Source organism: Osmerus eperlanus, chromosome 3 (assembly GCF_963692335.1).
Source record: "Osmerus eperlanus chromosome 3, fOsmEpe2.1, whole genome shotgun sequence".
Taxonomy (NCBI): Eukaryota; Metazoa; Chordata; class Actinopteri; order Osmeriformes; family Osmeridae; genus Osmerus; species Osmerus eperlanus.
In genome coordinates, this window is record NC_085020.1 from 18983069 (window position 1) to 19052727 (window position 69659).

General features: G+C 48.9%; 4 protein-coding genes across 7 annotated transcripts; 1 reads left to right on the forward strand and 3 right to left on the reverse strand.

The window, feature by feature from the left end:
* Positions 1 to 6928: 6928 nt before the first annotated feature.
* On the reverse strand, positions 6929 to 9353 carry LOC134017702 (endothelial zinc finger protein induced by tumor necrosis factor alpha-like). Its single transcript, XM_062457657.1, has one exon. The coding sequence runs from the start codon at positions 8821 to 8823 to the stop codon at positions 7798 to 7800; it is 1026 nt and encodes a 341-aa protein (XP_062313641.1). The 5' UTR covers positions 8824 to 9353; the 3' UTR covers positions 6929 to 7797.
* A 2736-nt stretch (positions 9354 to 12089) lies between these two features.
* Positions 12090 to 21357, reverse strand: ttf2 (transcription termination factor, RNA polymerase II). Its single transcript, XM_062457583.1, has 23 exons — positions 21247 to 21357; positions 20930 to 21038; positions 20748 to 20834; positions 20477 to 20546; positions 19333 to 20259; positions 19105 to 19225; positions 18788 to 18961; positions 18492 to 18649; positions 18095 to 18176; positions 17115 to 17234; positions 16775 to 16925; positions 16510 to 16615; positions 16131 to 16315; positions 15694 to 15847; positions 15485 to 15576; positions 15270 to 15349; positions 14966 to 15099; positions 14482 to 14652; positions 14301 to 14359; positions 14059 to 14212; positions 13645 to 13727; positions 13430 to 13504; positions 12090 to 12631 (listed from the first exon to the last, which is right to left on the reverse strand). Exons 1-23 carry the CDS (start codon positions 21272 to 21274, stop codon positions 12487 to 12489), a joined length of 3465 nt encoding a protein of 1154 aa, XP_062313567.1. The 5' UTR covers positions 21275 to 21357; the 3' UTR covers positions 12090 to 12486.
* A 380-nt stretch (positions 21358 to 21737) lies between these two features.
* cenpj (centromere protein J) lies at positions 21738 to 30935 on the forward strand. 3 transcript variants are annotated; one of them, XM_062457686.1, is made up of 17 exons: positions 21738 to 21859; positions 22389 to 22810; positions 22945 to 23068; positions 23365 to 23547; positions 23760 to 23907; positions 23995 to 24100; positions 24216 to 25782; positions 26573 to 26708; positions 26994 to 27159; positions 27345 to 27602; positions 27763 to 27850; positions 27936 to 28075; positions 28403 to 28492; positions 29632 to 29772; positions 29885 to 29969; positions 30235 to 30355; positions 30526 to 30935. In XM_062457686.1, the coding sequence occupies exons 2-17, from the start codon at positions 22403 to 22405 to the stop codon at positions 30710 to 30712; spliced, it is 3948 nt and encodes a 1315-aa protein (XP_062313670.1). In that variant the 5' UTR covers positions 21738 to 21859; positions 22389 to 22402; the 3' UTR covers positions 30713 to 30935. The 3 variants fall into 3 exon arrangements, with proteins under 3 accessions (XP_062313670.1, XP_062313672.1, XP_062313671.1); XM_062457688.1 differs by having other exon boundaries at positions 28406 to 28492; XM_062457687.1 differs by having other exon boundaries at positions 24219 to 25782.
* A 48-nt stretch (positions 30936 to 30983) lies between these two features.
* rnf17 (ring finger protein 17) lies at positions 30984 to 48657 on the reverse strand. 2 transcript variants are annotated; one of them, XM_062457685.1, is made up of 38 exons: positions 48459 to 48657; positions 47850 to 47962; positions 47613 to 47710; positions 47450 to 47519; positions 47232 to 47321; positions 45151 to 45254; positions 44876 to 45044; positions 44189 to 44265; positions 44030 to 44104; positions 43658 to 43923; positions 43520 to 43555; positions 43071 to 43166; positions 42804 to 42965; positions 42174 to 42345; positions 41886 to 42027; positions 41595 to 41785; positions 41226 to 41376; positions 40960 to 41131; positions 40548 to 40663; positions 38057 to 38177; positions 37822 to 37936; positions 37424 to 37666; positions 36556 to 36703; positions 36229 to 36341; positions 35803 to 35893; positions 35493 to 35614; positions 34953 to 35200; positions 34699 to 34862; positions 34490 to 34609; positions 33881 to 33961; positions 33608 to 33733; positions 33085 to 33138; positions 32840 to 32947; positions 32630 to 32750; positions 32397 to 32532; positions 32124 to 32310; positions 31433 to 31562; positions 30984 to 31211 (listed from the first exon to the last, which is right to left on the reverse strand). In XM_062457685.1, the coding sequence occupies exons 1-37, from the start codon at positions 48526 to 48528 to the stop codon at positions 31467 to 31469; spliced, it is 4764 nt and encodes a 1587-aa protein (XP_062313669.1). In that variant the 5' UTR covers positions 48529 to 48657; the 3' UTR covers positions 30984 to 31211; positions 31433 to 31466. The 2 variants fall into 2 exon arrangements, with proteins under 2 accessions (XP_062313669.1, XP_062313668.1); XM_062457684.1 differs by having other exon boundaries at positions 47423 to 47519.
* Positions 48658 to 69659: the final 21002 nt, after the last annotated feature.

Consider the following 69659-nt stretch of genomic DNA (forward strand, 5'->3'; position numbering starts at 1 on the left):
ACACTAAACATGACACCATGTCTACCAAACACTAACACACGTTCTCTTTTCACAGGAACATTTAGTCAATCATAGCACAATGTCATAAAAACACTAACATCAGATGGAATTACAGAAACTGCATTCATTTATGCAGGTATGTGTCAGATCTCACAGTATATGGATTATAGATTGTGTTTGCGATGCAGTTTCTTTTGACGCCTCTACATTTTTGTTTTGTTGGGTTTTGTAAATGCATGAATTTTGTTTCTTTTGATGCAGAAATTCAGAACAAAAAATGAATGACCCATCTCAGAGAAGCTTTATAGAATGTACGGTTACAGTATTGAAGAAAAGAAGACAGAAACATAATTGCTGCAGTAAAGGCTTCATTTGCAACAGGACATTACTGCAAGAAATATGCAATATAGCTTCCATTTACAGTATTACACTAGCTCTGGCCCTTCTCTGAGCGCCACCACACATTCTAACTCCTCTCCCTCTCCCTTGCCCCACTCCTCTCCCTTGTCCTGGTACTTGTCTTCCTCTCCCTTGTCCTGGTACTTGTCTTCCTCTCCCTTGTCCTGGTACTTGTCTTCCTCTCCCTTGTCCTGGTACTTGTCTTCCTCTCCCTTGTCCTGGTACTTGTCTTCCTCTCCCTTGTCCTGGTAATTGTCTCCCTCTCCCTCGTGCAGGCATAGTAACTGTATTCTTACTTTCTTTGTGTTGCTCTATATTGTTATTTTTCCACACAAGATCAGTCCAAAGAGGTCCTCTTTATATGTACCATATGGTCATGTGATTGAAAGAACCTCAACATCTGAGTGTTTCCTAGTCGGGAATCAGCTGTGATTTACAGTATTTGCATTACTTCAACCAGCTTTTTCTCAGTAGCAATAGAATAAATACAGGGGATATATTTGTGTTTCAATTCACAATATGAACAGCTGTTCACTTTGACTTTAGCCAATAAGTTAGGTTTTGAACATGATGTTATCTGTTCTGACATATAGTGTGAAAGCATTGGTAAATTAGTCCCTAAAAATCGATTGTTTTGGTCTTGGTTGAGCTTGTGTGTAAAAGAAGTTCAAGCATTTAAAATTTGTGTTTACTCTATGCATTTTGTGTCAAAGCAACAAGAAATTTGTTAATTGTATAGCCTACACAGACGGATGTTGTGCTAATTGTGTTAAGAGTTTAGGAAACTTGTTAAAGGTATTGAAAAAAGTGTCATAGCGATTGTAAAAAAAAACTGTAAGTTCTGCAACCTGTTTCCTTTTTGCTTTCTTGCATATTGTGGAGTTCCTCTTTTGATAGACATAAACTACTGAACTGATTATGTAACTGTCTGGAACTACTGTTTAAAAGAGTGCTCAGGTCATTTTCAGAGAGCCCTTCTTCGTACAGACATCACTATGGTATTGTTTTAGAACTGCTCCTCCTTGCTGCAAGAATAAACAGAAGCAGAAGGCAAAGGCACATTCTTCTGACCTCAGACTTTTTATGGTAAAATTCCACCAGAGGGTTTATTGTCCTATTTACCAGATGATAGCCATATAACAGGGCAGTTTACACCCTTCTCTCCTACCTCACTGGAAGATGAAGACTGGAACAGATATGTGCTGGGCAGTAGCCCTATTTCCTAAGATTTACGTTATCACGGTATAATTTTGTAGCACGGACGGTAACGGTAGGCTATATATCACGATATGTACGTTTTTCTTAAAAAATTATGACAGTCTTGTTTTGTGCTCTACACAGTCCTGTACATGTATATTTGCAACCATGTTCTTAATTGAAACATTTTTTTAAATTGCTAGTTTTCTACGCTAACATTACATTGCTGATTTGCACAACAGTCCTGCATTTCTATGATTAGCCTTGAATGGACTCCATGCATGTCTACAGTTTAACTAAACTCCATTACATTTACATTTATTCATTTAGCAGACGCTTTTATCCAAAGCGACTTCCAAGAGAGAGCTTTACAAAGTGCATAGGTCACTGATCATAACAACGAGATAGCCACAAAACATTGCGAGTAGCCAAAACATGAAGCACACATTGTGAACAACCAAAAATAAGTGCCAAAGGGAAGAACCATAAGAGCATGTAGTTAAACAAGTTACAATTAAACAACATGAACTGCTATAAGTGCAAGTGTACCTGTGGAAAAAAAAAGCAAGCAACAATAATAAAACAATATATCACAGCGAGTACAAAAATTTAAGTCAGTTACCACTAACCACAAGAGCAACAAGTCTCTAAGCAAGAGTCATTGTGATCCTTGAGGAAACTAACATCGGGTCAAGCGAACCATTCCTAAGTACCGTTGTACTCCCGGAACAAGTGCGTCTTGAGCCTTTTCTTGAAGGTGGAGAGACAGTCAGTGTCTCTGATGGAAGTGGGGAGTTGATTCCACCATTGGGGGGCCAGACAGGAGAAGAGCTTGTGTTGCCATTAGCAGCGAAGACATCAATAGACATCGATATACGTACCCAAGTGGTGTCTCATTTCATAGGGCTATGTAGCCCTTACCCCTCAGTTTCGAGGGCTAGGGCTAAACTAAGGGCTAGGGGTAAGGGGTAGTGGTAAGACAGCGTATTGGGATTCGGCCTAAGGGTGTTATGGGTAGACAGGGTGAGCCAGGATATACAGGGGTTGGTGGACCCACTGGTGTGGATGCTGGACCTCTTGGGCCATCTGGCTCCTGTTGGCAGCAGGGGGGGACACTGGCCTACCAGGTTTTACGGGCCAGAGGGGCATCACCGGCTTCTCTGGAGAACCTGGAGACCAGGTAGATTTATCTCTGAGGGATCTATAACTGCCTCCTCCCATAGCTCCATCTGGTGAGAAAGGTGATCAAGGAGAACCAGGATTTTCAGGCGCACCAGGGCCCAAAGGGTTGCCTGGCCCTCCAGGATCCATTGGGCCACCTGGTCCTCCAGGTAAGAACATGCATGGGAAACAGACACAGACAGACACACACAGTGGCCTGTGGAGCAGCAATGGTGTCCTCACTCCTTTCTCACTGGCAGGTGTCTTCGGACCACCAGGACCTGGTGGGAGGCCGGGGGCCGAGGGCCCCCAAGGAAATCTGGGAGTGCCCGGTCCCAAGGGAGAGCAGGGTCCCCAGGGACTCAAAGTTTTGTTTGAGTAGAATTGAGAAGAGATTTGTTTTTAAATCATATATATACTTCATATTTAAAACAACAAATTTTACATACAAAAGTACAAAGTTGGCCTTGCTGAAATGTTTCTCCAAATTTACTACAATCAAATACAGTACACAATTTTTTTTTTAATGAATTGTTGGTATTGACTTTTAAGCCCAAACTGAAAAATATGCCGTACTCTCAAATCAGAAAATGCATGAAACAACATCAACTCAAAATAGGGAGTCAGATGGCTGAGCGATGAGGGAGTCGGGCTAGTAATCTGAAGGTTGCCAGTTAGATTCTCAGCCGTGCCAAATGACGTTGTGTCCTTGGGCAAGGCACTTCACCCTACATGCTTCGGAGGGAATGTCCCTGTACTCACTGTAAGTCGCTCTGGATAAGAGCGTCTGCTAAATGACTAAATGTAAAAGGGAAAAGCATCAAAGCAATGGAAACCAACAGACTGAATAAACTTAGATTAGAATAGAATGGTCAAGTCAACTGATAAAGTGATAAGTCTCATACTCAAGTCTAATCTATGCAAATGAAGCTGTACAGTCAACAGGAAGTTGCTCTTCTTCCTTAAAACTCAAACGTAGCTACTCCCCTCTGGCAGAAGGCTGCGGTCCATCAGGACCAAAACCTCACGCCATAAGAACAGTTCTTTCCATCTGCTACTGGCCTCTTCAACAAGGCCAAGTACTCCCATTGACATTCATTCACTTATTTAACTATTATAAGTCCATCTAATGGCAATTCAGTATGCATAAGCCACTTTATCTCAGTATCCGATTGCACTAGGTTGACCATTCACGCTGCTCATTCTATTCCTATTTTTATATATATTTCATTTTATATTTAAATTGTTGTATTCTTAGATTGTTTAGTTCTTAGAAATAGTTAAACTTTTGTACTTTTACTTAATTTAAGATCTGTACATTTTTGGTGTTTTGCACCTCCCTGCCACAGTAAATTCCGTGTTTGTATAACATACATGGCGAATAAACCTGATTCTGATTCTAAATACCCATTCAATGAGCTTGACATTGTCCTGACTGGAACATTGTTGTGTTTGCTACCAGGTCTCCCAGGGCCGCTGGGCCTACATGGGCTGGATGGGCTGAAGGGTGTGAAGGGAGATGTTGGAACAAGAGGTAAGTAGGAGCATTTTCAAGCCAGGCTCATTACTTAAACCTTTTTGTGTCGTATTTGTTTTGGTTGCATTATATAAGTTTGCATTAGTTTTTCCAAAAACGTTTCCCAAAAATATTGTTTTTTTGTTGTTGAAAAAATAAGGTTGCATTATTGATGTGTACGTCTTTACTTTAACTTCAGTAAAAAAGTAATGGAAGCCAACAGACTGAATAAACTTAGATTAGAATGGTCAAGTCAACTGATAAAGAGTTAAGTCTCATACTCAAGTCTAATCTCTGCAAATGAAGCTGTACAGTCAACAGGAAGTTGCTCTTCTTCATTCAATGAGCTTGACATTGTCCTGACTGGAACATTGTTGCATTTGCTACCAGGTCTCCCAGGGCCGCTGGGCCTACATGGGCTGAAGGGTGTGAAGGGAGATGTTGGAACAAGAGGTAAGTAGGAGCAGAGATGGGAAGTAACAAAGTACTTATTACATTTTCAAGCCAGGCTCATTACTTAAACCTTTTTGTGTCGTATTTGTGGATGAAAAAGTTGATCGTGTTTCGTGTCATTTTTTTGGTTGCCCAAAAATATCGAAAACATATTTGTGAAAAAGGTTTTGAAAATATATATATTTTTAAAAGTTTGCAAAAACGTTTCCCAAAAATATTGTTTTTGTTGAAAAAATAAGGTTGCATTATTGATGTGTACGTCTTTACTTTAACTTCAGTAAAAAAGTGTAGTCAATAATTCCAGAGTCTTTTTAAACATGAGTATCTTTACGTGTACTTGAGTGAAGGATGTGTGAACTTCTGCCATCTCTGAGTAGGAGTCTGAAGAAAGGACAGAATTATATTAAAACTTGGATTTACACCCACACACATATGTTTCAGGACCTGGTGTGCCAAAACAAGGGATCCAGAGGCTGTCAAAGCCCCCAGTGGCCAATCCAGTCTGGGCCACTGGGGCCAAAGGGCCAATCAGGATTCACAGGTACAGATATCAAACATATTGGCAACCTAGATGTCTGTGTCTGTAAAGTCGACTTCTGAGACATGGTGTGACAACCGTATCTCCCTGTGCAGGTAGTCCAGGACCTATGGGTGCCACAGGCCAGCCAGGTGTTGACTGTACCAACCCCATTCCAGAGCACTGTGGAGAGGAAGGCTTCCCTGGGCGAGATGGAAACTCTGGTCAGAACTCCCCCCCAACCCACCCTGTACCGTTTTCTTGTCATGCAAAGTTATTATGTTGTTATTTTAATTCAGGACCACCTGGTGACATTGGGCTTGCTCTGCCAATGACTGAAGACGAGGGAGATAATGGTGCACCTGGGTTTCCTGGGCTGAAGGGGGAGAAGGGGTCTCCAGGAGTCTATGGGCTACCTGGCATTGCAGGATTACCTGGCTTCAAAGGTAACCCTTACTCTATAGCCAGCTGGTATTATGTTCGTAATTACTATTTTAATTTTAATTAATCTATTAGTTTAACCTTCATTGCTGTCAAATATATTGATGTTGACATGTGCTGTATCATGTCTAAACATGTGGGTGGCATTTTCCTTAGGTGAGATTGGTAGTCCTGGGTTAATGGGGATTCCCGGACACACAGGCCCCTCTGGAACTTGCGGCCCACCTGGATGTAAGGGGGCCCATGGCCAAAAGGGAGACCCAGGTGAGTTAATGGTGGTTATTTTGAACAATGGACACAACTGTAAACTAACGAAACACTACTACCTCCTCCTCTCTGTCTGACTGTTAGTCCTCTATCCCTTTGAGACAGAGGAGCTCAGGGAGATAGGGGGGTCTTGGGTCTACAGGGTGAGTCACAACTTCCGACGTTTACAGAGACTTAAAGGTTGGTTAGAATTGTCAAATGTGTATTGTAGTGCAACATATTTGTTACCACTACCTTACTACAAATATTGAACAAAGTTTTATTCTGATCCCATAAAAGTACTGTTGAAAGCTACATGTTAGCTCTTCTTCCTTGGTAAAGCACTGCAGAAAAATTCCATTCATGCTACAAACCTGATTTAGCCTAGTCCATCCAAACCCGGCAGAGTGCAGCAGATTATGTCCGGTGAGGATTGCATTCTATTGAAACAAATGGACAATTTTTTTTAAGAAAAACGTACATATCGTGATATATAGCCTACCGTTACCGTCCGTGCTACAAAATTATACCGTGATAACGTAAATCTTAGGAAATAGGGCTACTGCCCAGCACATATCTGTTCCAGTCTTCATCTTCCAGTGAGGTAGGAGAGAAGGGTGTAAACTGCCCTGTTATAAGGCTATCATCTGGTAAATAGGACAATAAACCCTCTGGTGGAATTTTATCATTAAAAGTCTGAGGTCAGAAGAATGTGCCTTTGCCTTCTGCTTCTGTTTATTCTTGCAGCAAGGAGGAGCAGTTCTAAAACAGTACCATAGTGATGTCTGTACGAAGAAGGGCTCTCTGAAAATGACCTGAGCACTCTTTTAAACAGTAGTTCCAGACAGTTACATAATCAGTTCAGTAGTTTATGTCTATCAAAAGAGGAACTCCACAATATGCAAGAAAGCAAACAGGTTGCAGAACTTAATACAGATGTTCAACACTAGAGACAAGCTTAAGAGCTTAAGACAAGAAAAAGGAACTTTTGTTGAAGAATCCATGCTGTGTGGGCAAAACAACCAGGGTCAAACAGTCTAATTTGTTAGACGTTTGGTCAGCAAGCGGAAACTTGAGCAATACTGTCTTAGGCCAAAAGGTTAGTTAAAACTTAAACAAAAAAATGTCCAGGCAAAAGAATAGTATAGACATCTTTTTCATCATCATTTTCTATTACAACCCTTTTATTTCAGAACCATCCAGGAGGCAGGAGAGAAGGGTGTAAACTGCTGTTATCAGGCTATCATCTTGTAAATAGGACAATAAACCCTTTTGTTTCAGAACCATGCAGTCTCTTGATCCTTTACTTGCAAATGTAAATACAGAGAAGTGTGTTGTATTCTTCAACAATGGATAAAGATCAGTGTGCATTGGACGACTTATCATCAAATTCAAATCAAGTTTATTTGTATAGCCATTTTTACAAGCGATGTCACAGAGGGCTTGACATACGCCCATAGAACTACCCCTAACCAACCGTAACCCTTTAGAAAGACAAGGAAAATTTGAGAACAAATAGAAGAAACCTTGCGAGGAGCAGTTCAGTGCTCCCCTCCTCCAAAGACAGTTGGTGAACAAAAGGTGCAGAACACAGGTTGTTCCCTGTCCCTCACCCTGTTTGCATGTGTGTTCTGTCTTGTGTGTTTGTCTAGTGTTACGGCGTTTCTCCCTAGACAAGGTTCCTAACACAGGCTAAAAAGTATTACATCAATAAAATTTGATCAACAAAATGGAAGAAACCTTGGGAGGAGCAGTCTAACAGCAGAGGATTTTAGATTTTTTAGTTGTAGGCCGGTAGTTCTTCCAGCTGTGGGTCATACAGAAGTTCTCTCAGGTGGTGACTGCTGGGACAGCTTGGCCCCAGACATCACTGCTTTGGGGGTTTTCTATTGTGGACACGCAGGTGACGCTTCAGATGGCTACTTGTTTTACCTGAATAGTCACAGAGGTCACAGCTGTAGGGCTTCTCTCCAGTGTGGATCCTGCTGTGAACTGTTAAATTGCCAGCACGGCTAAAGGTTTTACCACAGAGGTCACAGCTGTGGGGCTTCTCTCCAGTGTGGATCCTGCTGTGAGCTGCGAAATTGCCAGCATGGCTAAAGGTTTTACCACAGAGGTCACAGCTGTAAGGCTTCTCTCCAGTGTGGATTCTGAGGTGAGTTCTCAAAGTGGAAGCCTGACTAAAGGTTTTACCACAGAGGTCACAGCTGTAGGGCTTCTCTCCAGTGTGGATCCTGCTATGAGCTCTGAAAGGGCCAGCCTGGCTAAAAGTTTTACCACAGAGGTCACAGCTGTAGAGCTTCTCTCCAGTGTGGGTTCTGCGGTGAATTGTGAAACTGTTAGCATGGCTAAAGGTTTTACCACAGAGGTCACAGCTGTAGGGCTTCTCTCCAGTGTGGATTCTGCAGTGATCTGTGAAACTGCTAGCACGGCTAAAGGTTTTATCACAGAGGTCACAGCTGTAGGGCTTTTCTCCAGTGTGGATCATGCGGTGAACAGTGAAATGGTTAGCTCTGCTAAAGGTTTTATCACAGAGGTCACAGCTGTAGGGCTTCTCTCCAGTGTGGATCCTGAGGTGATTTCTCAAAGTGGAAGTCTGGCCAAAGGTTTTACCACAGAGGTCACAGCTGTAGGGCTTCTCTCCAGTGTGGATTCTGCGGTGAATTGTGAAACTGCTACCACTGCTAAAGGTTTCATCACAGAGGTCACAGCTGTAGGGCTTCTCTCCAGTGTGGATTCTGCGGTGAATTGTTAAACTGCTAGCACGGCTAAAGGTTTTACCACAGAGGTCACAGCTGTAGGGCTTCTCTCCAGTGTGGATCTTCATGTGCATCTTGAGGCTTCTGGATGAGGAAATGCTCTTCCCACAGGTATCACAGTGATGTGTCTCCATAACTCAGCTCTCTCTTTGTTCTCTGTCTGGTCTCTCTGGATCCTGTATCTAGTCTCTGGAAGCTTGTTTCTCTCTGGTTGATCCTCTGTCTGGTTACTGCTGTTTCTGGTTGAGTCTCTCTATGGTTGAGTCTCTCTCTGTAGTCTCTCTGGTCGAGTCTCTGTAGTCTCTCTGGAGCCTTAAGGTGTCTTCTCTGTCAAGTCTCCGCCCATGATCAAGTATGATTGGCCAGTAGGGGATCTGGAAGAAACAGTTCCAAGTTAATGACAACTCAGCTTTCACATATGAAGGAACTCTTTTGTCTGTCATATTGTCCTCTTTGCATATGTAATGTTGATCATTTGGTGAGAGGTGTATGTTTCTCTGATTTATTTTTACTGGAGAAACGCACAACACTCTGATAAAAATGTTATCTCTGGCATACAACTCCTCATAGTAATTTGGTTTTCTTCAAAATAATAATAGCCTATATGATTAATTACTACACAATAAGCATTAGATGTAAATTAACAATAAAATGACTTTGGATTGGAATTGCAAAGTTTTAAATCCAAAAATATTAATATACTCTATTGCATGTGTCTTATTTACTATTTAAATAAGGAAAGTTACAACATAGAAAATAAATTACGGAGTGTTTATGAGCACTCAACCAGAGCCTGTTTAAGGAGAGTCTGTCCACTCCACTGTACCTAATTGTGTTGCAGTTCCACCATAGTTCCACTGGGGGTGATCGCGAGCGACATGTCATAACATGCTTCGATAGCCAAACAAATGTCCTGGTGCACGTAACTCTGTCAGGCTATTGCATTTTGTACTTCTGTCGATCAATTTCTTGTTAGTTACTGCATCTATTCAGCAACGAAGTGTAGTACCAACCCTTTCCGTTTTGAGTTAATGTAATGTGTTATGAGCGTGTCCTTGTATTGGGGGGAGGTGAGCAAGTCATCCTATTTGGGGGGAGTTGACTGGTATTTGGGGGGAGTGTTTTTATTTAGGGGCTGCACTCATGTTAGTGGGTGTGATTTGCACTTCAGGGCCACCGTAAGAAGTCCGTTAAAGGCTTCTTCCGCAGGATATCTGCAGCTCTCTCCAAGGCGTTCTGTTGTAGCTGCATGACTCACCAGTAGAGGCAGCCGCCTGCTTCCTGACCTGACTTCGGCGACAGAGAGAACCTGTCCCTTCAACAACCACCGTAGCCATTTCCCACTCTAAAATGCATAGAGCTAGTAATACTTCTAATGTTTTAATAAAGAAGAAAAAAAACATTGGCATTTAGTTTATACCTCCCTTGTAATTGCTAAGCTGTTTGTGTTTAGGGTTGTGACATCTCCATATCAGGACTGCAGCCACACAAAGGCCAATTATTGTGTGTCACATTAATAGTACACATCCACTTTACTTTAGCATTTATAAAGTTTTTAGACACATATAGTTTGGTCAAGTTTGTCTGTGTTGAGAATGTTAGGTATTTCAGGATAACTTACTTACTTAACTTACTGTTTCACAATTAACATTGTTTACGTATTTTTGTCATTAGATTTCTTATTGATCCCCAGTGGTCTCATCTGCTCACACATCTTTGCCCACACACAGGTGTGTTTGTATGCAAGGGGGGTGCTTGTCTTATTCTTTTATCAAAGAGGAAGATGAGGGATGGAGAAGCAGAAGAGTGCAGGGGAGAAAGGGCAGAATGAAGAATGAGGAGAGAGCAGAGAGAGTGGAAGAAGGAGGAGAGAGGAGGGGAGAAACAGGGGATTGTAGGAGGGGGAATGGGGGTGTTATCAAACAGTGGTTCTCACACGCCATAAATCAATATCACCAGGGAATCATGAGTTTCTTCACAAAGGTGAAGAAACGTTACAATTGAATTAACATATCCATGAAGATAAATATACATTTGTCTCAATGTGCTCATGTATGCTTCAGCAAATGACATGGATAACAGATAACTTTATGAGACGCACACTACTTCCTGCTTTGCCCTGGAGATGCTGCCAACAGTGAGAATGGTCCATCCCTACCAGGTTCAGGGGCCAAAGTCCTGAGGAGCAGGTCCACCTTCTCTGGAGCAGCTCAGGTTCAGGGCAATCATCTTTCTGTGCTTGACTGCCAGGGCCTCCCCAGCTGTCTGCATCTCCAGTCAAATGATCCATATGTAAAGACATCCCTGTCGTATTACCTTACGATGTCACAAAGGTGTCCGAGAACCAGGGGCCGGTTGCAAAAAACACCATGAGTTTTCCCCTTTGGTGTTCATGTACTCCATGTGTATGTACACACTGTACTGTGTGTTTAAGCGGGTGTGTGCATGCATAAGTGTGTGATATACATAGTGACAAGAGATCTTCCTGGAACTCGACTGTTACAGGAAGTGTAAGTCTAACAGGAAGTGTGTTACAGGAAGTGTTATAGTTGTCCTGGACTCTCCTGTCCAGCCCTGGGCGTTCCATATCGAGCCCCTGCTCTCCTCTCCCTCACCCAGATTGCTTTGATTCTTCCATTGACCCATTCCAAACAGAGTGCACCATTCTCCCCTCTTAGCCAGGCTATTACGGCGTGAGAGAGCGCTGTAATGAAAGACGAGATGGCGAAGAGGAGAGGACCATTTCTACACAGGATTGCCCTTTATTCTTAGTCTTGATACAACTGTTTCAACTAGGCTACATGAGGCACCCACATCCCTATTATCCTACCTCTTGCTCTAAGGAAAATAAGAACCGTTTCATTCTACACTTTCACTGTTTTTAAGTGTAAATAAGCAGCAACAAATGTATGGTGTATGCTTATAGATCTATGCTATCTTAGTAAGTATGCAATAGTAAGTATGCGTACACTTATGAAAACTTGTCTATTCTGGTTGGACGTTTGATATTAGTTTAAACAATAGGTCTGAAGGTGATATAGTAAAAATAACATGGCCCCAGCTGCAGTGGCTGCAAGCACACCTCACAATTTCCCCAGAAATTGTGCCCTTTCTAGTTTAATAAGTTATACTGATTTAACATCTTTATTTGAATATGGCAAAACTTTCTTTTAGCTTAAGATTTCTTCCCATTCCTTAGTAAAAGTTGGGCTAAGCAGCTTTATGAATATATTTTGGGAGGAAACTCTTAGCTAAGAACTTTTACTGCTATTTAGGATAACTTTTAGTGGCAAGACAAAATGTTCTGAATATGGCCCCATATCAGAAACTAAGTTGTAACCATTTGTCTACCTACATTGAGCTTGTTTTGCTTCCCTTGCCCCCCCTAAATATGTAAATATTACAAATGGTAAGGTTTTTGTAATAGTAGATCATGTTTGTTTTATTCTATCAACATTACATAACCAAGAATAATTTGACACTGATAAAAGGAACATGCATTGGAAGGTCGAAGGAGCAAACATGTCTGATCCGCACAAACATAAACAAGTACAATAAATAAACATTTAAAAGTAACATGATAAAGCAGGCTCTTTTAAGTATCCGTCAACAACCAAGGCATCATGGAAAGTGCTGACCAAATTCTGTAGCAGCAGTAACGGTAGTAAACTTTAATAGTTTAACACTGGTATGTAGTTAACATATTATTAAAGCTCTCGTAGGTAAAACAGCTGCTCACAGTGGAGTGTGTGGCTCTGTACGGGTATGAGACAGCAGCAGTCCTGACCTCCAGGTGCTCAGACCCCAAAGATGACCCTCAGGTCGGCCAGGGAGAGCTTGGTGAAGGAGCCTCCAGTCCCAGAGAGTACCTTCTGGGCCAGCTCCTTCTTCTTCTCCTGCAAGGTGGAGATCTTGTCCTCCACTGTGCCTTCACACACAAACCTGGACCAGGAGCCACTATGTCAATATCAGGTTGACACTGTTATCCTATACACTCCTGCTGGAGCCCTGCCCTCACCTCCTTCAGCCCTGTCCACTCCTGCTGGAGCCCTGCCCTCACCTCCTTCAGCCCTGTCCACTCCTGCTGGAGCCCTGCCCTCACCTCCTTCAGCCCTGTCCACTCCTGCTGGAGCCCTGCCCTCACCTCCTTCAGCCCTGTCCACTCCTGCTGGAGCCCTGCCCTCACCTCCTTCAGCCCTGTCCACTCCTGCTGGAGCCCTGCCCTCACCTCCTTCAGCCCTGTCCACTCCTGCTATATCCCTGCCCTCACCTCCTTCAGCCCTGTCCACTCCTGCTGGAGCCCTGCCCTCACCTCCTTCAGCCCTGTCCACTCCTGCTGGAGCCCTGCCCTCACCTCCTTCAGCCCTGTCCACTCCTGCTGGAGCCCTGCCCTCACCTCCTTCAGCCCTGTCCACTCCTGCTATATCCCTGCCCTCACCTCCTTCAGCCCTGTCCACTCCTGCTGGAGCCCTGCCCTCACCTCCTTCAGCCCTGTCCACTCCTGCTGGAGCCCTGCCCTCACCTCCTTCAGCCCTGTCCACTCCTGCTGGAGCCCTGCCCTCACCTCCTTCAGCCCTGTCCACTCCTGCTGGAGCCCTGCCCTCACCTCCTTCAGCCCTGTCCACTCCTGCTATATCCCTGCCCTCACCTCCATCAGCCCGTGCCCATGCTGCTATATCCCTGCCCTCACCTCCATCAGCCCTGTCCACTCCTGCTATATCCCTGCCTTCACCTCCTCACCTGTGGATAGTAACGTCTCTGTGCTGGCCCACTCTGTAGATGCGGTCACACGCCTGGTCCTCCAGAGCCGGGTTCCTAGCAGAAGTCACACCCAACCAGGGGTCAAAGGTCAGAGTCCCACAAAACATTGACCCCCCCCCCCCCCCCCTAAAAAACAACACACTTGAAAATATGCAGCCCCAGAATCAGGGAGGGCAGGTGTGTGTGTGCCTCACCAGTGCATGTCCATAAGGAAGAGGTGATTTCCACCGATCAGGTTGATGCCCACTCCTCCAGCACACAGGGACACCAGCATCACCTACAACACAGGGAGTCAGGTGGCTGAGCGGTTAGGGAAGCGGGCTAGTAATCTGAAGGTTGCCAGTTCGATTCTCAGCCGTGCCAAATGACGTTGTGTCCTTGGGCAAGGCACTTCACCCTACTTGCCTCGGGGGAATGTCCCTGTACTTACTGTAAGTCGCTCTGGATAAGAGCGTCTACTAAATGTAAACACAAGTTAACATCACTCACACAAACCCAGTTGCCTGCACTGTAAGACAGACACACACAGGTCTATTTGTTACACAGTAACAGCCCCCCACCCCCAGCAGGCTGTGGTCTAGTGCTGTGCTCAGGGTCATGTCTAGTACCTGTGCTCCTTTAGGGTTGGTGTTGAACTCCTCCACCAGGTCCATGCGGCGCTTCGGGTTGACGGTGCCGTCGATGACAGCGAAGCGCAGGCCCATCGCCCTGAGATGCACTGCCACGATGTGGAGCATGCTGGTCCACTGGGACACGATCACACTGTGGCGCACAGAGGCACACTTTAAGTTTTCATGTCCACAGAGACGCGTGTATGGAGCACCGGGCTGTGAGGTTCAGGCGGAGTGACCTTTTCTGATCGTCGCTCCTCCTCCGGATGTCATTCAGCTCGGTGAGGATGGCGGAGATCTGAAACCCAACACAACACGGATACCATGGGACCGCATACAATAACAGACACCTTAAGACACACTTAAAGCAGCCTTCTCAGTCATCAGAGCCCTAGCGTCTGGGCTGCCGGGCCTCGTCACCTTGGTGCTCTCCGTCGTGTCCTCAAACAGCCGGGAGGCGAAGCGGCTGCCGTTGAGGGACACGGTGTCCTCGGGGTCGTGAGGGGAGGGTTCGGCCAGACACAGGGCGCTCAGCTGCTCCTCCAGGGACAGACTGACGCCGTCCCCCTGCAGCTCTGTCTGGTCCAGGGTCTGGGGGGGCGGACACGCACACGCACACGCACACACACGTACTAATTACTAATAGAGCTCAGTGAGATCCAGTCTTTGGGCCATTGCAGAAGCGTCACTTGCTTTGCATAAGAGGAAGCTGTGTGTGTTTATCAAGTGAGTCCCTCAGTAAATATGTATCTGCATGTAACCGATGGAAACATATGTGTGCAGCAGTGTAAGAGTTTGTGTACCTGTTGGTATTGCGAGTGCGAGTCAGAGCGTATGCATGTGTGTGTACGTGTAGCTGTGTGTGTGTGTGTGTGCGTGAACGCGTGCTGGGCTGTGTGCGAACCTTCTTCAGCAGGGACAGGTGGCAGCAGCACTGTCGGAGGCGCAGCAGCAGAGACAGGATGTGGACGGTGCTGGAGGCCTGGGGCTGCTGGGAGGACAGGGGCTCTGTCTGGGACAGGCCAAATTCCTGCGCCACTGGACACAGACACGTACACACCAACTCATGTTCAAATTCAGAGAGCAGAGGGCAGACACATACTAGTCTAAGGCCACACATCCTTGCCTAAGGACAACAGATATCAGACACTTTATCCGACACTGATATAAACAGGTATCAGACAGCGAGGATGGGCTTGACCCCTGACCTTTATTAAAGGGATTGGAGTTGCTCCCCTTCTTGACCTCTCCTCCCTCGTGTCTCTTCAGATAGTTCTGCAGCGTAGATCTAGGAGAACAGAGCAGCTTTAAACCTGCTACCAGAGGCTGGCATGGTGTTTGCTGTCTGAGAAACTACATTTGCTGTAGCAGGGAAATCTGAACAGTCTGCCATCACTCTGTCTAAAGTAAGATTAGTTGTTACCTAGAACGTGCAAACACCACGTCATAAACAGACTGCTCCTCTTCTGACAGCTTTAGTCGATGCACCTGGCAGGTCCTGTCAGGGAGAGACACCTGCAGCACGGAGAGATTCCAGAAAATGTGTGTGTTAGCTTGTTTGTTGGAATGTGTGTGTGTTTATTAGTGTGAGTCTATGTGTATATTGGGGTGTGTGTAGCGATGCGTGTGTACCAGAGGTTTGCCGGCGGTGTCCCGCTGGTCCTTGGTGCGTCGGAGCAGCAGAGCCCTGGTCAGGAGGTTGAGTCTCTCTCCTCCTCGCTTGGAGCCGTTGTCCACCTGAGCCTTCCACAGCTTGAACTCGTCAAAGGGAGAGCAGCGCAGAAACCTGCAACACAGTACAGCTCACTGCACACGCTCAGAGCAGCACAGCTCACTGCACACGCTCAGAGCAGCACAGCTCACTGCACACGCTCAGAGCAGCACAGCTCACTGCACACGCTCAGAGCAGCACAGCTCACTGCACACGCTCAGAGCAGCACAGCTCACTGCACACGCTCAGAGCAGCACAGCTCACTGCACACGCTCAGAGCAGCACAGCTCACTGCACACGCTCAGAGAGAGCAACACAACTTTGGACATGACCGAGGCTGCATGATGAGGTGGCTTACTTGAGCAGGGAGTACATGTCCAGCAGGTTGTTCTGGATGGGCGTCCCTGTGACGGCCCACCGCGCCCGGGCCCTCAGCTTACACACTGCCAGGGAGGTCTGGACCTTGGGGTTCTTGATGTTGTGGGCCTCGTCCAGAACCACACGGGCCCAGGACACACGCATCAGGGGGGCGTGGTCAGAATGCTGGGGGGCGGGAACAGAATGTGAGTGGCAGTTGACATGTCTGGGCACTACACCAGTCCCTCCTAGCCCAGAGTTATGACCACTGCTGTCCTACCCCAGCCCCGCCTCTCAGTTAAAACCATCCCCAGTCCCACCTTTATGTTAGAGCCAACCCCGGTCTTACACCCCTGTCTGGTGTGTGAACAGGTGCGTACCACATGGTCAGCATCAGCGCTAGGCTTCTCTGCATCCTCCTTCTGGACCGGGATCTCCTTGGAGACCAGACTGTAGGTGGTCACCACGATGTCATGCTCAGCAAGTCTGGTGGAAATAGGAGAGCAACATAAGTGTGTTGGCGAATGAAGCTGATTCTGGTTGTGTGCGTGTGTGTGTGAATATGCATTGCTGTGTGTGCGTATATGCATTGCTGTGTGTGTGTGTGTGTGCGCGCGCGCTTGTGAGCAATAGCTTGGGTCTCACACGCTGGCCCTCCTCTGGCGGTTGGGTCCGTGGTACAGACACACACTCAGCTTCCCGCTCTTCACGTGTCTCGTGACCTCGTTCTTCCAGTGGTGCACCAGGGAGGCGGGGCAGATGATCAGGGTGCCCTGGGACACCACCTGGGTGGAGTCTGACACACACACACACACATATATGATATCTAGCATACATATGACCTTTACTATACAGACTAATAAATACTGTAGCCTACAGTATTAGAATACTGGAACACTGGTAGTAACATATGACAGTTCATAATGAACAGATAAATCATGCCATATTGCTACTGATAGAGTATGTGACACAGGGTTACAGTTACCGTTCTTGGAGAGCCAAGCATCTGGTTTAGTCTCCTCCTCCTCGTCTCCTTTCTTCTTTTTCTTCTGGGCCAGTATGAGGGCGATCATCGTGAGGGTCTTCCCCAGACCCATGTCATCCGCTAGGGGAAACACGGCATGCATAAAGCTTCTTCTGACTCTCCATACAAGAGCAGCTGGAGATCTAGGGGACCAGGTGGTCGTTACACCACTGCTGTCGTCCGAAATATCTAGACTGCGGTGCCCCCTTGTGGATTATAGTGATACTACACTTCAAACTCCTGCACAAACGACCTCACAGAACAAACAATGCGTTATCCTCAAAATCAAAGCCCTAAAAACACGTTAAGGAGTAAGCATACGTTGTGGCGTGAATTGATTGACGTTATGTACTAAAAACTAAAGTGACGGGATGTCCATAAACAGTGGAAAGGGCCGAGCTCTACGTGTCATTATTTAATGGGTTGTACATGGTCTTAAACAGTCTCATGAGAAGTGGCGACTGAATGGGAAAACCCCATATTCTCAGGGGATAGAAAAGAGGGGTATTGCCAGAGTTTAGTAGGAGAAACCATAGAACGGAAGCCAGGAAAAGGAGCTAGTTCTCCTCTTTCAGTATACATGACCCCCAGAGGAGGAGAAAAGGGAACAGAAAGCAGGTCGAGCTGACCTTAGACTGATAACGAGCAGGTACCCATGACTGCATCATGAAAAGGTAAATGACCTGTGGGATAATATTGAGAAAGTTGTATGTAGGGAGGGGGAATTTCCTCATTCTTCCTATAAATATGTGCTTGATCTTAGAAGTCTGTAGCGTTTTTGTATTGTATCTACTGTATCTACTGCTGCTTTGCTGAATAAACCGTCAAGCTGCCTTGATTTTGAAAGACATTCCACTCAGAGTTTTTCTTTTGACCCAAAACCCTTCTAACGAATGAAAATATCCAACAAATATAGAAACAGGAAGCTATGATATGATTACCCAGAATTCCTCCGCCGGGCATCTGAGTCTCTCTCCAGAGCAACCAGGCCAGCGCCCTCTTCTGGTGGGGCAGCAGAGGCACCTGGCCATGGAGAATAGACATGAAACACCTCACTGCAACATTATACAGGTCACCTCAACATTAACACTGCGGGGTTTGTCGAAGAGTATCTTGATGCCCTGTGTATCTGTGGTGGTCCAGGTTGCTAGTTCGATTCCCGGCCGTGCCAAATGACGTTGTGTCCTTGGGCAAGGCACTTCACCCTACTTGCCTCGGGGGGAATGTCCCTGTACTTACTGTAAGTCTCTCTGGATAAGAGCGTCTGCTAAATGACTAAATGTAAATGTATGCATCTGTGGTGGTACCAGTTTTCTGTGTGTGTTTCTGGGTCGGTACCTTGATGCCGCGTGGGTCGGGGACCTCAGCGTTGGGCCCGGGGCAGGACTCCAGAGAGCTGTGCAGGTGGTCGATAGCCTCGCAGGTAGCGTTCTTCACCGCCAGCAGACGGTTGTCCGTCATCCTGCCTCCATAGAACGCCTGGTTCTGGGGCGTGGCTATACGCATGGAGACAGGGCAGAACTCGTTCCAGAACAAGCTGTTTGTTTGTGATACCTACGGCAGGCAACATGAAAGAAACATGCTGGAGGCCCCATGACGGGTGTGGCCTGCCTCCATGTTGAGTGTGGCCCTACCTCCATGCGGGTTGTGGCCCTGGTTGAGTTCTATTCCCAAGGCTCCTCCTGAGGCCTGGTGTTGGGGGGGTGGAGGGCCGCCGGGCAGAAACACTGTGCCACCCTTGCGGCCGAACGGGTTGGACTGGCTGGCAGCGGGTGTTGGCTGGGCCTCACCCTGTCCTCTCTGAGGCTCTGAACGCAAACACAACAATGAATAGACAACGTCCTCATGAGTCATTTTCCATGGGGCTGGAAGCATAGTTTGTGTTGTTTTTGTTTGGGGGGGGGGGGGGGGGGGGGTCACTGAGAGCTGCTGCTGAGGGCTAGGGTCTCACCTGGCTGGGAGGCAGTGACCAGACTCAGGGACTCCAGAGCATCCTCCAGGTCCTTGACCTGAGTCTTCAGCCTCTCTCCTTTATCCGGGAGGGCAGACACATTCACCACTGATAGAGTGGCCTAGGGAGGGAGGGATGGAGAGAGAGAAAAGAAGGAAACGGAGAGTACGTGTTAGAGATGAAGAGTTTCATGGCCTGCAGGGTTAGTGTGAGTGTATTGTGCTTTACCTTCTTTTGTTTGAGCTGGGCCGTGAGCTGGCTGTGGAGGGCATGGGGGTCGTCTGGCTGACCCTTGACCTGAGAGGCAGACTGGAACCCTGCAAAGGATGTCAGGGTTTTCTGGACCAGAGCCACTGGAGGGGTCTGCTGTGGGCCAGGTTTCACTGACACAAACTGGACATCATCATCATCGCTTTGTGACTCGGCCTTGCTCTGTCGAGGGGTGCAGCTCCTCTCTGCTCTCCCAGATCTCGTTGGATCTTCTCTTGTTTGAGCGGAGAAAGGCTTGTCACATGGTGGGGTGGCAGTGTTTTCTGCATCACCAACGGAGTGTCGGTCTTTGGAGGAAGTGGCGTTCCGGTCAGGAAAAACAGTTTTCCTCTCACCCGAGCATGGCTTTTTCCCAGCATGCTTGTCAGTACCTTTGAGCACATCGATTGTTGGAGAGTCTTCATCTTGACTATCTAAGGCAGAGTGTGTGTCGTTAGTCGGCTGATTCTCGTCGCTAGAAATTGCTTCTTCACCTCCTCTCAGGTCTCCTCTGTTGGAACCATGCTCTTTCACTTCTGCTGCCGTTTCCTGAGGTGGTGTTCTGGCTCTCTTCTCTTCATCAGAGACCCTCTTCTTTATCTTCATTCCTGCTGGAAGCTGTGTACCTCTCCAGGTTTCCGATGGACTCGACTTCCCGCTTTCCTTATCCCGTCCTTTCCCCTCGACACCTCGTCTTTCCTCACTCTCTTTATCCCTACTTCTCTGATGCCTTATCTTCTCTGCTTTCCTGTCATCCCCCTTCCCCTGGTCCTTCCCGTTCTGGAGTGTTCTCCACTCCGAGGTGGAGTCTGGCTGGCTGGGGGCCTTGAAGGGGTTCCTGACGTGAGCCAGGCTGGGAGGCTGCAGCAGGGGGTCAGACACGGGGCTCCGCTTCTCCTTCTCTGGCTGCAGAAATAGGACACACGTCAAACACCGATGACACTTACAACAAAGATGTTATAAAGGTTGTCTCGTTTCTCTAAATGCACACATAAGGGATATCTTGTCATGCGTGTTCCCTTAATAAAATATACTTGATGTACTGGGGACAGTGGTGGCCTGATCGTTTCCAGGTTAAAGTGAGTGATCAAGACTTTCAATAGTAACAATAGGAAGGGCTTACCATGGTCCAGGGAATATTCCCGCACCATTTCTGCCCTGCAGTCTTCCCCTCCACACAGCGATAATACAACCTGACAGCAGAGGCAACAAAACACACCTTTTTACTTCATCACATAATAGAGCAAAGCATGATGGGAGTGACAGACACACACATGGAGAGGGACATAAACATGGGGACAGACACAAAGACACCCAGAGAGACAGGCACAGACAGAGGGACACACCGAGAAACGCTCCTTCAGAGAGACATGCACAGACAGACAGAGACAAACCTGTAGCATTGTTGCTGCTGGATGGGTATGAGGGTTTGTAGATCCACAATAGAACTCTCGTGATTCAGACAGTGTGATGGAGGGATGCTGAGGGTTGTATACAACATTTTGTCATTCCAAGTACATCATAGTTTCTATGTATTTCTGTGAGACTAAAATAAACTGCAGCGCAGAGCCCTTACCTGGCTTCTTGAATGAAAGCACACGTGCCTTGTCGCTCGCTGCACATGTAAAAACTCTTGCCCTTATTGGGTCCATCCTTCACCCCGGTCTTCAGCATGCACATTCTATCTGGCAGAGAAGAATATGCATTCAGTAACATTCTTTACTTACTAACGAGTGGGTGTCGCTTAAGTGGGAAGAAGCCCAACATGAACACTTGGATTTTCATTATCATCCTTTGGCCTTCTAAAGACATCGCTCGTTTGAAAATGATGTGTCAATATAAATACAATCTATCTATTTAATGTTGAATGGAATACATTGGTAGCCTACTTACTGTGGACAGTGCATTTAACCTTCTCCATTCTCCCGAAAAGTTTATAGTGTAATCCGCTGAAGTGAAAACGAGCTAGTGCATTATGAATTTGTATAAACCAATAGAATGTAAGCACAGCCAATCATTACCGGGTCACGCTAACGTATGCCACAATAAAAGTAAAATATTGTGTTGTTTTTCACTGTGAAACTGTTCTTATTCACGTCATATTAAAGATGTATTCTGCACAAGGTTTCTATGTGTTACACATGACACATGTCGAAGACATGTCTTTTATAAAAAATGTGTTGAACCAAGAAGGACGAAAATATTCGTTTTCGACTAATTATTAAGATAATATAAGTGGTATATGAGTAATTTTAATATTATTTTATTATTATAAACATGTAAAACCATACTATAGCGCGTTAAATGTATATGCTGTAATTTGACAAAATCGAAATACAATTACGTCCTGAAACTACGTTACCCAGAATGCGCGGTACTGTCTTTACTCTTTCCTCGCGGGCTTTGTTTTGATATGGCGGTATGCTTCAAAACTACCACTTGTTAACTATCGTTCTTTAAACATGAATTTTAAATACATGGAATTGGATTTGTCGGCTTAACCAAGGTAACTGCCGTCTATTTGGCATAATTTATAGTATTATATAGACATTCAGGTATCGTTTTTTCGCTTGGTAATAAAAAATGCAATGCTACAGAGTAAAACTAAAGTTGGGCGTTGAAAAGTCTGATGTGAGTCAAGTCATCAGGTAGCTACTGTAGTTAGACTAGCTCTAGCTCAGAAGCCAAAAAGCTTCAAAACGTTATCTTTAGGCCAAAACAATAGTTAAACTATTTTATATTCTATACATGATCACGGGACGTACTAAAAACTAAAACTTTGTGTATATGTTGTCACTTTAGCGATAAGTGTGGAGCCAAATAAGTGCCCGGGCTGCAGAAGCCCTACAGTAGCTATTTAGCTAGTTGAGTTTATGATGTGTTGCCACCAACAACAAACAATCTATTGAAACGGTCGACCCAATATAATGAGATCTCATACTAACTCTATCCCTAACATTGAAGCCATTAAACTTGTTGCTAAACACGTTCTTACTGTCATGACCTGTCTCTAAAATCTGTCTAATCCGGTTTAGTTCCGAGCCCCATCATGTCCTCTCCAGCTGGGCTCCAGCAGTCCCAGACTAACTTCCTCGCCCAATGGATGCCGAGCAGCTCGCGAGCCGGCGTGATTCTCAACCCGTCCCCGGACCTGGCCGAGTCTCTCCGGTACAGCTCAACCTGGGATTCGCGGGATACGGAGGACTCGTTCTCCTCTCATTTCGCTCCGCTCCCGGCCTCCAGAAGCAGCAGCTGCCTCAGTGTCCACGCCATCGACTCAGAAGAATCTGTGACGGATATTAATCATCTGAACCACCGACCACGAGAAAAGATTTCGTCCGACAAACAGGCTTCAGGTCCGCACGGTGCATCTCTGAGGTTAGCTGGAGAGACGCATAGCATGGATGAGATGATCAGCCAGTCTCAGGAGCTACCTTTGACACTCAAACTTGACCAGGTGAGACGTTAGACTGGTCTGTGACTGTCCACAGTTACAGGTAGGCCAACATGGCAGCGTAGATCAATCTGCATGTATTGTGTTGTTAATGGATAACCTGTGCAGCTGTAAGGTGTGATGCCCCTGTGTTGCAGCTGAGGCAGTGGCAGAAGCACATGCAGGAGCAGCTGAAAGCCCAGCAGCTGGAGGAGCTGCTGCGTCTGCAGGAGGAGCAGCAGAGGCTGCTGGGCCTGGCGCAGGGCGGCAGGGAGGGGCCAGGTATGCCAACACTCCCAGCTACACACACACACACTCCCAGCTACACTCACACACACTCAGCTGCGCACACACACTCCCAGCTTCACGCACACACTCAGCTATACACGTGGGAGGGGGCAGCAGGTATGCTAACACTGCACTACACAGCTTCTACCTGTAGGCCACAATCACTGAAGTCTGGTGTAGTTATCAGCCACCAGTACTTATGTGATCATTTTAGACACTTTTATTTTGTATTTTTAAATAATATTTGAATAGCTTGAGTATGTGTTTATGTAAATGGTTATGCACGACAGACTGCACAGGGAGTCCCAGTTTGACTGAAGCAGACTGGGGTGAGAGCTCTCTCCAAACTCAAGAGACCCCAGCCCCCAAGAGCCCCCCTCTGAATGCTCCCCTGGCCCCTGCTAATTGGAGGCAGGGGAACAGCCTCCAGGGAGCGCCACCGGACCAGAAGCAAGTAGGGCCGGATACACTAGGTGAGGCTGGTAGAGGCTATAGCTGGATACACTAGGTGTGGCTGGTAGAGGCTATAACAGGATACACTAGGTGAGGCTGGTAGAGGCTATAACAGGATACACTAGGGGAGGCTGGTAGAGGCTATAACAGGATACACTAGGTGAGGCTGGAGGCTGGTAGGATCTTTAACTGGTATGTTAAAAGACTAAAGCACTGATTGTTTATCCTGCAGGGACACACATATGGAACTATAGAGACCAACAGCAGAGTGTTGATGAGAGCTGTGAGGACCAGGATGCGACTGCCCATGCTGCCTCCTCCATGAGCGAAGACCTCTCTGTGTGTGAAGCAGACGAGACCGAAGCAGACCCAGAGAACAGGTAACCATCCACACGTCCTTCAGGTGAATACTGCAGAATGACGGGTCCGACCTGCCTGTTTACAAGGCGTGTGTTTGTCTTGTCTAGACCAATCAAACCTGGGATTATAGGTCAGAAGCGAACGTTTGAGGAGCTCCTGGAGGAGCAGCTGAGGCTGGAGGATCAGAAACTGAGGGCCAGTCAGCCGCAGCAGGTCAGCACCACCCAGACCCCACCTACACTCACCTCACACACCTGACCACACCTACACTCACCTCAGATAACACACCTGATGCTAAGAATAGCTGAGTATTGCATGCTTCTCCTAGCAGAGCCCAGAGTCAACTGATGGGATGAGAGCCAATCCAAAAAGAGCCTTCCTGAAGCGAGGGGAGGGCCTCTCCAGGTTCACCAACCAAAACAAAGCCACCGTACCAAACAGAGGCAGTAAGAAACACTCCAAACCTCAACCCCAGGTCAAAGTGAACGTTCCCCGGAGCTCTGAGTCCAGGACCCTCCAGAAGGCTGGTGTGAACCAGCGGCCCCCGGTGCAGAGGAAGACCGCCGTGCTGAACAAGGAGAACCGTCCCAGAATCCCCCTCTCCACTCCCCAGGAGCCCAGGGCCCCCCAGCCAGCTGCAGCCAGGGTCCTGGGTGCTCACCAGAGGCAGAACACAGACCCCCCTGACACAGCGCAACCCCCTCCCACTAGGAGACTCAGTCAGAGAGTGCCTCTAAAGGAAGCGAGCAACATGAAGCTGATGCAGTCCTCTCAGCTGGCGACTGTAAACAAGCCGAGTGGGCCCCTCCCGCGGTTGGTAACCAAGCAGGTGGGCCTTAGAGAAGGTCCCGGAACGTCAGACAAAGGAGCCGTTTCCTCAGCGAGAGACACGGCCAAAGGAAACCCGGCCTCGGTTAGGATTCCGGAATATTCCTTTGAGCTTTCGTTCCAGGAGAGGCTGCGGCGCTGGGAGTCGGAGCGGCAGACAGAGAGCGTGGAGCTGGGGGAGTTTGAGCTGCTGGAGCAGGCTGCCGAGGAGCTCTCCTTCTCCTCCAACTCCTCCTTCGTTACCAAGGTGCTGCAGCTGGACCGGCAGCAACACAGACACCTGCAGAGCAGCAGGGGGGGCCACCCGCGCAGACTCTCCTCCACGCCCATCAAGTCCCCCAGACCCTCGCCCCCTAAAGGACCAGAGGGCGGGGAGGGCGAGAGGAGATCCTATGGATGTGGAGCTCCGGCTGAAACCGGGGAGGATCTTCTGAGGAGCGCCGCCAGAGCTGGTGAAGACCATGACGATGAAGAGGAAGATGATGACGAGGACACAGAACGCAAGCCAGAAGCGTCCGACATCTCGTCAACCAGCAGCTCGGAATTCGGCGATGAGGTTGTTGCTGGCTCGTCGCATGTGCCTACGTTTCCCAGTAGCCTCTGCTTCTCCACGTCCAATCCCCCGTACGACAAGAGGTCGTATCAGGACCAAGGAAGGGTGGAGAACTCTGGCCAGGGCGGGGAGGAGGACGACCACAGCATGGTCAGCAGCGACCCTGACGACTCCACTCTGCTGGAGGACAAAGAGGACCACCAGGGTCACCTGGTGTTTGATGACGACGACACCTGGAACGACCTGGAAGAGACAGGAGGCGCCCATGCCGAGAGCCTGGTTCCTGCGGCAATGGTGAACGACCTCACCTCACCGGAGAGGATGTTGACAAGGAAGACTGCCATGGTAAAAGGGGTGGTGCCAGATAGGGGTGGAGCTATGGGCACAGCCAATCAGGACCCAGATCCTCCCCCCACCTCTCAGCTGATGACCAGGCTGTTTCCCACTCTGAAGCCCAAGGCCCATATAGCCCCGTCCCCTCTTGTAGAGGCCAGGCACACAGAGCAGGGAGCAGGTGAGACACACTGGACACCTACACCATGCTCATCACTACACTACAGTAGACCAGTCCTCACTACCTACACCATACTCATAACTACACTACAGTAGACCAGTCCTCACTACCTACACCATACTCATCACTACACTACAGTAGACCAGTCCTCACTACCTACACCATACTCATCACTACACTACAGTAGACCAGTCCTCACTACCTACACCATGCTCATCACTACACTACAGTAGACCAGTCCTCACTACCTACACCATGCTCATCACTACACTACAGTAGACCAGTCCTCACTACCTACACCATATTCATAACTACACTACAGTAGACCAGTCCTCACTACCTACACCATACTCATAACTACACTACAGTAGACCAGTCCTCACTACCTACACCATACTCATCACTACACTACAGTAGACCAGTCCTCACTACCTACACCATGCTCATCACTACACTACAGTAGACCAGTCCTCACTACCTACACCATATTCATAACTACACTACAGTAGACCAGTCCTCACTACCTACACCATACTCATAACTACACTACAGTAGACCAGTCCTCACTACCTACACCATACTCATCACTACACTACAGTAGACCAGTCCTCACTACCTACACCATATTCATAACTACACTACAGTAGACCAGTCCTCACTACCTACACCATATTCATAACTACACTACAGTAGACCAGTCCTACCTCATAACTATACATGACTCTAGATCTCCAGCTCCCAGGGATGAAGAGCCGTCGTTTAGCAGTTGTGTGTGTGCTTGCACCCCCAGGCCAGCAGGGGCAGCAATCCAGGCAGCTGAGGGAGAGGCTGGTGGAGTTGGAGCTGGAGATCGAGCGCTTTAGGAAGGAGAACTCAGCCCTCGCCAAGCTACGGCAGGAGAACGAACAGAGCCAGGAGAGCCTCCGGTAAGTTGCTACTGGATGGTTCTGTCTGGTCTAGTCATCGTTTGTCAGGTCCTGTCTGGTCCTATCTGGTCTCTTCTCGTTGAATCTGATTTCACCTCTACTCTCCATTAGTCTGAGTGTTGATACAGATTAGGTCAAACATTTGATGGCTGATAAACAAAAAATACAGTTTATTGGCACAGCACCCCACAGGCAATACTATCCCCTGAAAGAGTAAAACATGAAATAAAAGACATGGCCTTGTTCCAAAGCACCGTCTTAAATGTGTGTTGTGTCTGTTGTCAGGAAGGAGAGGGCTGAGTTTGAGCAGAGGAAGGCAGAGGAGCTAGCCAGGTTTGAGGAGTTCAGGAAGGAGGAGACCAGGAGACTGCAGAAGGAGCGTCAGGTGTTTGAGAAGCACGCCTCTGCAGCCAGGGCCATCCCTGACAAGAAGGAGCGGCAGGAGATCCTGGTAGGACCCACACAGATTCAGACGCACTCATACACTAACACACACACATATACACACATTCATATACACACTCATAATCAAACACAATCATACACACACTTGTCCCAGACTCACACACATTGATACCCTCGCACACACTCATACTCCTACACTTCCACACACTAACACCCCCCCCCCCCCCCCAGTGCCTGAAGCAGCAGCTGAGCTCCCTGCAGGAAGAGCTGAGGAGGAGGGAGAGCCGCTGGTCCACCACACACAGCCGCCTCCGCCAGCAGGTGGAGGCCCTCGGCACCGACAACGGCGCCCTCAGGGAGGAAGTGCGCACTTTGGAGAGACTCCGCCTCAGCACCTGGAAGAGCAGCCACGCAGATGCCGACAAGGAGAGGAAGGACAAGCCTGGTTTCTTCGAGAGCAGCAGTGGGACCAAAACGGTGAAATTTGCTGTGAGTCCAGCCCGGTCTCCATCCGGTGTGCCTTAACAAGGCTTGTGTTTGACATGTTTTCCTTTGTTTTTGCCTTGTTGTGTGTGCTGACAGAGTTTGACCTCCCTGGTTGTGTGTTCAGTGTTTAATTCTTCTTGGTTGTGTGTGTGTGTGTGTTCAGAGTCCACCAGAGAGCATGAGGAGCAGCCCTCCTCAGATCAGCCACACCACTAGGGGGAGCCCTGGAGGCAGCAGCCCTCCCTCTGCAGGTAGTGGGGCATCTTCATGAGTTCACACAGATCTGTGGATGAACCCCAACACGTCATGTCTGAGTTCAGATGGTTGTGTCTCCAGGCGGGATCAGAAGCAGTCTCAAGAGGTCCAACCCTGCTCCATCTCCAGAGGCGTTAGCAGGCCGGGGGGGCAGCCCCGGGGCTGGTAGCACGAGCCAGGACACCACCCTGAACCAGGAACACTCTCTCAACCTCTCACCTGTGGGTACCACACACACACACAACCTCTCACCTGTGGGTACCACACACACACACAACCTCTCACCTGTGGGTACCACACACACACACAACCTCTCACCTGTGGGTACCACACACACACACAACCTCTCACCTGTGGGTACCACACACACACACAACCTCACACAACCTCTCACCTGTGGGTACCACACACACACACAACCTCTCACCTGTGGGTACCACACACACACACAACCTCTCACCTGTGGGTACCACACATGGAACTTCTCATCTGAGGGTACCACACACTGCTCGTAATGGCGCTTTATCAAGGATGTTGCATGTGTCCAGCAGAGGGCAGGAGACCAGCAGACTGAGGAGACCAGCGAGGTGGAGGAGCAGCAGCCCAGCCAGGAGGTCCTCACACACCCTGATGGGAAGGTAAAACGGGTACCAAAGCGGGGTTGTGGGTTATGGTGTTCTGACCAACTCTGTGTTGTAGTTCCATATAGTGCCCTATACAGGCTTCTTAACCACATCAGCTGGTTTGTGAAATGATCAGGGTGTCTTTAGAAAGGCAGGAGTCCCAGAACATTGACTACCATGTCTAACACATAACCTTCATGTGGGTAGACGGGTTCTTTCTGCATGTGAACATGGAATGAAAAGGCCCATCTAAACCTGCGCATGGCTGTGTGGGGTCTTCTCCCTGACTGAGGGTGTGTCCTCCCTGGCTGGGGGGGTGTCCTCCCTGACTGGGGGGCGTGTCCTCCCTGACTGGGGGCGTGTCCTCCCTGACTGGGGGGCGTGTCCTCCCTGACTGGGGGCGTGTCCTCCCTGGCTGGGGGCGTGTCCTCCCTGACTGGGGGCGTGTCCTCCCTGGCTGGGGGGGGGGGTGTCCTCCCTGACTGGGGCTATGTCCTCCCTGACTGGGGGTATGTCCTCCCTGACTGGGGGGCATGTCCTCCCTGACTGGGGGGCATGTCCTCCCTGACTGGGGGCGTGTCCTCCCTGACTGGGGGTATGTCCTCCCTGACTGGGGGTATGTCCTCCCTGACTGGGGGGCATGTCCTCCCTGACTGGGGGCGTGTCCTCCCTGACTGGGGGGTGTCCTCCCTGACTGGGGGGCATGTCCTCCCTGACTGGGGGCGTGTCCTCCCTGGCTGGGGGGGGGGGGTGTCCTCCCTGACTGGGGGGCATGTCCTCCCTGACTGGGGGCGTGTCCTCCCTGGCTGGGGGGCGTGTCCTCCCTGGCTGGGGGGCATGTCCTCCCTGACTGGGGGCGTGTCCTCCCTGGCTGGGGGGGGGGGTGTCCTCCCTGACTGGGGCTATGTCCTCCCTGACTGGGGGTATGTCCTCCCTGACTGGGGGTATGTCCTCCCTGACTGGGGGGCATGTCCTCCCTGACTGGGGGCGTGTCCTCCCTGACTGGGGCGTGTCCTCCCTGGCTGGGGGCGTGTCCTCCCTGGCTGGGGGCGTGTCCTCCGTGACTGGGGGAGTGTCCTCCGATTGGCAGTGTGTCCACCCTGACTGAGGGCGTGTCCTCCCTGACTGGGGGCGTGTCCTCTATGTCCTCCCAGACGGAGAGGCTGCTGCCCTGTGGAGGGAGGCTCATCCTCTTCCCCAACGGGACCAGGAAGGAGGTGTCTGCGGACGGCCAGACAGCCAAGGTCACTTTCTTCAACGGGGACATCAAGCAGGTGTTGGGCGACCAGCGAGTGGTAAGATATGAACGTTCATGTAAAGTAAGACACTGTTGATCAGAGGGTTTATTTAACCCAGGTATTTTGGATGATTGATGCATTACTAATCTCCCTTACAATGTCCTGATAGGTGTATTATTATGCTGAAGCCCAGACCACACACACAACCTATCCAGATGGCATGGAGGTCCTGCAGTTCCCTAACAACCAGACAGGTGATGCTCCTCTCTGTCTCTCTCCCCCAGTCTACACACATCAGATACAACTAGGGAGTGCTGCTCCTTTTAGAGGACATATGGGTGCACAATAAAAAAGACCATGACCACCTCTAGTGTTAATTCTACTTCTGAGAGGCAGAGCTTGTATCTCTGGACATGTGGGTGAATTGCATGTAATAAGGGCAACTCTATTGAAGTCAGACTTTATACAATGTACTCTATGCTGTGATTCAGTCTCTGAAGGAGGTTGTTGTCTCTGCAGAGAAACATTTCAGTGACGGGCGTAAGGAGATCACGTTCCCCGACCAGACCATCAAGAACCTGTTCCCAGACGGCAAGGAGGAGAGTGTGCTGACGGACGGCACAGTCGTACAGGTCAACCCGTAAGTCTCCCAGCATGCAACACATGCTTACGTGTTGGTGCGGCGGCAGCTTTGGTTGGCACTTCCCCCATCAACTTGATCAGCGTGCTGTGTATTGATCTTAACCTCCCCTTCTCACTCTTCACCTTCTCTCCCTCCTTTCCCCTCTTCTGCCCCCCCCACTCCCCCAGGGACGGCACTAAGGTGATCCAGTTCATTACGGGCCAGAGGGAGGTCCACACGGCAGAGTACAAGCGCAGGGAGTACCCCGACGGCACAGTCAAGACCGTCTTCACAGACGGACGCCAGGAGACTCGCTACCCCACCGGCCGCGTCCGGGCCAAAGATAAGGACGGCAACGTCGTCATGGACAATTAGAAACCCTGTTGAGCGCTCTGCGGGCCTCAGGCCAGCCAGGGCCCTTTAGTCATCTCCTCCTCAGGGAACTGCTCCTCCTGTGTGTGTTTAGTAGTGTGTCTGACTGGAGTGCTGTGTGTGTGTGAATATCAGTTATTTTATTTGTACAAATGTCTAATACATATTTATTTTCTTAGCTTACTTTTTTTTTTTGTAAAATAAAAACATCAAATCGTCTGCGGTATACCTTTGTGTTGAGGGTGTTGTGTAAGCACACAGACCAGCAGTTGAACATTCTGGAACAGTTTAATTTCCCTGTACACCTCGTCCAGTAACAATTAAATATAACTTAAAATATTTTGAAAATACAATCAATCCTTGGATTAATTTCAGATGCTAACACAGAATATAAAACTACCAAACCTCTTAAATGAAATACTGTTTGCGTCACACAAAACAAAACACTGGAATCAAAGGCAACATAATCTCACTGTGGAACTCTGAAGAACGTTCTGGAACTCTGGGAACACAAAAGTTAAAGGATCACATGATGCTGAAGGGCATCCACAAGATCAAGAACATTGTCTCATCATTTGCAAATAGAAGATACAGCATAAGCCACTGGGGCAGTGAAGTTGCGTGGATTCAGTGTGAGGTTAGCCACTGACAGTATTCTCCATCTCTTAGCCAACAGTAACATGCTAAGAATCCTACGTCAGCAGGTTTACTGCTTAAACTCACTTGTCTCCCTGGTGAGAGCCGAGCACAGCTGCTGTCAGTTGTAGTCAGCCAGGCCTTTGTTCAGAAGGGGAAGGTGCACCAGGGCCCCGTTTTCGTCATACAGGAACACTGACAGCTCTGGCTCCGTGGCCTGGGGGAGGGGAATGGCACCTGTTACCATGGATACCGGGTCTGTTCACCTTGCTCGACCTGCTCAAGTCTTGACCCATCACTACGACTGCTACCATGGGCACGTCACATGGACAAGGTGGATGCAGGTTTGCTTTACACTGTGTGTGTGTGTGTGTGTGAGAAAGTCAAATGCCAGAATTAAAACTGTGAGTGTTAGAAAGACAGACACTGGGAGGGAGAGTGAGAGTACAAGACAGGCAGGGTTCACATACTTTCTAAAACATCAAGGACTTTCCAGACCTCATTCTCTCAAATTCAAGGATCCAACGTGACAGTTTGAGACACATTTCACCAATTTCTTGCACAAAATAAAGAAATTCAAGCACTTTCAATGGCCTTTGTGTATTTGTGTCCATTTTGTGTCCAACTCAAGGTCTTGATCTCCCCCCTTCAATTCAGCAACTTTCACGAATTTCAAGGACCCGTGGGAACTCTGGACAGAGTCATATAGGAGTCATAGAGCATCAGAGTCAGAGATAGAGCGTCAGAAAGAGTCAGATAGAGTCAGAGCATGCCAGACCGTGACGGAGGCGGTGATGTTGCCGTGCAGCAGGTCGATCATCTCCAGCGCTGCCTTCATGCTCCACTTGGGACTGTAGGACAGGCACTCCAGCTCCCTGCGCACCCTGGGGGGCTGGAACCCCGCCAGGCGCACCTTCAGGGCCTTGCAGGGGAACATCAGCAGGTGGGGGGGGATCTGACGCAGCCTGGGGAGGGGGCAGAGACAGGTCAAAGGGACAGGGACACTAGTCTGTATATGTGATATGCCAGTGGTGTACAGGGGTTGCAGTACTTGTTGATGGGCAGGGTGTCGTCTGAGCCGTAGTCCACGTGACGGACCAGGACCTCCAAGGGGTTCAGGCCAGCGAAGCCCAGCACCTTGGCACGGTAGTACAAGCCATCACTGTACTCCACCAGACACGGAGCCTCTGGGGGAACACACACACACACAATGATGGTCGGCCAGCCAATAACAGTCGCAGGTGGTTGCATGCCCAAGTGTAGCTAACAGGTGTTGGTCGCTACCTAGAGGAAAGTCAGTGAGAGGTGCCAGGGTCTCCCTGTGGTCATTGACCGTGTTTAGAGCCTCCTCCAGGCTCTCTCCATCCACCTTCAAAATCCCTTGTTCCAGAGGGGACAGGAACACCTGGACACACACACACACACACAGGTTAACCCCTGTGAACGAGGTGAGGAGAATCCCCCCCACCCTCGCCAGGTGTGGGCTGAAAGTACCTCGTTGGGGGTGCGCAGGTGCTTGATCGTGACCCGGAAGCGCTCCCCCTCCTCAGGCAGGGAGGGGTTGGAGAACCCCCCCAGCACCGTGTCCATGGCTTCCAGGCCCTGCAAGACCACAACCTTGCTACAGCAGAGGAAATATCTCCCAGCACCACCAGCAGAACCTCCCCGTAGCAGGCAAGCTGGAACATCACAGTGTGTGAAGTACAGAGAAGGAGAGCTTGACTCAGAACGTGGCTTACCTCCGTGTCCATATCCCAGTCGTCCAGGTCTGGGAAACCTTGCTCCACGTGTTCCTACACACACACACACACACACACACACACACACACACACACACACACAGTTCTCTCACATGTTTGTCGTAGCAGATTTACAATGTCTATGACCACATGAGTTCAGGCTCACACTAGAGTTCCTCAAACACTCTTGCTTGTATCCATTCATCAGAGCCTTTTATCCAAAGCAGCAGATGAACAGATCATACAGGAAGTACAGTTCCTATGGCACTCGGCAGCGTCAGAGCACTCAGAACCACCACACGTTGAGACACTGGCACTGACTGTCATCGTCAGGTACTATAATGGCTGTATAATAAACTGGTTTGGGTTGTCTACCCTCTAGACCTCGGGGGAAAATCATCCTGGACTGAAACGCGTTGTAGCCTATATTTGCTTTTTGAAAACTCAAACCGGTCTGGGAGACTGTTCCGGCGGTCCGAGTGCTGAGAACACACCGCTCAGCCCCCACCTCTGACACACACACCTGAACGTCAGCAGAGGCAAGCTGGTCCATGGAGGCGTGCTGATGATGCACCATGATCCTGCTCAGGGTCAAGCCCTGCAGAAACACCTGCACCATCAGGCAGCCCCGGGGGTCCTCAGGCTGGTCCTGACACACACACACAGGTCGGAACAGTGTGTGTTTATATCTTATGTGTACTGTACGAGGTCGCTCATGTATGAATGGATAGTGTGTGTATGTGGACCCTTTCTGAATGGGGTGTGTGTGTGTGCTGTCAGATGTGTGCCACGCTACCATGAGCTGCATGTCCACACAGCGGTTGAGGAGCAGCTCCTTCAGAAGAGCCACAGCATCCAACTGCCACACCTTCCCCACCTGGGAGAGGAGGGGGGAGAGAGAGGGGGGCGGGAGACAGAGAGCGGACAGTAGAAGTGAAAGAGAGGGAATTCTATTATATTTTTATAAATGTTATTTGTCTCTACTGCTGGCAGTTCATGTCATTAATATACAACAATGAATCTCACGAGTGCATGTGACACGTCTCTGTGGTCCAGACTGGGTATATTGTACTAGTATGGTGAGGTGTGAGTGTGTGGTACTAGTATGTGAGGTGTGGGTGTATTGTACTAGCATGGTGAGGTGTAGGTGTGTGGTACTAGTATGTGAGGTGTGGGTGTATTGTACTAGCATGGTGAGGTGTGGGTGTATGGCACTAGTGTGGTGAGGTGTGGGTGTACTGTACTAGTATGGTGAGGTGTATGTGTGTGGTACTAGTATGGTGAGGTGTGGATATATTGTACTAGCATGGTGAGGTGTAGGTGTGTGGTACTAGTATGGTGAGGTGTGGATATATTGTACTAGCATGGTGAGGTGTAGGTGTGTGGTACTAGTATGTGAGGGTACCGGGATGACTCCGTGCAGCTGGCAGGGTACACACAGCTGGGGCACGTCGTCACACAGCAGGGCAGGGTACACATGACACACCGGGATGTTCTCAACCAGACCCTGGTCCACGTAGCGCACCTGCCACCCCAACACACACACAACATTATACAGATCGGGAGACAACTCTCCCCATGTCCTTGTCGAAACAGGCCGGATGCGTGTCTGACCTTGACGTGTCCTCCGATGACCTCCAGCACCTGTCCTCTGTACCAGAGCATGTCGGGGCCCATGACAGCACAGCCCAGCACGCTCTTCCAGGTGTAGGGCTTCTGTCTGGGCAGAGTCTTCATGTGCTGCTGCAGACGCTCACGCAGCTGCTCAAACTGGCGCTCTGACACACACACACACCACAAAGGACAGCATGAGAATGGAAGTTTCAGAAGGAGAAGGTGACAGAGTGAGTGGGTGATGGACAGCGCACCAGCCTGGAGCGTCATGGCGTAGATGATGCCGTCCTCCCCCACTGCAGACACGCTCATCTGGGTGTGTCCACAGAGCGGCAGCTCGGGCGGCTGGTACAGCTGGGTCTGGATCTTCTCCCGTACGGGGGTGGTGCGGGGGGTAGGTCTGGGGGCCGGGGGAGGAGAGCAGGAGAGGTCGGGGGGGCATGCGTCGCCCTGCGTCTCCTCAGGAAGCTCCTCTAGCGTGGGCATGGAGGGGGGAGAGGGACTAGGGGGGCTGTGGGGGGAGGAATGGAAGGAGGGTTTCTAAATGAACAGTTCTTTGCATCCTGTCTCTCTTCTATAAACAATTAGTCATTTAGCAGACGCTCTTGTCCAGAGCGTCTAAACAAACACATCTTTACTGATCCCTCAGCTGAACTTTGTACATTCGAAATGGACAGAAAAATGTCAAATGGACTGGTCTCCATGGATTCCACACTGGGTATAATGCTCCTCCTGTGTGTCTGATGTCCGTATCAGACAGTATTTTAACGTGTGTTGGTCTGTCTGGGACCCACCTTGGTTTTCTCTCCTTGAGGGCGAGGCCCTCGCTGACCAGGAAGTCTGCTATGCTGACTTCCTGCCCTGCCCTGTTGGAGCAGACTAGACACACAGGCACAGGTCCCTTCTCTGTCTTCTCCTGCAGGAGTGGAGGATGGAGGAGGAGGAGAAATGAGGTGGAGGAGTAAGGAAGGAGAGAAGAAGGAAGAAACAGAGGGATGAAGAGAGGAGATAGTGAAACATTCCTTCATCCCTACCTCGTCTACTGTCACCCTTAGTTCGACCCCCCCCTCCATCCCCAGTGATGTTGCCATGGCAGCGTGCTACCTGGATGGTAATGGTGGCCGTGACCCCGGTCAGGTGTTCGGAGATGAAGTCGCAGGCGGTGGCTGTCCAGGAGGAGCGCCCCCCCGCTGGCCTGGGGGGGAGGGATGGAGAGAGCAGGAAGGAGGGATGGAGAGAGCAGGAGGGATGGAGAGAGCAGGAAGGAGGGATGGAGAGAGCAGGAAGGAGGGATGGAGAGAGCAGGAGGGAGGGATGGAGAGAGCAGGAGGGAGGGATGGAGAGAGCAGGAGGGATGGAGAGAGCAGGAGGGATGGAGAGAGCAGGAGGGATGGAGAGAGCATAAGACAGAACGTTAAAGAGTACTGAATACATTTCAGACATTTGGCAAGGCAACCTTGTTGGTCAATTGAAAGTCAGTCAATGAATTGATTGAGCAACACGTGTGTGTGTGTGTGTGTGTGTGTATACCTGACGTTGGTGAGGGTGCACTCGAGCGCCAGGGAGCCCTCCAGGTGGGGCAGCAGGGGCCTAAGGTTGGTCACGTGCAGCTTCACCTTGTTCCCAAAGTCACAGCGCAGCACCTGGCACCAGCAGCAGGGGGGGACACAGCAGGAGGTCAACCATTATGCTCATCAGTGCTCAAACAGTTCAGCACAGACCTCCAGCTATTCATGTCAAATGGTTGATTTATACATCTTTGTGTATGGTATTGTGTGTATATTATGTATGTGTGTGTATATTTTGAATTGTGTGTGTTATGTATTGTGTGTGTTACGTATTGTGTGTGTGTTGCACCTCTGCCATGCTGCTGGAGGGTACAGCACTGCACAGCTGGGCTCTCTCCCACACCCCGTTGATGTAGGCAGCACAGAACATGCCTGCCTGCCACTCCACCTCGCTGGGCTCTGAACGAGCGTACTTCTGCTTCAGCACTTCGTACAGCCTGACACACACACACACCCACAACTGACTGAATAATGATTGTGCTTGTTCCTCCATGTATCGTTATCTCATGTATATACTGCGGGATCATTAGTCTCCTATACATGTTACAGTCCATATACAGCAGCGTATAGCTGCCTGCATGCATGTCATCTCCAGAGCCCCGCAGGGTGAGGGCTGCATTGTGAGGGCTGCATTGTGAGGGCAGCTGTGTGAGGGCTGCTGTGTGAGGGCAGTGCCCCGCAGGGTGAGGGCTGCTGGGTGAGGGCTGCTGGGTGAGGGCTGCAGGGTGAGGGCTGCTGGGTGAGGGCTGCTGGGTGAGGGCTGCTGGGTGAGGGCTGCAGTGTGAGGGCTGCTGGGTGAGGGCTGCTGGGTGAGGGCTGCTGGGTGAGGGCAGAGCCCCGCAGGGTGAGGGCTGCAGTGTGAGGGCTGCAGTGTGAGGGCTGCTGTGTGAGGGCTGCTGTGTGAGGGCTGCTGTGTGAGGGCTGCTGTGTGAGGGCAGTGCCCCGCAGGGTGAGGGCTGCTGGGTGAGGGCTGCTGGGTGAGGGCTGCTGGGTGAGGGCTGCTGGGTGAGGGCTGCAGTGTGAGGGCTGCTGGCTGAGGGCAGAGCCCCGCAGGGTGAGGGCTGCAGTGTGAGGGCTGCAGTGTGAGGGCTGCTGGCTGAGGGCAGAGCCCCGCAGGGTGAGGGCTGCAGTGTGAGGGCTGCAGTGTGAGGGCTGACCTCTTCATCTGGCCGTCGCACCAGGCCAGCTGGACGTGGAAGCTCCCGGGGGAGGACACGTGGGTGACCCTGACCCGCAGGTCTTTCAGGCTGGGCGGCAGCACCAGGCGGGGCTGCAGCTCCTGGGCCTCGTCCCCCGCCTGCTCTGGGGGCTCGCTCCCCCCTTCCCCTAGCAGAGCCTCGAAAGGAGGGTCCCACACCACCACGTCTCCCACGGGGTCCTGGGGGGCACTGGGTCTCACTCTGGGAGGGGGGGGAAGAATGTGGAGAAGGAAAACACGGAGGATGACCAAAAATCTGTGAAGAGCTAGTTGTGTGTCCATGGAGTTGTGTCTCCATGGTAATGTGTCACCGTAAAGGTGTGTGTCTCCATGGTGATGGGCCAGCCTCTCTCTCACCCCTGGTTGAAGCGGGCCAGTTGCTCGGTGACCAACAGGTCTGCTATGCAGCTGTTGCCTGACTTGCTGCTCAGGAAAAGACGCACCGGCAGAGCCTTGCTCCTGGGAACCTCCTCTGAGGACGGGAGCAAACACACACACGCTGATGTTTACACACGGTCATACGCACACACACACACATAAACCCACTAATGCACCACCACAGTTGCACTCGCACACAGAGTGTAAGTCTTACTGGTGGCTACGGCGGTGACCAGCTTGTGGTTGAGCAGAGTGATGAAGCGCTCAGTGCTGGCCTCGCTCCAGCCCTGCTGCCGCTCCAGAGGTAGCACGTCTGCCAGGCAGCACCTGAGGGCCTGGGGGGGGGGGGGGGGGGGGGCGTTCATCAAAACACTCATTAGCTTTTTATTTTCATTGACAATCGTTTTTTGAGGGGTGTAGCACAGTCCACAGACAAAGCACGGTACCATCACACCTTCTCCTACCCCCGACAAGGAAAGGGTCTTCCCCCTTTGTCCTTCTCCCAGAGGAGAAGCTTCAAAGCTTCTGACCCAGCATGGGGTCAGATACAGAGGCCACACGGCCCACAGTATCAGACAAAGGATTTACAAGGAAGAACTTTCTTATGTGGATTTACAAACATATTCTCAAGGACTACATGGCTCATGGACACTATTTCAATGACAGTAGTTGATGTGTTATAATGTGTGTTTTTCCCATTTACTTAGAACGTTGTTTAATTGAGGTTTGATTATAACTTCCCTTCAAGTATAGTTAAGTCAGCCAATCTTGATATCAAAATGATTGTACCATACTAACAAAACCATTTACGAATGTTGTATTGTTATATTCTGAAGTTTGAGCATTCCATGGACAGTTGAAATAACGGAACTCAAAAGGTACAGCTACTTCACACCTAGGCAGATCTCAGGACGACGCCCAGGTGGGGGGAAACTGACCAATGAAAGAGGTCACCTTCACGGGGACCCCCCCTTGTTCTTTGGAGTATAAAACCCCCAAACGTACAATCACCCTCGCTTGTTCGTAGGATTAAACTGAAGTGCTCGCTACATTTCTAAACTATTCCTCTCAACCTGCAAATTCACTGAGCGCCCGGAACTTTGGCCAAAGATTCCGTTGTTCTATTTTCGTTGGACGATAACGAAACCATTGACTCTACCCTTCTTCAAACCGACAAAAGTAACTACGATTTGCAATATTTCTTACCTGTGACATATTGGCATGTTGTGATTAAATTGTTGATGTTTGATTGTATTTTACAAATGAGTTAGCTTAACCCTTGCTAAGTCAGTTGCCCCTGCTCGTCCATTGTTACCACAAAGGCCTACCTGTCCCTCTCTACCCCTCTCTCTCTCTCCCTCCCCCCTTTACACGCTCTACACAGCCATTGTGTTGCTCGCCCTCATTTGCATCCAGCCACTGTACTACTCTGACTAACCCATAACTTATCTGGTATTTGTTCATTATAATTACATTCTCCTAAATAAATCATTGTGTATAATATTCGCGTATCACTCACGTTATCTGATCTGCTCTACTTTCATAGAATTCACGACTTAAGATTAGACTGATTATTACGAAGGCTATTATTTAAATATTATTCAATAAGGTTTCCTCTATCCCTTTAACAATAAGAGGTGGTGCCCCAGACTTTATGATAAATTAAGTATTTCTATCTTCAAACGAGCAAACCCCGCTACAGGGGGGAATGTTTACCCTAGGTGATGGTAGACCAGGGGCCCGTTCTCCGTACGTCACTTATTACATCCAAGATCAAATGACACATCCAAGATGATATCATCGTGCTAATCATGATCTGGCTAATTCTTTTTTTTTCAACACCCTTGCGTTGGTCTAAAAGGGGGGTATGTATCGATAGTAGAAACCTTGATCAGCAACGCTGCTATTGGCTTCTCACCATGACCAAAAAGAGCGCCCCGTGTTTTCCGCAACAGAGCCAACAGAGCGGTTACTCCAAATTGGAAGATTTTATCAGAACGCCAGGGAACACCTCAAAGTCTGCAAAATCCAAGTAAGAGGGCTGGCAAAGAGTAGCAGACCAAATTAAATGTAGAGGAGTGACCACACGTTTTATCGCTTATTACAGTAAGCTAGGCCTATGTTTTTTTAGATCTATCAAGCAATGAGCAATTAATTCGGTTTCATGTTAAATTCTGCTAATTATTGTTGCATCTTTTGCAACAGGTTCCTGTAGTATAAACGGAAAAGACATGTCTGTGACAGACTTCCTGTATCACCTCTGCTTGTAAAGCCTCAATCTAATCGTGTTTACATAAAATAAACCTGCTCCCGAGCAGGTTTAAGCTTATGGACCTGTTGCTATGACAGCAAGTCCAGGATGAGCTTCGAAGAACCAAACAATCCAAGATAATGACAAATCGTCAACAATCAAATCCAGCTAACTGATTAGCGACGTACGGAGAACGGGCCCCAGGCGTGGCATGGGGTATACCAACATTGGGATCAGTTGAATAACGGGAAGAGGAGGGCACCTTTACGCACTGCACCGTTTTATAAAAAATGGCATTTAAGTGGCGTAAGCTTTCTTTTGTGCATACGCAACGTTTCTAAACGAGGCTCTAGGGGTGAGAGGTCAGGTATGGGAGGTCAAGTGTGAAAGGTCAGGTGTGAGAGGTCAGGGGAGGGAAGTCAGGGGTGGTGCAGGGCACAGAGAGATGGCTCACCATGGCTGGAAGGGCGAAGAACTCATCCTTTATCTTCCTCAGGTGGTTCACAGACAGGACCTTCTTATTGCCGAAGTCCACAAAGCTAACCTCCACCTGCCTGCCTCCTGGATGGCCTACACACACACAAACACACCTTATGAAACATCTCAACAAACTTCTGACGGGGGTCAGATGGCTGAGCGGTTAGGGAATCGGTCTATTAATCAGAAGGTTTCCGGTTCAATTCCTGGCTGTGACAAATGACGTGTTTTTGGGCAAGGCACTTCACCCTACTTGCCTCGGGGGAATGTCCCTGTACTTACTGTAAGTCGCTCTGGATAAGAGCGTCTGCTAAAATGTATATGTATATGTAAAACACACAATCAAAGCCTAAAACAGTAGAAGAGATGCACTCCAGCTGGGTTCTGACCTATGACCGTGGCCCGGTACCACGTCTTGTCATCAGACACAGCCACGCAGGCCTGGTCCAGGACGGGGCAGTACAGTTCCAGACCCTTCTCCTCCCGGACACCCTCCAGGGACGCTCCCCCGTAGAACTCCTGCAGCTTGGCAGTCAGAAGCCAGAACTCCATGTTGTCCACCTGGGAGAGGAGTGGACAGACCGTCAGAGAGAGAGCGAGCGAGCAAGAAAGAGGAGACATACACATACAGAGGGAGAGACACATGGCTCCATACCAGCTGGATATAGAAGTGGGAGGGGTCGATGATGTGGGACACCATGGCGTTGAGCTCCAGGTGGGTGCTGGGGTAGATCGGAGGGTAGTACTGCAGTGGCTTGCGGCCACATGGCATCGTACGGGCGTTCCAAGCCACGGGAGAGTAAAACCTGCAGACGGGCGAAGGAGAGAGCGACAGACAGACGTTACGGTAAAGAACACCATCTGCAGCACTTCTTCCGCAATCAGGCTTACTTGATCAGTGTGTGCGCTCACGTGCATCTATACTATAAAGCTTATACCCCATCGGTGTGGGGTTTGTGTGTGTGTGTCAGTCATACTGGTGTGTGTGAACACATCTCTGCTAGCGTCTGGAGCGTGTGTGTACTTGGCCACATCCAGGAACACCAGGTACTCCTGGAGGGAGAGGGGCACGTTGATGGTGCTGCAGTCCATCGGCGCCTTCTTCAGGTCCACCAGCAGGAAGTCCTGGTCCTGGGCAAACACGTGCATCTCCACCACCGACAAGCTCACCACACGACGGAACTCGTCCGTGGCCTCCACGGTCCAGCCCTTCACCTGGACACACACACACGTACAAAACTTGTTCACACACAGACGGTCAGACTCCCCTTGGTGCCTCCTCCGTCTGTGAAGGCACAGCGCTGTTGTGTGTTACCTGGTCTGCAGGGACGATGTCCTTCAGAGAGCACTTGATGGCCTGGGGAGGCCAGCGGCGCAGCTCGGGCTGGAAGGCCATGTCCACCTTCCTCAGACAGTTGTTCAGCCCACTGATGAACAAGTCTGGGCTCTCCTCATCCCTGAGTGATGTAGAGAAAGGACGTTTTATAAATGTAGCGCATTTGTGTGTTTTTGCAGGGTTAGTGTGTGTGTGTACCTTGCAGAGTTTGTGTGTGTGTGTGTGTGTATACCCCTGCAGGGTTAGTTTGTGTGTGTGTGTATATACCCCTGCAGGGACAGGTTCTTGGAGAAGCCATAGTCCTGGTAGTAGACCCTGATGCGGGACAGCTGGGGGGCGGGGCAGCTGGTCACGGTGTCCAGGCAACCACGCTTGAACATCTCTGTCACAACTGCCCGACACCACGCATCCTCCTTCCACTTCACAAACACCAAAGAGCCTGGACACACACACACACAGACTCCAATCACATGGAAACACACAGGCATGTGTATGGATGTGATGAAGGAATGCACAATGCATGCAGGGGGGGGGGGGGGGGTGGTCTCAATAGCTCAGCACTAACTAGGGTGTAGTGGCATGCACAGAAATTCAACTAAATTTGAAATAAAGCCTAGTTTAACATACTTTTTGTTTTGTTTTCGTTTTGTTTTCATTCTAATTTGGATGGGTAATTAACAACACATTCTTCTGTGGTGTGATGAACTTAAAACTCATTTTCAATTCCACTTTACAGGATCTACAAGTTCCCTGTTATACACTAACATTAAATGTCGCAACGGTCCAGTTTAATCCTATTAATTCCAGTAAATTCCCATGGAAAGTTTCCAACTTTGAAAACTCCCTGAATATTGCCACCCTACCCCAGACTGCCTCTTCCACACACGGAGTCCGTACCTGTCTTCAGAACGTCTCTGGTGGTGAACAGGCAGCGCTCCCCTGAGCTCACAGAGTTGATCTTCTTGCTCAGCATCACAGCGCTCTTCTTCTCCGCCACGTGACGTACGTAGAAGTGATTTGGATTTTCCACATGAGTCACCAGGACCCACTCCTGCAGCACTAGATACACACACAATCTTCCTAAAACATTCCCGTTCACTGTGTCGCCAACTGTCCTACATGCTGTGCACTTCTGCATCTCAACAGGTTAAATCCTCCCCATACCTTTCCCTCGATTGGCAGGGATGACGTCCAATGGGATCACCTTCTTCCACTCTGGCTTTTGTCTATCGTTGGGCTGGTGCAGCTCTGGCCCAATCACTGCCAGCATAAAACAGCTTTGTCATCTCTTATCCAATCACCAAACAGCTGTCATCTCTTGTTTAATCACCAAACATTAAAGTTTTCTATAGAATCACTTACCCAATCACCAAACAGTTATACATAAATATATATACAAATTTTCTATAAGGATAGAGGTGAGTGTGTAAGAAGCCGGGTGAGTTTGTAACAATCGTGGGTGAGGGGGAGGGGGGTGAGGGTGGGGTGACCCAGGAGGGTGGGGGGGCAGGGGTGACCCAGCAGTGGCCTCGTTGTGCTGGGTTGGTGAGGACGGGGTTCATCTGAGCTGTGGCTGAATGTCAGTGGTCAGGTGATTCTGGAGCAGCACTCACCTGGGGATTCCTCACGTCCTGCCCTGCGAGCAGCGCCTGCAGGAGGAGGGGGAACCACATCTGTTTAACCTCCATCTCCACCCTCACACCCTCACCCCCCAGCCCAACATGCTAACTCCTTAAGTCTCTCCCATCTACCTGGCCCTCCCTCCATCTCTGTTCCCTGGTCCTCCTCAATGATCTCCTCTATGATGACGTTCGGGGTGGAGTCGGGGCTGGGGTCGTAGCTGGGGGGGGGGCTCAGAGCAGGCTGGCCCATCATCTGGCTCTCCTCCTCCTGCTGGGAGCGCATGGGCCCCCTGTGGCTAAGAGACCTGCCCTCCCCTGGGGGGGTGTGGCTGCGCCTGAATGGCTTCTGGTTGCCCCTCCCCTGCAGCTGGGTTCTTGGAGGGGAATGGTCCAGCCTGGGGGGAGGCAGTACAGCATCAACACCTCAGAACTACAGTACAATACAGTACCACCACAGGAGATAACGGCAGGCTCAGGCCTCAGGTACAACTCAGTACTCACAACCTGATTTTCCCCGAATTGATCTTCAGACACGTCTTCAGACCCTGCATTAGACCATCATGCTGGAGGGCCCAACTAGACCACAAACACACACACCACAGCTGTTTGATGTAAGAACCACCCACACACAGGCTGTACTCAGAATGTGTTACTACTCACCTCAACCCAGAGCCCTGAGACAGACAGTACATTTCAAAGGACTGAACATCTACTGGAGCCTGTAGGGTCTCCAGCACCTGGGCACACACACACACACACACACACGTGTATGGAAGGAAAACACACATCAGCAGCAGATGCACTGTCTTGCTCCTGGCAGGTGTAGTGACAGTTGTGTGTGTGTGTAAGAGTGTGCATGTGTTTAACAAGTATTTAGATAATTAATCTGTCGATTTAAAATCTAAATTAAAATGATTCAGATTTTATTTCCATAATTGTATTCAAAATACTGTTATTCCAAATTGTCAATATTAACACAAATAACAGACCATATATATTTTGCACATTTTGACCTAACCATAACATGCAAAACATACATGCCCATTCTATAGATGGGTTCTCCAACAATTCTCTTTCTCCGGCATGTTTAAAATGTTTTTGTTGAAGTGACATACCCATCTCCACGACACTGCAACACGGCCGTAGGTCTGTTTTCAATTGTAGGTAGCTTTTTTAAATACACGTTTGTGCGCGAGAAAGAGAGAGTACTTATATGTGTGCGTGAGAGACAGTGTGCAGATGTGCGTGTGTGAGAGAAAGATTGTGCAGATGTATGTGCATGTGTGCATATGTGAGAGAGTGCATGTGGGTCTGAGAGTGTGTGAGAGTGTGCATGTGTGCCCATACGCTGTCCAGGTGGCAGTAGCTCTCCAGGGAGGGGAACTGATGGACCTGCTTGGCCCTCTGCATGGCTGTCTCCAGGGCGCTCATCCTTTCCTCCACCTTGCCCATCACACGCCTGCTGAAGGGGAAGTGCTGCTCCATGTGGGTCAGCTCAGACAACAGCACCACCTTCCTGTGGGGAGTTTACACACATCAGCTCAACCAAGGTCAGAAACACAGGGAACCCAGAGGGTTCATGGGTGAGGCATTCTAAAACATGAAGTAGATGTTAGTGTTACCTGTGATGGAGGATGTTATAGGCCTCGTCCATAGCTTGGTCTAACTCCTTCTGCAGTCTGGCCTTTTCCTTCTTCACCTGCAAACTCAGGCCCTTCACCAAAGTCTGGAGAGCAGATAAAACCCACACAGATGTTTCCATGCCAACACACCCCTCATACAGCTAGCTACTTGCAGACATCCTAGACACAGCCCTCATACAGCCAGCTGCATGCAGACACACCCCTGATACATCTAGCTACATGTAGACACACCCCTGATACATCTAGCTACATGTAGACACACCCCTGATACATCTAGCTACATGCAGACACACCCCTGATACATCTAGCTACATGCAGACACACCGCTGATACATCTAGCTACATGCAGACACACCCCTGATACATCTAGCTACATGCAGACACACCCCTGATACATCTAGCTACATGCAGACACACCCCTGATACATCTAGCTACATGCACACACCCCTGATACATCTAGCTACATGCAGACACACCCCTGATACATCTAGCTACATGCAGACACACCCCTGATACATCTAGCTACATGCTGACACACCCCTGATACATCTAGCTACATGCAGACACACCCCTGATACATCTAGCTACATGCAGACACACCCCTGATACATCTAGCTACATGCAGACACACCCCTGATACATCTAGCTACATGCAGACACACCCCTGATACATCTAGCTACATGCAGACACACCCCTGATACATCTAGCTACATGCAGACACACCCCTGATACATCTAGCTACATGCAGACACACCCCTGATACATCTAGCTACATGCAGACACACCGCTGATACATCTAGCTACATGCAGACACACCCCTGATACATCTAGCTACATGCAGACACACCCCTGATACATCTAGCTACATGCACACACCCCTGATACATCTAGCTACATGCAGACACACCCCTGATACATCTAGCTACATGCAGACACACCCCTGATACATCTAGCTACATGCTGACACACCCCTGATACATCTAGCTACATGCAGACACACCCCTGATACATCTAGCTACATGCAGACACACCCCTGATACATCTAGCTACATGCAGACACACCCCTGATACATCTAGCTACATGCAGACACACCCCTGATACATCTAGCTACATGCAGACACACCCCTGATACATCTAGCTACATGTAGACACACCCCTGATACATCTAGCTACATGTAGACACACCCCTTATCAGGGCTTGAAATTAACTTTTATGCTTGGTAGCACTGGTGCTCCCAACTTACCAACAAAAAATTATGAGCACAAAATGAACCTGTTCATTTAGTATTTTCAGCTCTTCCAAGTTACCGGTAACTTGCTTGTTGGACTCGCTAGCTTGTTATGTTAATTTAGCCTATTCAGCCTCCCAGGTATGTTCTTTATTCGGGGTTGTCAAGCCTCACACACACGCATTTCAGCCTGTTCACACGCTCTCACGCCACACCTAGCATTTCTCACGCTGAGAAGGCAACGCCAGCCAAGTTGTCCTGCTAACGTTGTATTCGCACGAGTGAAGGTTCTCGGCGACCGTACGTTCGTTACTAGGTAAGCAACAAGAGATGCGAACACACGTGAAAGCTCGTCTCAGGGGAGGGGGGGAATCTCACTCCAAGCTTTTGATAAAACTTGACAACCCTGTCTTCATGCTATTGTGTAGCTGAATAACTGTTAATGTGTCACGTTAACATACCGGACACCTATATTCAGCCTGTTGTTCTGTGTGCTATTGTGTAGTTGAATAACTTGCCTTTCCAGATTAAATGTCTGTTCTTGGTCTTGGATTTTGTGAAATACATTTCTAAATAAATGCGACTCATAGTCCAGTGCGACTTATATATGATTTTTTTCCTTTTTGACTGATGCGACTTATACTCCGGAGCGACTTATAGTCCGAAAAATACGATAATTAGCGAGTGTTTTGTGAAATTAAAACAGGTCGCACCATAACGATAATTTGCACTCGTACAAATGCTCCCAAATGTATTTTGCGGTCGACCAAAATGGTCGCAATTTCGAGCCCTGCCTTATACTAGAACTCTGAGGAGAGATGATGTCACCTGGTGGATGTCCCGCAGCTGGGCCATGCTCTTTGAGGCTTGCAAGAGGGCGTCCTCCATCACCTCCTCTGTAACCTTAATATCAGAGGCCTACACACACACACACACACATCATTTGATGAAACCCATTAGACCTCAGACGCAAATGTATTCTGGCTGCAAGCATTGGCCAGCCCCCCTGGGTGACACACCTGTGCAGAGGGAGCCATGTGCGGTACCTCTGTGCTGTTCTCCTGGACGGGTGACGAGGGCTTGACTTTGTGTATCCTCTGTCGGTCAATGCGAGAGCTAACAAGCGAAACACGCTTGTCAACGCCAAATAAAGCAAGAAACTTCAAATGAGTTGTCAATAACACAGACAGCGCTTGAGGACCATCTCACCTCCTTGTCTTGTTCATCTTGGCAGTGTAGATGAGGCCAATGACTCTGCTGTCAACCTGTAGGCCCTCCACACCCCCCTCTGGGAGAGTGGACTCGACCTGCAACGACACCCAGCATGATTAAACACACCATGGATGCTCTTGAGGTAGGACAGAAATAACCATAAGCTACGGGATATTCAATGGTACATTAATAGTATAATTGCTGTTTGCTGAGGTTTTGATGGAGCAGCGTTACCTTGCAATCGGGACAAATAATGACGTTGATGAACTCTAGAGAGCGCAGGCAGGCTGCGCAGAAGATGTGCCCGCACAACAGCAAATGGGGCAGGTTACCCACGACATCATCCTCTGGTGATTAAATATATTAAAATACATGTTTTACTTCACCATATAATAAAAGTCAGGCTGTTACAGTACACTTATTCTTGATTAATTGAGACTGGTGAAGCCGAAACGCTACCACGCGAGAGCCTTGGAGAAAATGTCTGCGTGCTGCCACCTGCACCTGCGCCTCACAACGCCGAAGTCATTAGCTTGCTAACTTAGCAAGGTGAAAGACGCATTTTATTACATTTTTAATACAAAGTCGCACGTCTCTACTTACTGCATAAAAGTTATCAAAAATAGTATACTACTACTAATAGTTCTTATGAACTGCTATCGCCTAACTTGCATGGCCAGCACTTGAACGCTGTAGTCGGCATCCCTTGCGCAGTAGGAGCAACAGGCCATGTGTTCGGTTTGACGGTTGACAAAGTAATTTGTTTAGCCTTTGTCGGTTCTGAAAGATAATCCCAGGAAAAAGATAGGATTGAACGCGGTCAGGACAGCAAAGATAATTTACCTGGTAAAATATAAGCAGTGCCGCATATTTTGCAAAAAACGGAGTTGGAATTGTCCCCTCTGTCAGACATCTTCAGAAATGTTCATCAGTCCTCAAATGCAACAAATAATGACGCGGCTTCCCCTCCTGCAATCATGTCACGTGATCAATAAATACAATCCAATTCACTATAATGACCACGAAGGAAATTGAAGACATTAAAGCCAAATTATTGTGACAGTCACAAGTCAACTTCTAGAGGGTTAATTTATGAGGCAATGGCCTAAAACTTGAACCCCAATCTTTTTTACAGATTGGGCAAGGCGTGTACAGAGTGCATGTTGTGGTATCGATTAAGGAACTGTTGACATTACACCTGCACGTGTCACCAGGTTAGGTTGGATGATTAGACTGAGCATTGACTTGGTCGCATGGTGGCGCTATAGTACTGCATTTCTCATAATTAACCTACTATTGCTGCTAAGGTTACGATGATAATAACAGTTTATTAAACTAAAACACAAATGAAAAAATCTAAACATGTTAGGGTACTAGGTCATCCCACATCCCACCACGGTTCTTATTTGAAACATAGCTATTTATTTTAATCCCAAAAATGCATAACTTGAACAGCCTACATACATCCACAGATTTTGTCGTTTTACATTTGCCATCCCTCCCATCCTCCCCTCCTTCCCTCCTCTACGGTGAGGCCCATCCTCAGCGGCGATTAAGACAGCCCTTCGATCGCTGCACAGCTGCCGAGGTCGGTGCCTGAGGACAGCGCGCCGCTCAACCGAGCGGAATCATCCAAAGTGACAGGGAGTAGAGAGCCGAGCAGGAAGACGGCAGAGGTGGGTGGGCTAATACACCACGTACACTGCCAAATACAACAATTTTGACCTTCAGTCTCCGTCCAAACATTCCTCTCGCCTGAGAGAGTAAATGTGAGAGGTGAGATCCTCAACAGGCTTGACAGAATTTCGCCCAGAGAACAGTGTGAAATACACACGTTGTAACAATAGCTTCCCACCTCTGCTGGAATGTCAAAAGCATTCAACCAAATTGGAACAAGACCACCTTGGTGAAGAGGTTGCGTTGCCCGCAGGTCTGAGGTACACCTGCTCCTACATATGAGGTTTAGAAGACCCCCTGAGAGAACGGGTAACACTCACATTCACCCCAGAGGGATTTCACTCACCACCATACCATGTTCTAGTCTAAAGAGACTAAGAGACTATCTACATCCATCTACAGCAGATGAGAGCAGATTATCCATCTTTCTAAAACATGAATAGATTGGGAGTAAGGACGTTAGCAGCACTTTGTTAGTCATTTATTAGATGCTCTTATCCAGAGCGACTTACAGTAAGTACAGAGACATGGTCAAAAGCATCGTTCTAGAACCTACAGCAGGTTCTAGAACCCACAGCAGGTTTTGTGTCGTTGTGTCCCTTTATTTTGTATCTTACATCGTCACTGTTAGTGGATCTTTTCCCATCTTTAATGCACACGTAACAGTACCTAAACAGATCAAAGAAATGACATCCATCTGAATGAAAAAAAAACAAAATAATGTAAACCTTCAAAGACCAAAGAAAGTTGCGTTCTCGTCTGCGCAGGCAGATGGGGGACGGTTTGTTTGTCTGGATGAGATCAGGGAATCAATGAAGGAATCTGGCCTATACCGTGTTTACCCTGACTGGCGGAAGCCAGACCGGCAGTGAAGGGGGGTTTAGACTGGGGGTGTTTACGGTGTGTAATGAACCGAGAGGTAGGCAGGCCATGGGGGTTGGGGGTGACACGGGAAAGCCCCCCATCTTTCCCCCTCAAATGTGGGTCACTATTCCTCCTCGGGGGATACCCCCATGTTCCATACCGACAATACCTCGCCCCACCCCCAAAACAGCTACATCCTACCCCATACACTTACCCCGCCCCTCTCTCCTCTCTCCTCCCCCCCCCCCCCCCCACCCTAATGAAGCTTAATTGAGCTCTGGAGTCTCATCGCTGCAGTCCTTTGCTTAGAGTGAGCGATACCGCCGCTCTCTTCATAGCCCCGACCCCCTGGATGCATCACCGCTCGTCACAGGATGCTGTCCCTGATGAAGGATGATATTCTGTCTGAAGTCTTGGGTTTTGTTTGTTGTTCAGTGCCCCCCCCCCCCACACACCCTCAGGTACCCCAGGCAGAGGAGGTGGTAACTGTATTGCATTGCCAGGATAGTGTACCAACAGCCTCTCCCTCCTGTTCTCTGAAAGGTCATCAGACAGCACAGGGCTGGGCTGCTAAGTGTTCGCCTCCAGGGGGGATTCGGACTCTGCTTGAAAAGAGCAACGGGGTCGAGGTCGGGGAAACCGCTTTTTACCTCTTCCAGCCTCTTTGAGGGATTAGAAAGCCTCTGGCCACAGACACGCAGGGCCGGGGCAGTTGGCAGGTTTGTATCGGAGCTAAGTCAAAGCGACGATCCTTTCGATGTTTTTATTGCTCAAATTTTTTTCATTTCAGTGTTGGATTTAGCTGTGTGCTGTGTAAATGATTTGTTTTGTGTTAATATTTTTCTTTTTCTTGCCTGATGAATGGTGGGTTTAATTGAATCCAGGTCAACTGACACAGACAGGCTGTATTGCTTTATTCTCCGGTGAAAGACATGCATCAATGAGCATATTAGATGAAAGGTAGAGGGTATGGGGGTATGATGCATTATCTTCATCATACAATGTATCAAAAATTGGCTTTCTAATCCGATAAAGAAAGCCTTGAATGACCTGGAAGAATTGACTTCCTCCAGACAGATATATATTTATTTCTGTCAGGGTTGCATGTAAGGCATCAATAGCCCTCGTTAAAAACAGATGTATAGTTTGGGAAAGTAAACCTAAACACATTATCTTTTCCTCTCTCTTTCTGCCTCCTGCTCTCACTCTCTCTGTATGTTAATGTCTTGCCAACCTTTCCCATTCACTCACTCACTCATTCACACACTCGCTCGCTCGCTCACTCACTCACTCACTCACATGCTTACTTACACACTACACACTTAGACACTCACACACACGCACACTCTCTCACCCTCCCTCTACTTAATCTCTCTCAGTGTCTCTCTCACGCCTTTTTTCACCCCTGTCCCCTCTCCCTCACCCCTGCCCCCCTCCACACTCCACCACCCCCCTCTTCAAAGGCGGCCCAGGGAGTGTGTGTGTGGTGGAGGTACCAGTTGGACCTAGACAGGGAGCTCTCTAAGCCCCGCCGGGTGCCCGAATAGCCGGTGACACAGATCCACATCAAGGGAAGATCGACCCCCCTTGTTAGCCCTGGTGCTAATCACTCCATCGCTAAGTATCCCAGGACCTGTCAATCACAGGACGAGGATCTGCCCCCTTGTCCCTCCGCAAATCGGAGTCCACATCCTATGAAAAAGGTCTTTTTTGGAACGGTGTGTGGGCCAGTGGAGGGTGGGATCTCTGGGTGGGGGGGTGGAGGGGGGGGGAACCCATGAGGCATCTGGGTAAATCACAGTGTGGCAATTATCTCACTTTGCTGCACTCTTAGAATGCTTGACCTGCTTCTCAGTGTTGATAGGCACATTCTCAGGAAGGGGGTCAGCACCAGGCTCCATGGTGTGTGGGAGGCTGTGTAGTTTTAGCATGTGAGAGAGAAGGATAGTGTGTGTGTGTGTGCATGATGGAGGGTGAGAGTTTGTGTGTCAGATGGTGAGAGAGAGCATGTGTGTGTTTTTCAAATAGAGTCTTTAAAACTGTGTGTGTGATAGGGAGAGAGTGTATGTTTGTGGAGGAAGTATGGTGTTTTGGGTCTGGGTCTTGAGTCAAATATAATTTGTGAAGTTCTTTTTCCCTAGATCCTCTTGTATGATTTTTCCTTGATCATCTTGTATGATTCTTTGTCATTACGTTATTCTTTTTGGTATTCTTGCTGCCAGTGTTGTAAACAAATGATTTATGCCACTACTTAGCTGATGCTTGTCATGTCACTGGTCCAGAATGACCTTGTGTTACACTGTGCATGTGACAATAAATCTTTTTTACTTGACTTGAGATGTCCCACACAGGCTACCCCTACTCACAGCTCAGCATGAATCACATCCTTTAACACACCCTCCTGTACATTTTCACCCCAACAGCTTTTGAGAATGCTCATCCTGGTATCCTTATTAAACAAACTCACTCTCTCTCCCTCTGTCTTTCTGAAAAAACAGTCTTGTATTTCATACTGTACACAAATTCACACACACACAGATAGACAGACCATTCCGCTGGCCATCTTCAGAATCCTCTCGTCTTGTTCTGAGTATAAAAATAGAAATGGCTTCCCACAGACTCAAAATAGAACGACTCACCGGACCTGATGTTCCCTCCAGGATCACAATGAATCGTATTGAGAGACTTGTTGCTCTTGTTGGTTAGTTGTAACGGTTTCAAATTCTTGTTCTCGCTGTGAAATATTTTACTGTTGATAGTTTTTTCTACAGGTACACTCTTGCACTCTTGTGGGGAGTTTCATGTTGTTCAATTGTAACTTGTTTAACTGCATGCTCTTATGGTTCTTCCCTTTGGCACTTATTTGGTTTTCCACAATGTATGCTTCATGTTTTGGCTGCTCGCAATGTTTGGAGCTATCTCGTTGTTATGATCAGTGACCTATGCTCTTTTGTAAAGCTCTCTCTTAGAAGTCGCTTTGGATAAAAGCGTCTGCTAAATGCATAAATGTAAATGACTCACGACTGGTTCGATTCCCGGCCATGCCAAATGTACGTTGTATCCTTGGGCAAGGCACTTCACCCTACTTGCCTCGGTACTTACTGTAAGTCGCTCTGGATAAGAGCGTCTGCTAAATGACTAAATGTAAAGGTAAATATCACCCGGGTAACAGGAGGGAATGCAGAGAAACAGCATTACCTGTGGAGTCACAAACACTGTCACTGCCATTGTCTACAACACGTCCATCCCCAACCACACACCTACAAGACACGCCTCCTGTCCGTCATTCACACAGAGAACACGCCTCCTGTCACTCAACCAGGTGTCCTCTGGGCGACACTTATTTTCTCTGGCATGTCTGTCTGAAAGACGTGTCTCTAGACGACAAGGGGGCAATCAGCAAGCGTGGCACCATGCCACAGATGATATCACGCCTGGTAACATCAACATGACCAGCAATATATTCAATCTGTCATGTCAGGTTCCTGCATCGCTCCACACTCCGTCATGCTAGATGTTAATATTCTGCTGTCATCCGCCAGGAAGGAGCTGCCATGTTGTCAGTGATGCACAGCTTCCTGGTATGCAGGAAGGGTCCATCCCCTTCTCTCAGTCCACCGAAGTCATGGCAGTCTACCCGTCAGGGGAACTTAATATCTCCCGGAAACAAAGACCTTCCATTGTACGGCAGCAGCAGTTACCGTGAGGTGTTTTGCGTGAGATGGATATCACACATGGCAGTGTTAGGAGGAGAACAAGCCTGTCGCTGTGTTGTGTGGTGTCTCAGGGGTCAGTGTGGTGTGTCATGTGACCGTAGAGCTGCAACCCCGGTGCTGTGTTTCTAGTTGTGGGGTTGTGCAGTTGCTGGTGGCACAGCTGTGAGACATAAGGCTCTGCATCCACACACAGCCTTGTTTGTTTGTTTTCTGAGGAGATTGACATCCATATCTGGAAGGGACTTTTCTCAGTGCTCGTGTGTTCCACCCGTAGATGATGTGGCTGTGGCGATATTCCAGGAGGGCTGGAGAGCTCCTTCTCTTGGACTGCTGTTCTTACCTCCCTGGCCTCCCCCATGTCTCGCTCTCTCCCCCCCCCCGGCCTCCCTCTCACTCCCCGGCTGCTCCTCTCCAGCCACGTGTCATATGTTCCCTTAAACGGTCCTGTAGCAGACTAGCGTTAGCTCTGCCGCTAACTCCGCTAGCTCTCCCATAGACGTCCCCTTGTGTTACTTCAGGGTGAGCTAGGCTGCGTCTGCCGGGCTCCAGGCCCTGCATGTGTCTCCTAATGAGAGAGGACACTGCCCTGGGTAGTGCTAGCTGGATTAGCATGATCCCTCATGCGAGCAGGGAGGCCTTGACTCACCCTGACTCAGAGGGATGAATGTCTCTTTAATAAAAAGATCAACACTGAGATACTTGATACTGTCTGTTTGCTGTCTGACGGAGTGCTTGTCATCCTCACATCTGCGGGGTGTAAAGGATGCTCAGCGCAGTGTCTGAGGTGATGAACTGAACTTCATGTCTCTCAGGATTGACACAGAGCAGAGTTAGCCTCTAATAGTCTAACAGCCTCTAAAGTGTTACTGGTGAGGATGGAGTGTGTTGTGTTTCTGACTGGAGTGTTTTGTGTGCGCTCTTCGAGATTTCATTTTCATCCTCTCCCTCTCCTTTCTTCTCTTCTCCCTCTCCTCTCCTCTGATGTCAGTCTCCAGCTGAGTTTGAGTTGTTTACATATGGAACCAATCAGTCCATGCCAAGGACCTCACCCACCATCTTGTAAAACAATCTGTCTCCTTGACAACAAAGTCCCTTTAAGCATTCCTAGTTCATAAGGAAGGAGGGCTTGATTACCGGTGACCAATCCCAGTTGAGAAGAGCCAGGAATAGCTGAAGTGAAACGATTAGTATTAGTTCAGCCTCTGAACGGGATGTAAAGATACACCGCAGTGTCCACTGCTGAGGTCTGTGTGTTTCTGTGGCCCGTGTGGGAGATCCATATGTGTCTTTGTAAAGGGTAGAACGTCTATATGTATAGAGGGAGAGATGTGTGGAGGTACGAGCTTTCTCTGTGAGGTGCAGTGTACTTAAGACATAAAAAGTACATAAAAAAAAGAAGCTGGAAAAAGTTGGTGGGCAGTTATAAAACCACTGTAAGCCTCCTGGTGTTATGATCCCGGCTGCCCGGGGAGTGACAGGTGAACCCAAATGCAACACTCAGATGCTGATGTGATATGAACCAGGTTTATTGTAGCCACCAGAGGGTAACGATGGGGAGGTCCGTGGATGCCAGACAGGAGGGAGTGAGGATGGAGCTGTAGGGTGTGGATGGTGGTGTCTGTAGCACACAGGGACAGAGGCGGGTTAGTAAAGGCAAGGCGCGAGGTGAGGCGCGAGGCGCGAGGCGAGGCGCAAGACGAAAGGCGCAAGGCGAAAGGCAAGGCGAAAGGCAAGGCGAAAGGCAAGGCAAAAGGCAAGGCAAAAGGCAAGGCAAAAGGCAAGGCAAAAGGCAAGGCAAAAGGCAAGGCAAAAGGCAAGGCAAAAGGCAAGGCAAAAGGCAAGGCAAAAGGCAAGGCAAAAGGCAAGGCAAAAGGCAAGGCAAAAGGCAAGGCAAAAGGCAAGGCAAGGCCAAACTACCGTCAAAGTAGCAAAGTTGAACTGGCAACGAGTCTGTGGGAAGCCAGGGTAGATGAACTGTGCAGGTAATGATGGATGGGTAACAGGTGTGTCTGGTTGGAAGGTGAACTGGAAGATGTGGACTGGAGTATTGGGGTATGTGACCTGGAACATTGACTGGCCAGACACACACAATACCAGGACTGGACAAGACAGAAAATAACACCTGGCGGAGTCTGTCCCAGACTGGATTCGAGTCATAGCTGCCTGTCGCAGCTCTTGACCAGAGTCAGAGCTAAGTCTGTCCCAGCCCAGTACAGTCAGACTGTAAATATTTGAATGTAGCAATCTTCTCTGTGTGTCTTTGCTTCATTTGACAGTTTGGGCTGACAGTAGAGTCAGACTGCAGAGACCCAGTGCTTGGTATCACCGGTACCGTCTGAGAATGAATGTAGGTCAGTGGAGAAGGAGTGGAGACGGAGGGGATACAGTGGCTCTGCCCAGCGTCCATACCAACATGTTCCCATGACGCCCACATAGCACAATGCTCACGTTGGTGTCAATGTTGTGTCGTAACTGGGTGGTGCTGATAAAGCCATCGTGTGCCTGCTGCCTGTTGGCTGCAGGCACACGATGGCTTTATCATCACGAATATCTGAAATGTTCTAGAGACAAAGACTTCTCAACCTGTTACAGTTTGGCTGTCCATTTCCTCCCTATTCATTGTGTGTGTGTGTGTGTATATATATATATATATATATATATATATATATATATATATATATATCACAGCAATGCAGAAATCATATTTGAGAGGTTCTTGACTTTGGCCCCAGGCCTGTTGTGGAGAATGTTCAGTGTCAAAAGTTCTATCCCTCGATGTTGATAGGTGAGGACATACACATACCAAATCAATGTGAACACAATAGCCTGACTGGCTCTGTCAACTTGTGTGTTTAATGTTTAACTCTGCTGTAAATAACAGAAATCAATAGGATGTTTGAGGGAAGGGTGAGGCTACAGGCAAGGCTGACGCTGGGGGTAGGTACGGGGTAGAGGACCAGGGTGAGGGTGAGGTTAAGGATCCAGGGTGAGGTTAAGGATGAGGCTGGGAGTAGGTACGGGGTAGGGGCCCACCATGGGCCAGGGCTACTGGACCGGCACAGATTGTTTCCGGGCCTGAGTACCAGTGCCCAGACCCTGGGTAATTAACTAGGATGACTTGTGCTGGAACACAGACCAGATCGGACATGGGCCAAAACAACAGCCTCCCTCAGAGCTAGGGCTGACCCTGCACCTCCCTCCTTTTCTCCCTCCCTCCCTCCCTCCCTCCCTCCCTCCCTCCCTCCCTCCCTCCATCCCTCCCTCCCTCCCTCCCTCCCTCCCTGCTTCCATCCTTCCTCCACCTTCCTATCAAGAAAACATATTCCCAGAGATTGACTTTGACTCTTCCGAACTTCTTAATTGCAAGCTTCCCAATACAACATGTGTGTTTGTAGGAAACCTCGTCCTTTGTTGGTCTATAATAATAAACGGTAAATATGTTGCCATGGCTTGGTCTCTCTGTGTAGCATGTGAGGAACACCTGGATGGAACCAGGTAAGACCTCACACGACAACTGACTCATCTAGAGGCCAGGTCATCTCTGATTTGCAGAGCGAGCGCAGGTGTCCATTTGAACAAAGACATGTTTGGTAAACAGTCTCAAGGTGTGTTTGCTGTCAACAATCTCCACTTTAATAAATGTATTCACGTGGAGATCCTTAGTAAATAGGAGTCTGGGTTCCCATGCAAAGGCAAACACACATATGCACACTCTCACGCACACTCTCAGGCACACACACAAGAGCACGCACACACACTCGGACACACTCCTCTCTCAGCTTCTGTTCTAGCCTTCCCCATTGGACGAATCTTCCGTCCAATAGTGTGCTGGAGCACAGGTGCAGTGTGTCCAGGCTTTGGCTCCATTTAACGCTTCCTGACTCAAACCTTCCCTATTAGCAGATGCTGCCCTGCTTATCCTACATACACTCGAACACTGACACGCACACACACACCTCTCCCCAGGCCCTCTCTGATTACAGACTCTCCTGTGTGTTTGGATGAGCTCACTGCAAGATGATGTCTGCAAAGCTTCCACACAGTTCATCCTCCCCCAGCCTCCCCCAGCCTCCCCCAGCCTCCCTCCAGCCTCACTCCAGCCTCCCCCAGCCTCCCCCAGCCTCCCTCCAGCCTCACTCCAGCCTCCCCCAGCCTCCCTCCAGCCTCCTCCAGCCTCAAACCAGCCTCCCCCAGCCTCCCTCCAGCCTCCTCCAGCCTCTCTCCAGCCTCCTCCAGCCTCAAACCAGCCTCCCCCAGCCTCCCTCCAGCCTCCTCCAGCCTCTCTCCAGCCTCCTCCAGCCTCAAACCAGCCTCCCCCAGCCTCCCTCCAGCCTCCTCCAGCCTCAAACCAGCCTCCCCCAGCCTCCCTCCAGCCTCCCCCAGCCTCCCTCCAGCCTCCCCAGCCTCACTCCAGCCTCCCCCAGCCTCACTCCAGCCTCCCCCAGCCTCCTCCAGCCTCCCTCCCAGTCTCTCTCCCAGCATCCCTGCCAGCCTCTCCCCCAGCCTCCCCCAGCCTCCTCCAGCCTCCCTCCCAGTCTCTCTCCCAGCCTCCCCCAGCCTCCTCCAGGCCATGCTCCAGCCACCCTCCCAGCCTCCCCACAGCCTCCCCTAGCTTTAGAGGAGGTGTGTGTTTGTGTATGTGAAAGAGGTGTGTTTGAAGTTAATAAATGTGTGTTAATGAGTTCTGACAGCTTGTGAAAATGTTTTAAAGAGGACGTCACCCTGCAGCAATGTTTGTATGTGTGTGTGAGTTTGTGCGTGTGTGTGTGCATCAAACAAGGTTATGGTGTTTTATTACAGTTGACATGCATTCCCTTACTCAAGCAAACATGCTTGTACAAACACACTGTGTTCCACGAAATGTACTGTACATGTGAGTGCGCGCGCACACACACACACACACACACACACACACACACACACACACACACACACACACACACACACTGCTCTGCACTCATGAGGAGTGACATCCTGTTGACATTGATGAACTTGGTGCTTCAGGTCATTTCTCAGTGAAATTCAAATAAGGGTACATTGGAGGCAACATGTAAGATGTGAAACAAGCTGTAGAGTTTCAAACACATAGAAGGTACATGAAATGAGGCCAAGCTGAATTATCTCGGTCCAAATCCCCCCCAAAAATTCTAATTGATGAATTCAAGATAGCTTAATTTACTCATTTGGTGCCTTTGCATGTGCTGTATGCTTTACATTTGCTATCTCTTTACTTTCTTTGACAAAATTAAGCAGATCACAGGGTTGATTAGGTAAAATGCTGTTGCTCGGTAGACTGGTTTTAAACTTGTGACATGTTGAATACAGCCACACTCCAGTCACCCTGGAGGATCCTGAGCTTACTGTAACTGGGCCAGGGTGTCTAAAACAGAACACCACACATCAGTCTGTCGGTGTGTCTGTGTGTGTGCGTGCATGTGTGGGTGTTCCCTCCCCACAACTCCACACACACCCTGAGTTGTGTATGTGTCGCAGATGGCGCATAAAGCAGAGACACATCTGTAAATAGCTCAGATTGTAAATAAAATACCAAATTCAAGCCTGATGTTAGTGGATTGCTTCATAACATTCATAACATCCTCTTACAACACAACCATTTCCTTAATGTGTTTAGGACGTGATCTAGTGCTATCTTTAAATGTGTCATGAAAGTGTGTCTTGGTGTGTTTCTGGCAGTGATGTCTGTTTGCACGTCTGTTTGTGTGTACCTGTTTGTGTGTGTTGAGAATGTTTCTGGTGATGGTTTGTTGCCCTCCACCCCTGTGTAAGGCAGCTTCCTGGAATTCAGCTGTAAACAGAATCCTGGTGGTTAGATACATGTAAGTTAGTTCTCTGTGGTAACATTACTAGTGTTCCAGTACCTGTCCCACTAGGCTGTAGCAGACTCTTTTATCCAAAGTAACATGTATCTCTGAGCTCTTCATCTGCCATCAAATGCCCTACCAATGAGCTATATCTATCTCCATCCTTCATCACTCAGACTAGGCTGATAGTAGTTTATCTCTAAAGCAGACTCGTCTGATAACAGTCCAGTCCATCTCAAATGCAGACTAGTCTGATAAAAGTCCAGTCCATCTCTAAAGCAGACTGGTGTGATAACAGTCCAGTCCATCTCAAATGCAGACTAGTCTGATAACAGTCCAGTCCATCTCTAAAGCAGACTAGTGTGATAACAGTCCAGTCCATCTCAAATGCAGACTTGTCTGATAACAGTCCAGTCCATCTCAAATGCAGACTAGTCTGATAACAGTCCAGTCCATCTCAAATGCAGCTTGTTTGATAACAGCTGGAGGGTGGAGCTGCACTTATGTAACCATCTCTTTACTGCTGGAGGAAATCCCTGCGTACAAACATGCCTCTGGGCTGATTGGAGAGATCCCATTGGAGAGAGTGTGTGTGTGTATATGTGCACCCATATGGCTGTGTGTGTGTGAATGTGGCTGTGTGTGCGTGTCAGTGTTTTCACACGTTTCATGCATCCATGTCTGAATCTAATCATGACACACAAACCATGGATCTTTCAAATATGTGTGTGTATATTTGTGTATGTTTGTGTGTTTACTCTTCAACCGCCCTGAACAGGATTGATTCTCAGACTCATTGAAGTTGGAGTGATCTCATGGAGTATCATGGTCAGTGAGACAGGCAGGCTGCTCTATCTGGATCAACATCAGACAGATATGATAATTTCCTCTAATCAGTCCCGTTTCTCAGTAATGAGAGCCTGACAGTCACTTAGCCTCTCCCGGCTGTTTGTTCACACAGACAGCCCCTGACTTCAGATCGTGTCGAAGGGAGTTTTGCCCTTTTGGCTTCAAGTAAATGTGAAACATCGCTGACCTAAATAATGTCATCAGCCATCTGGAGATAACAAACAAACTGAGTGCTAAGCGAAAATTCTGTTTCTCCAGGAGAGACAGAACAGAACATGTCTAACTGTTCTTAGGTTTTCTCTGACCGGAATTAATGCCTTTGTGTCTGTGCATTGTAGACTTAGTCGTGTTTGTTTGTGTTTCCATGTGCACCTGAGTGTCAACGTGTGTGTGTCTGTGTAGGTTTGTGTTTGAGGGGGGGTGGTGAGTGAATGTTTCCGGCTGGGTCCAGCTGCTTCCAGTCAGAGATATTCTGTTTGTTCTCCTGGTTGTTTAAAACAGCACAACTTAGTTACCTGAGGATAAACCCAGATCTTAATTCTTTCTTTAGACTCTCTCACCTTCTCACTTCCTGAGAAGTTTGGGAAAGGGGGGACAGAAGGTGACTTACAAACTTCTCAGGAAGTGAGAAGATGAGAGAGACTACAGAGAGGGAAAGAATTAAGCCCTGGTTCTTCCTCAGGTATACACTGGCCTGTATTCTCTCTATCTTAGTTCAACACAATCCTCTCAATCACAAACAGACACACGCACGCACACACACAGACGCACACCACATCACTAGTACAGAGCTGTCAAGTGGTCCAGCAGTCAAACCGGTCATCTCAGGACGGCTGCCATGTGAGTTGAGAGAAGATCGGTTCTGTCTAACCGCTGTCTGAGGCTGAAGAATGTGTTTTGTTTGCCGTCCAGGGCCCTGCAAGGCAAGGTTGTGTAAGAGAACGTCACAGGCTAGTAACAGAGCAGAGAGCAGACATTGTCCTGTTCGCTCAGGTGGAGATGTCCAGTACATGCAATGAGCCGGGATGATTGCCAATACACCTCTCTCCTGCCTTATCCCTCTTGTTATCTGCTAATCCCTGATTTTAGCAGGGTCAACAGCAGATTAGGATATTGATATGTTTATAAAGACAGGCAGGTGTCTGATTGTGATGTTTTAAAAAGCACGATAACCACACAGGAATGAAAATAATTCTGTGCTGTACAAGACCCACAAAGAAGTGGATTTTAGCTGTGGCAGGTGATGATCAGCTGAAGCTGGCGGAGGTTAGCTGAGGCAGCTGAGGCAGCAGAAGCAGCAGAGGCAGCAAAGGCAGATGGAGGTTAGCTGAGGCAAGTGGAAGTTAGCTGAGGCTGGTGGAGGTTAGCTGAGGCAGATGAGGCAGCTGAAGGTTAGCTGAGGCAGGTGGAGGTAATCTGAGGCAGCTGAGGCAGGTGAAGGTTAGCTGAGGCAGGTGGAGGTTAGCTGAGGCTGGTAGAGGTTAGCTGAGGCAGGTGGAGGTAATCTGAGGCAGCTGAGGCAGGTGAAGGTTAGCTGAGGCAGGTGGAGGTTAGCTGAGGCTGGTGGAGGTTAGCTGAGGCAGATGAGGCAGCTGAAGGTTAGCTGAGGCAGGTGGAGGTAATCTGAGGCAGCTGAGGCAGGTGAAGGTTAGCTGAGGCAGGTGGAGGTTAGCTGAGGCTGGTAGAGGTTAGCTGAAGCTAAGGCCTGGCCGCAGGCTGGATCAGCCTCAGATCTCTGGCATTTAGAATTAATTTAGAGAAGGAAGGAAAAGTGTTTCAGTAGGAGGGCAAGGTTCTCAGCTACCTGTCTGTCTTCAGCTACCTGTCTGTCTTCAGCTACCTGTCTGTCTCCAGCTACCAGTTTGTCTTCAGCTACCAGTCTGTCTTCAGCTACCAAACTGTCCTCAGCTACCTGTCTGTCTTCAGCTACCTGTCTGTCTTCAGCTACCGGCTGTCTTCAGCTACCTGTCTGTCTTCAGCCCACTTGTGTAACGACAAGATGCCTCTGACTGGGTTTCCCTTCCTACCATGTATGGCAGGGCCTGTGATGCTAGCTTTTACATAATGGCGAGAGACTGAGACAGGAAGAGAGATGGAGTGAGAGAGAGAGAGAGAGAGAGAGAGAGAGAGAGAGAGAGAGAGAGAGAGAGAGAGAGAGAGAGAGAGAGAGAGAGAGAGAGAGAGAGAGAGAGAGAGAGAGAGAAAGAAAGAAAGAAAGAAAGAGAAAGAAAGAGGGAGATGAAGAGGTCAGGAGGAAGAGAGAGAAGAAGAAAGTCAGGGTGTGAGAGAGATAGGGAGGGAGAGAGTGAGAAAAGGAGAAGGAAGGAGAAGGAAGGAGAAAAATTGTGAGAAAGGGAGGGAGAGACGGAGATGGAAAGACAGTGCGATGGAGAGGGAGAGAGAGAGAGAAAGAGGAAGAGGGAGAGGAAGGGAGGGAGGGAGAGAGAAAGAAAGAGGAAGAGAGAGGGAGAGGAAGGGAGATAGAGGGAGACCTGGGAAAGTGAGAGGGAGAGAGGGAGAGGGAGGAAGAGAGGGAGATAGAAAGAGATACAGGAAGAGAGAGAGGGTGTGTGCGAGGCTCCAGGGCCTGTGTGCTAGGTGCTTCTCCTGGGGACTGAGGGGATGTGGCTGGAAGAGATTGTGGAGGAGTCGTTAACACGTTGGGTTGTCCTTTCTTTGCTTGGATACAAAACAACACAACCACGCACGTACATACTGTACTACACTCACAGGTCCTATACATCCACTCTCTGAAAAACAGTACCAGTCAAAAGTTTGAATGGGAACATTTGTCCAAACTTTTGACTGGTACTGTATACACGTGTCCTTGTGGCTGTGCCAAGACAATACTTAAGGAGTGTGGGAGCAGGGAGGGGACGTGCTTTCATCTTCAGGCTCTGGCATTCTGGGAAAAGAACACAGCCTTTCAGACTTCCACTACTAAACGATCCCCGATCCCATGTTTTATTGCTGCTTCCTGTTTAGACCGCAGCATACAAACAAGAAACACACACGCTCATGCACACACACAGCGCTATATATGGAAAGAGAGGCTCACACGTGCCAGCAGATGGTATTTGTGTGGCTTGTGACAGCGCAAAGGAACACCTTCTCCAGTCTAATGGAGCTGGTCTAGTGGACCAGTCAAGTGGACCAGTCTTATTCACAGCAGACTCCTCCCACTATTCTGCAAACCAATCAGGAGGAAGTTACTGGTTACCCTTTGACCCAATCCGGTTACTCTCTTACCAAATCAGAGGGCTGATTCTGGTTACTTTCTGACCCAATCAGAGGGTTGTTTCTGTAGCCACCACAAGTGGGGGTTTCCTGGTGCAGCTTGGGGCTGTGGTGGAGTTGATTAGTGGCCTTTCTATGTGGGTCTATATATACTCCACAACACACCCAGAATACAGGCTGGTCTGGAGCGGAGGCAACAGAAAAACACACAACATACCTCAGATAGTTGTGCACCCATGGTGCCTTGCTGCAGTCTGCCTGACTGCAGGCCACTCATTTGGTGCCACTCTCTCATGACGTGGAAGTTAGTCTGTTCATTCTGCCATTCTTCAGTCTTTTTACTGTTTAATACGAATATTTGGGGTGATGTGCTTAGCTTCAATTTACCAAGCCCCCCTCCTCCCAATGCTCATTTTATAGTGGGCAGACAGGAACTCCTTATGGCCATTCAGCTGTCAGCATATCATATCATATCACTATAACACTGTGACTTGTTTACAACAGTACTGTCCTCCTAGTATTGGTGGACTAATCTACCCTTCTGTCCTTCTGGTTTGGTTGGACTCATCCGCACTCTACTGTCCTGGCCTGTTGAATGCCAGCCAACATTTCTCCTCAGATATTTCAAGTAACAGTCTGGACCCTTCCAGGAAATGGGGAAATATATTTTAAAAACATCTGATGCTCCGACATCCCTGACCGGCACACTGAAGTGGACTTAACTGGGGGGGGGAATGGCCTGTGAAAGCTGTCACGGTTAGGTGGCTGTCCATCGGAGCAAGCATGACTGATGTTCCAGCGTGGTTGTTTTCTGGTGTTGTTAATGGAGGAGAGCCAGGGTGTTGTTGCTAGTCTTATTGGAGGAGGAGGGCTTGGTGGTGTGGTCCTGCAGGCATTCCTGGGCTTTGCCCAGCGCGGGGCTGCCAGCGAGGATTGGTATCTACTTCTGCTAACTACATCCAGATTGTGGAGCTGAGGGTTTGATTGGCTGTGTGTGGGACTTGGCTACAGGAGGGGTCCCGGTCAAAATACCCCCTGATCAAATCAGAGGCTAATAGTGTGTGTGTGTATGTGTGAATGCATGTGTGTACACATTTGTGTATATAATACCCTGAGATCAGTCAAATCCAATGGACTGTAGTGCATTTAGCTTCTGTTATAAACTCATTTAGACCGAGAACACATTCATTATTACAAAGCACAGCAATACCCTGAGAGAGAGAGAGAGAGAGAGAGAGAGAGAGAGAGAGAGAGAGAGAGAGAGAGAGAGAGAGAGAGAGAGTGAGAGAGAGTGAGACAGAGAGATTGTGAAAAGCTGCGTAATGACAGAAAACACTCCTGCTACAGAGTTGATGTTTTTATGACCATATTTGGAAAAGCCTTCTGAACCTCATCTAAGTAAACAGATCAATGTTTGGATGATGCTTTGTTTTTAAATTGGTCAGCATACACATATCCACACAGGCTCACACACACACACACACACATTTACATTTACATTTAGTCATTTAGCAGACGCTCTTATCCAGAGCGACTTACAGTAAGTACAGGGACATTCCCCCCGAGGCAAGTAGGGTGAAGTGCCTTGCCCAAGGACACAACGTCATTTTGCACGGCCGGGAATCGAACTGGCAACCTTCAGATTACTAGCCCGACTCCCTCACCGCTCAACCACCTGACCCCCCCTACACACACACACACACACACACACACACACACACACACACACACACACACACACACACACACACACACAAGTAAGCATTAGACACAAATCCGGTGAAACTCAAAGGAATTTAGTGTGTTTATCTTCATTAATAACATCATGAGCGAAACCAATGATTGTAGGAATGTAGGAGCAGGCTGAACAGTCTGCTGTGTCTCCCTGACTCTCCTCATGGTTGCTGGCTTCACTCCGCACTGGCACAGACATGCTGTGTGAGGATTCAGTTCACACACAGATCATATGGGGAAGCAATATCATCCACTCATAATTGACACTCTTTGTCATTTGCAGGTAAAAGTATACGTTCACAAGTTCAAAGTATAGTTTGACCATACTTTGAATCTGCATCAAGAGATAAGCTGTCACTTAAAAGCGGTCTCTATTTACCTGTGGCCTCCATGCAGATCTTGTGGCACATTCCACCTGGGACCCTAAAGCAATTTCCAAAAAACAGCTGTTTTGGAAAGATACGATCTTGTCAAATTACCCCTGTACCCTCTCCTGCTGCCTCTCTCAAGCTTCAGACACACAAGGTGCTACCTGTTAGATTTAGGGGTGATTTGCGGTAGAACATGCCTGTCTGGATTTGACCCCTACAGGAACCCAGTGGCCTACATTCCAGCAGGTCATCCCTCTCTCCCTGCAACCTCCACCCAGCCCAACTCTCCGTCAAGGCTGGCGCATTTCCTCCTCTCCCTGCACAAACACGTGTCATCATTTAATGGTGAATCAACTGAAAAAAACATCAGTTTATTTGGTTTCCATCTCCAAGTTTATGTTCTGCTGTCCGACAGAGAGTGCTCCAGCGAGGACCTGGGGGGGGGGGGGGCGTGGGCGGGAGGGGGGGGTAGCGGGGGGTGTTGACTCATCATCTTCATGTTTATCATTACCGTCATCATCATCACTCGCTTCTTACACTTTAAGAGTCTGCTCTGTGGACGGGAAAATGTTAGCTACAAGTCATTTAGTGCAAACCTCGGAAGGATCACTGTACAGGACACATACATTCACTTACATCACGTATATATTTCTGTGGTAAATATTTAGGGTGACAAATAGCATGATTCCTGTGAGAGCACGGGACCCTCCAGCGCTCCGTCTGACAGCAGTGCATGGGTTTCATTCGTGATATCTCCTCAGTGAATTGAAGTCAGTCTCCCAGATGCCAGAAGCCTTTGTGTGCTCATTATTTAGCAAGACCTGGGTATGAACACTGTTTGTTTTCTTTATCATTCTTTAAGGTATGTTTGATTTATGTAGACTCTGCGACACGACCAATGGAATCCTTTCACAAGTGCCAACGACACTTAATCAGGGTGCCAAGCAAGAAATCCAAGCCCAAGTACAGGCTTGTTTGCTCAACCATCACTTGGTTTGGCAGTCCATAGCACATAAAATAATAGAGCACCCTATGCCCTACCTATCTCCTTATGCATCGTTATGATAGCTAACCCCTACCTATCTCCTTATGCATCCTTATGATAGCTAACCCTAATGACAGCTGTGTAACCTTTGACCTTGGCCATGCTCTCAACGGCGAATCAAGTCCTCTTTGACACTCATCCCTTTCCTTTGGCCAATCCCTGACGATCACGGGACGTTAGCACGCAGAGCCCCATCAGCTGTTAACACTGGCTGTTTTGGAACGCAGTCTCTCTCCCGGGCTCCAGTGCAGATGAATGAGCCTCATTAGTGGGTGAGGCTAGCCCAGTTAGCAACGGTCGCTAATTCTCTGTTAGCACTGAGCCCAGGGAGCGCGCCGGCTGACTGCAGAGGTTGGGGTGAGCTCGTTCACTGCGTGATGATCACTGTTATAAATTAGATTAATGAGACCCCTCGATCATATGTCAGCCAGGAAGGCTATTGGGTCCAGAAAGGATGCATCTGAAGCGTGAAACTGGGTCAGCAGCACACTAGCTAGCAGCAAAGAGGGACTAGGCCCGAGTATGATGATGATGACTTTAGCATGGATAAAACCCAACAAGAACCAATGGAAAGTGAAACGGTGGAGAGACGGTGGAGAGATCCAGAAGGATTTAGGTGTTTTGAGTTATTGGATGCTGATGCGTTTTTACGATGGAGCATCACATGCTGCTCACATTAATCTGTGCTCTGTTCCTTTCAAAACGCTGTACGCTGGAGGGCACGCTGTGCTTGCAGGAGAGAGGGTAGTTTGGTGGGGGGTGAGAAAGATGTCTGTGTGTGACTTTGTGTGAGGGAGAGAGAGTCCCTTTAAGTGTATGCTGGTTGTTCTCAAGAAGGCAAACAAGTTTACCCTTAAATGCTCTCTTTTATTCCTCCAAGTTCTTCCGTTCTGAATAGATGACTGTAGGATAGAGAAGTCTCTTGTTTTTCATTCTCCCTCTCACTCTCCGTCTCTCTTAGAGGGAGAAGAGGGAGGATTTGGAGGAAGGAGGGGAGGAGGTAGAGGGGGGATCGTTTGACGAGAAGGGAGAAGAGGAAGGCGAGGAGATATTTATTGTCTGTACGTCGGTGTGAGTCCTAACAGTCGAGACTCCACTGACCTGGTTTCTGCTCTGACTGTGAACTCTTAACTCCACACTACTTACAAGAGTAGGGAAGTTTGTTTTTGCCTTCGTGTGTGAGTATGTCTGTGTATATACGTGTGTGTGTGTGTGTGCACGTGTGTTTTCTAGCAAACCTAAAAAGCTCAATATTTGTTTGTATGAGGGGAGATAAGAGTTGAGGCCCAGATTACAGATGAAGAAAGCCAGGCTACTGAGACACCAACTTTGACTTCTCACTCTTCAGGAATTCTACCTAGCACTGATGAAAAAATGTCCAGTATGTCTGAAACCAGTCCAGATCTTAGTGGTGTGTATTCATACAGGAAGATTGAGACAGGTGTCACACTCACTGCAGCTAAGTTATATTCCTGTTGGGACTCATAACCCAGCCCTCCACACTCCAGCTTGCGTGGTTGTTCATGCATGCTAACACTCTGAATAGGCGTAGCGGGTTTAACAAGTCATTCCTCAGAGCACATTTATGATGTAATGCTTTTTCTTTTTTCTATGGAGTCAGTGTGATTTCTGTCTCTATGGAGTCCTGTCCCTGTGCACTAGTTACCCCACTTTTTAACAGTTTTTTGTAATAGGAGCTGGTATCATTATCAGGGGTAACCATAAACATGCACAGCTACAGGGATATAAATACATGATTGACAACATACCTGACTAGTTCACTACACACCACACTCCCGCCCCCCTCCCCCTTCTCTCCCAATCAGAACTCAGCAAGGCCCTTGGAGGTCAGGGCCCTGTCAGAGGTAATAGGCAGCTCCATTGTTCTCGTCCACCAATAGGAAGCCGGCGATGTGGTACGGGGGTGTGGATTTGTGGACGGCGTGGGTCTGTCCGACGGCTGTGTGTAGCCGGCTGGAGCCGTCCCCTGCCGTGACACACAGGCACTCTTTCTCCTGGTGTTTACCCTCGTTTGACCTTGGGTTCAGAGCAATTTCACTAAATTGCCCCCCTGGGTCCTCCACCCCCCCCACCCCCTCCTCTCTGAGATGAGGAGGTCCCGAAGGCACTACATTCTGCCTCTCAGGAGCGGTAAAGACCGTTCTGTTGTGGAGAACGGTGTCTCTGTGGAGCAGTCAGCAGCAGAGAGGCAGGTCAGACTCTAGCTTGTTCTGGCAAGCCGGGACTGGGGAGGGGGTGACTGAAGGGTTGGGGGGGCTGATGAGGGGGGGGGGGGGGGGCAGGAAACACCAGGTGAGGACAGGAATTTTTCAGTCAAAGACTTAACATACTTCTCCTGTTTGAAAAGATGACACCGCTAGTGTGTGTGTGTGTGTGTGTGTGTAGGGGGGGGATTCGGGCTGTAATGCAATAAAGTAAAAACATATGACTAGTACACACGCACTTGCACATTCGCACACCAAAACACACACTCACAGAAAAACACTCACACAAACACACATTTACACACACACACGTACATACCTGTAATCCATCCATCTCTTTCCCGTACACACACGTGCACGCAGGCACACACACACCTGAACACTTTAGTTCTGAGGGGGTTAAGAAGAGGTGAGGACTGATTTCTACACGTTGTAACTCTTGTAAAATTGCTTTATCGTTTATAAATTAATATACGACTAGAGACCTACTCTGAAAGTCTCAAA

Bases quoted from the DNA above. Each gene is read 5' to 3' on its own strand.
- LOC134017702 (XM_062457657.1), bottom strand. From the start codon at position 8,823: ATGGAGACACATCACTGTGATACCTGTGGGAAGAGCATTTCCTCATCC.
- ttf2 (XM_062457583.1), bottom strand. From the start codon at position 21,274: ATGGAGAAGGTTAAATGCACTGTCCACA. The intron at 20,260-20,476 runs GTAAGCCCTTCC...CTATTTCTGCAG, and splicing joins GGAATATTCCCTGGACCATG to CCAGAGAAGGAGAAGCGGAG. The intron at 12,632-13,429 runs GTGAGGAGGTGA...CTCCTGGTCCAG, and splicing joins AGAGACGTTACTATCCACAG to GTTTGTGTGTGAAGGCACAG.
- cenpj (XM_062457686.1), top strand. From the start codon at position 22,403: ATGTCCTCTCCAGCTGGGCTCCAGCAGTCCCAGACTAACTTCCTCGCC. The intron at 23,069-23,364 runs GTATGCCAACAC...TATGCACGACAG, and splicing joins GGGCGGCAGGGAGGGGCCAG to ACTGCACAGGGAGTCCCAGT. The intron at 28,493-29,631 runs GTAAAACGGGTA...ATGTCCTCCCAG, and splicing joins TCACACACCCTGATGGGAAG to ACGGAGAGGCTGCTGCCCTG.
- rnf17 (XM_062457684.1), bottom strand. From the start codon at position 48,528: ATGTCTGACAGAGGGGACAATTCCAACTCCGTTTTTTGCAAAATATGC. The intron at 42,346-42,803 runs GTACGGACTCCG...GTGTGTGTCCAG, and splicing joins CAGAGACGTTCTGAAGACAG to GCTCTTTGGTGTTTGTGAAG. The intron at 40,664-40,959 runs GTCAGAACCCAG...GTGTGTGTGTAG, and splicing joins GTACCGGGCCACGGTCATAG to GCCATCCAGGAGGCAGGCAG.